Source organism: Aquarana catesbeiana, linkage group LG10 (assembly GCF_042186555.1).
Source record: "Aquarana catesbeiana isolate 2022-GZ linkage group LG10, ASM4218655v1, whole genome shotgun sequence".
In the NCBI taxonomy this organism is placed as follows: Eukaryota; Metazoa; Chordata; class Amphibia; order Anura; family Ranidae; genus Aquarana; species Aquarana catesbeiana.
In genome coordinates, this window is record NC_133333.1 from 36,352,276 (window position 1) to 36,424,364 (window position 72,089).

The 72,089-nt window shown below is 41.9% G+C and overlaps 2 protein-coding genes across 2 annotated transcripts; both read left to right on the forward strand.

The window, feature by feature from the left end:
- Positions 1 to 19,340: 19,340 nt before the first annotated feature.
- Positions 19,341 to 24,749, forward strand: LOC141110582 (fish-egg lectin-like). Its single transcript, XM_073601996.1, has 4 exons — positions 19,341 to 19,415; positions 21,255 to 21,482; positions 23,714 to 24,047; positions 24,425 to 24,749. Exons 1-4 carry the CDS (start codon positions 19,361 to 19,363, stop codon positions 24,570 to 24,572), a joined length of 765 nt encoding a protein of 254 aa, XP_073458097.1. The 5' UTR covers positions 19,341 to 19,360; the 3' UTR covers positions 24,573 to 24,749.
- A 20,761-nt stretch (positions 24,750 to 45,510) lies between these two features.
- On the forward strand, positions 45,511 to 50,567 carry LOC141110583 (fish-egg lectin-like). Its single transcript, XM_073601997.1, has 3 exons — positions 45,511 to 45,868; positions 49,684 to 50,017; positions 50,401 to 50,567. The coding sequence occupies exons 1-3, from the start codon at positions 45,658 to 45,660 to the stop codon at positions 50,546 to 50,548; spliced, it is 693 nt and encodes a 230-aa protein (XP_073458098.1). The 5' UTR covers positions 45,511 to 45,657; the 3' UTR covers positions 50,549 to 50,567.
- The last annotated feature ends 21,522 nt before the right edge of the window (positions 50,568 to 72,089 follow it).

Here is a 72,089-nt window from a genome sequence, read left to right on the forward strand (position 1 = left end):
GTCTAAAAACAGTCATAGTTAGGGGCTGACCGTTTGGCTACCTCTTTGTCCACTAGGGGCAGTTGGGCTTGGCATTTCTCTTTTGTTCTCCTTCCTTCTACTCTAATTCTAGCGTGCTCAAACCAGTATTCCGCCATTTCTAATCCATACTTTTTTTTCCTTGAGTTTAGAATACAAGACTGGTAATTCTACTCTCGAACTTTGCCAAAATCTATATAAAACAGCAAACAAAGTCCAAACTCTCCAAACAGGAAATAATATATATATATATATATATATATATATATATATATATATATATATACATATATATACACATATACATGCACACACACACATACATACATATGTATATACATATACATATAAAACAACTTATACCTTTACCTTATATTCTTAACGTTCTGATCAGAATTTTTTTTTTTTTTTTTTACACACACAAAAGAGGAAGTGCACTTAGGTGTCCGTGAGGGGGGGTGGAAGCAGTGAGTGAGTCCAGTTTTTTTTTTTAACCACAAGTTTGCAGCCAGACAGATCATAAAGCAGGCCTTTTATCAACCTGTAAACCACCAGACTAGCACCCCTTGGATCACAGTAAAGCAAAAATATCAAGACATAAAGTTAGCAGTAATGTTAAACATGAGGAGGAAAGAGCAAGGGTTAGTCTCATGATTTAACAAATGCAGCAAAAGGAACAGTGCAGGAAATATTGCTCTCGAGAGAAAAAGAGAAAAACAATTGATCTATGGGGGAAGTGTTTCTGATCAAGTTAGATTGATTCCTGCTCATACATTCACTTCCTGTTTTTCCCAACCACCACTCAGTTAGAAAAAAACCTGAAATGGCCACTGTGACTCTCTGTAATATATCCAGATTACTTGTAGTCACTATTCACAACAATTATCAATCATCTATCATCTATCATCTTTCGGTACCTTAAATGTTTTGTAATCTGTCTCGGACAGGGGGCTACATCAATTTACCATAGGCAACGTCCCCAAGTGCCTCTGTCTTCGGCCCCTGTGTCACCTAGATCTTTTATAATCAACGACAGTGCCGGCATACTCAATAAAAACCCAAATCACCTCGAGTAGAAGAGAAAAGAAGAGAAAAGAAGTCCGGAGGACTGGATCAGAAGTCCAGGAGTAGAAGTCAGGTGTGGATCCCGGAACCAACCAGCCTCTTTTTACCACTTAACTTGAGTGGGAGGACCTAGGTCTCAGCAAGAGGTAGTCTGATACTCACCGATATTTTGGACGGAACCGTTCGATCCACCACCTACTTTCAGCTCGAAAGGACCATGATGTCAGTAAAATTTCATTCTCTCACTGATCAATCAACTCTGGTCATGTTGATTAGAAGACAGATTTATTACAAATGTATCGATACATAGGGGTGAACTATGTACACAGCAAGGAGTTCCAACAGAGTCACACAGGAACCCTTTTACACATGTCATTTTATAGCAGTATTTGGCAAGCTGCCATTGGCTAAGGCACACTGGTGACTCATGGTGCATCGTCAGCTTTATTGTCAAACCAGTGTCCTTTCACAATATGCCCTAATATGGTAAACTTTTGCTAGTTCTTTTAAGTATGGATTAAGGCGTTAGTCAGAAATAAGCAGGTTGCATAAACAACAAGTCAGCGCCATTTTAGCTAGAAAAAAGCATATAAGGAACAAGGCAAATGTTGATATCACTTGTAATTCTTTACATATTTCTTATCAGAGAGTGAGAGCGATAACACCAAATTTAACACACCTGCTCCCCATTCACACCTGAGACCTTGTAACACTAACGAGTCACATGATATCGGAAAGGGAAATGTCTATTTGGGCCCAATTTGGACATTTTCACCTAGGTGTGTACTCACTTTTGTTGCCAGCCGTTTAGACATTAATGGCTGTGTGTTGAGTTATTTTGAGGGGACAGCAAATTTACACTGTTATACAAGCTGTACACTCACTACTTTACATTGTAGCAAAGTGTAATTTCTTCAGTGTTGTCACATGAAAAGATATAATAAAATATTTACAAAAAATGTGAGGGGGTGTTCTGTCTTTTGTGGGATAATGTATATATTAAGCAGTTAATTTCATGGTTTCATTGTTACATTTTAGGTGCAGGAAGTCTGTTTTAGTTTTGAGTTAGCGTTTGGTGATATGTTAAAGTTAGACTGAGATCAGGATTAGGGATTATGTTAGGGTTAGGGTGAAATTGGTGGTCAAAATGAAGGGTTTAGTTAAGATTTTCAGAGGAATGAGCTGAGTGTGAAATATCGCATGGCCGGCAAAATATATATGAAAGATGGAAATTTACAAGTTTTTGATCAAGATAATTAATATTTAAAAAATATAACACTGATAATCCTACACCAAAAACATCTCCCCAATTTGTTTTCGTAAAAAGGGGACACCGCCTACTGTCATCTGTACAATAATTATAAACCAGGCCCTGTTGTCAGTAAATTATATAATGCCAATCTCTCCTACTAGGAAAGACATTATGCCACGCTCTGGCACCAATCTATGATGCCTTCTTCTGCCAAAACAAATTTTACTGCTTATTCTAGTTAAAAATAAAATACTAATGCTAAATATGTAATAACGATTAAATTATCACAAAAATTATATTAAAGATATATATATTTTTTTTTATAGGGGTTAAAATGTAGGAACATTGCCTTTACTCAGGGCTAATAATCATCCTAAATCAGAGGATCTGCCACACATTTGCCACATACAGTTGTAGCGGTCACCTACTTTAATGTAGGTGAACTCTCTGAGTTTAAATTACAAAGTACGGTTTCAGGAAAATTTAGGCAGGCTTATATTGTGATTCCAGGCCTGGTTGTTTATTTTGGGAACTGGGAGTGTCAGTGTAGTGCAGGGTGTGGCCACCTGTGCTTGGACCCAGAGATGCCTCCTCTTGCTTTCATTGGAAATGGTTCTGGAAGAGAGCCCCCCCCCCACGGGGAAGGAGGGGGGGACCAAGACACACGGAGGAAAGGAGTTAGTGACACCGCACAGCATGTAGTCGCTGGACGCCCCTGTGGGGAAGGGAGCGTGCCAGACTGGAGAGAAGGGATGGAGAAACCATTATGGAAGAAGTAGCAACTAAGCAGAAGACAACTGGGCGACCAATTGTTTGTGAGTGGAACATGGACTGTCGATCAAGTGAGTGAAAGCCCAGGGGAAGGGTACAACCAGAGGCTGAGGGATGTTGGTACGCAAGTCAGTGAGACAGGTGGTGATGGCCTGTGACTTTGGGTTCAACAATGCCCCGGGATTCCAATCAGTCAGTCCTTAGCTCAACTTGGAAGTACTATACAGACGGGAAGTAGTGGTCAAAAGGCAGTGGTAAAGCTCCAAGCAAAAATAGAGATACAGATTGTTCTAAAAAGTTCTGCAGGTGAAGAAGTTATTCAGAGTGACTCTTTACCATATATTCTCTAGTAAGTCTACTCCTGTCTTCCCACTGAAGAAGTCATTCAGAGGGACATTCCATAGTCCGCATTGTTCTAAGTCTTTGCATGAGAAGGCAAAGGAAAGATTATAAAGCAGCAAAAGAACATCTCAGAAAACCTTTCTCCTATCCCAGTTCATGTTATACTAATAAAAGCAAGAGAAAATTACAATATGGACTGTTGTCTATTTCTATGGGCTGCGATGGGCTAGATGGCAAATGTGAATTACGGATAGAACACACAAATTGCAGCTCCATCGGGGGTAGTGCGCTACACAGTATATGCTTATAAGTATAAGACATTTTGCTTCTATTCATAGCCGTGTGCACAGGGTGTGCCGGATTTGCCTGGGCACGCCTGAAGCACCCCTCATTGCAGCCTCGCCCATGCTCCTTGGGGCCCGGGAATCTGATGTAGGCAGGAAAGAGGGCGATCTGTGCATCAAGGGGGGGGGGACACATATAAGAACTGATCCCATTGTGTGACTCTCCCTGCAGCAGCTGAAAGCCAGTTTCTTCTCCTATCCCTCCCTCCCTTCCTCCAGCTTTCAGCTGCAGCAGGGAGAGTCACACAATGGGATCAGTTTGTACAATTGCCCCCCACCGCACTGATCATCCTCCCTCTCTAGGATTCGATCCTCTGCTGCCCGGGACCCCTTGTGTGCTCTCTGCCCCCCTGCAGCGCTACCGGCTTCCGTCCACTCCTCTTCTGCTGGCTGCAGCTGTGGGCACAGGGGGCGGGGGATCTTAAGAACGGAGAAGAGTGCTTCATCCACAGTTCAGTTTGTGAATGAACAGGAACCTCATTCACTGTCCAGTGCAGCTAAGACTGCAGAGACAAGGACTGAGGAATTCCTATTCTCAGCACCTTTCTCTGCCTCAAAAGTGAGACATCAGGCATCTGTTTAGAACACCGTTATTTCACCACAGGTAATCAGATAAAAATGAAGCGCTCCATGCTGCAAACCTAAAAGTAATTATGAGACAGCAAAATAATACAGTAATGCAAATGAAAATAAGTCTTCAATAGTCCCAAATGACACACATGTCAAATATAAAGTGACTAAGTATAAGTCCCATACAAAGTCCAATTTAAATCTTTAAGCAATTTTGATTTAGCAAATAGCCTGTGAACAATGTTTAAAGATTTAGTCACAATATATTTCAGGTGTGTCATTTGGGAGTTTATTTAGGACTTATTTTTATTTGCATTTTAGGTATTATTTTGCTGCCTCATATTTACTATTAGGTTTGCAGCTTGAAGCGCTTCACTTTTATCTGATTAATTATAGTGTAACATAGGCTGCCTGCACATTGCTCCAACCACATAAAAAAACACTGATTCACACTGTACAGGACATCGCACCCATGTGAATGAGCCCCAAGACCTCATTCACACACAGAGCTTTTTTTATTACTCAATACAGTTTTATCTTTTAGATTTAGCAGGAATTTTTTATATATATATATATATATATATATATATATATATATATATGTATATATACTGCATATTGCAAGCATGCTAACAGATCACAAAAAGCCACACATCATGCCACAATCTTAAAAAATGTAAGAACAGATTAGAAATGTATCCGTCTAGGAAGAGTTTCAAAACAATTTCTAATGCTTTGGAACTCCAGTGAACCATGGGGAGTGCCATTATCCACAAATGGAGATAACTTGGAGCAGTGGTTAACCTTCCCAGGAGTGTCCGGCCTACAAAAATTACTCCAAGAGCATGACGATGACTGATCCAGGAGGTCATAAAGAACTGCAGGCCTCAGGTAAGATCAGTGTTCATGATTCAACAATAAGAAAGAGACTGGGCAAAAATGGCATCCATGGGAGAGTTCCAAGGCCAAAGCCACTGCTGACCAAAGCCATCTTACCAAAAAACATCCTGGTTATCCCCCAAAATTTTAGGCAAATATTCTGTGGACTGATGAGACAAAAATTAAACTTTGTGGAAGGTGTGCGTCCCGTTACATCTGGCATAAAACAAATACAGCATTTCATAACAAGAACATCATACCAACAGTCAGACATGGTGGTGGAAGTGTGATGGTCTGGGGCTGCTTTGCAGCTTCAGGACCTGGACGACTTACCATATTTGATGGAACCATGAATTCTGCGCTCTACCAGAAAATCCTTAGGAGAGTGTCCGGCCATCAGTTCGTGACCTCAAGCTCAAGTGCACTTGGGTTATGCAGCAGGACAATGATCCAAAACACAACAGCATGGTCCACCATGGTCCAAATGGTCCAAACAAAGTAAAATTTAGGTTTTGGTGTGGCCTAGTCAAAGCCCAGTCTTAAATCCAATTAAGATGCTGTATCATGACCTTACACAGGCTGTTTATGCTGGAAAACCCTCCAATGTGGCTGAATTAAAACAATTCTGCAAAGAGTGGGCCAAAATTTCTCCAAAGCAATGTGAGAGACTCATTGCCAGTTATCGCAAACGCGTGATTGCAGTTGTTGCTGCCAAGGGTGGCACAACCAGTTATTAGGTTTAGGGGGCAATTACTTTTTCACATAAAGCCAGGCAGGTTTTGACAGCTTTTTTGCCTTAAAGTGGAGTGCCACCCTGAAATAAAAATTACACCAAAAATCCTAAAAAAAATTAAAAAAACATTTGAAAGAAAAAAAAAATTTAAACTTACCTAAACCCTTGTTGCTAGGCAATCTTCCTCTTCCTTTTCCGCGGCGTCTTCTGCTCCTCGGTGAGCGGCCCCGTTGTCTTCTGGGAACTGTGTGTGTTCCCAGAACACCACGGGGCCATTAACAGAGCGCCGCGCCGCTCGCACGTGCGCAGTAGGAAACTGGCAGTGAAGCCGCAAGGCTCCACTGCCTGTTTCCCTTACCTAGGATGGCGGTGCCGGGACCCGTGAGCCGAGGGACGGGTTGGCCTCGGGCGGCCAACATCGTGGGCACCCAGGATAGGTAAGTATTTATTTAAAGTCAGCAGCTACAGTGTTTATAGCTGCTGACTTTTAATTTTTTTTTTTTTACGGCTGGAATCCCGCTTTAATAAATTAAACCATCATTTAAAAACTCAGTATATAACAAAAAATTCCGCGCTAGAAGCATATAAGGTAAGCAGCAGTAAACAGTGCGACAACACCAATCAGAACAAAAAAATTAATAAACTGCGCTAAACAAAAAATCTTATGTTTGAAATAAAGTGATAGTATTGTGGTAGCAGGTAGGATATTGGTAATGACTGCTGGACAATAATGAACTTCTGGTATGCGAGATTCTTTATTCCATTCTTCTAGCTAGCCAGAATGGACACTCCTGGCCCGACTAATGTCTACACGCCAAGAGCGCCCGATACAGACCATTCAGTTGTACATATAACTTCCATTACATTACGTCACAAGCGAACAGACAATACATTTCCGTTATAAGACATTTTTTAACCTCTTAACCCTTGTAAGCAGTTAACCTACTCTTATGGGTGCAAAGCAGTTAGCAAAGCAAATTCCTTTTGTACTCTTGCAGTTTGCAGATTCTTGCGTTTGCGGTTTCCTTATCTTACTTACTAATCAGCTTGACATTTGCTAACTTATAGGAAAGTGTACGTCAGTGTGCTAAACCCAGGTGTCTGTGTTAAGGGGGGGTGAAAGGGTGAATTCAGTGTCTTTAACCACAGCCTGTAACATATTTTACAGACCTCATAAACTGTTCTTAGCATAGTATATACAGGAATGGCTTCTTAGCTGAAATTCTAAATCAGCCTTACTGCACACATAACCATGGCCATATAAACTGGCCCCCGTTCCTACTTCATTCCCCCCTTTGATCATAATCATAGCGATTAATATGAGCGAGATTAAGCATCATTAAATAACATACCGTTCTGCTTTCTAATGGATCAGAGCCCAATGTTACTGAGATTTTTTTATTTAGTCTTGGGGAGTTAATGGCTGGTATTTCCACATAGCCATAATATGGGTCGCAGCCTTTCTTTCTACGGTGGCCTCAATGAAACTCTGGATCATTCTAGTCCCAAGGGGAATCAGACAGGGTAGCAGCAGACATGCTACGAGTATTACTACAACGATCCCCAATATAGCCTTCACCCCATATGCACTGGTGAAACCCCAATCCCCGAACCAGCTACCAGCGTTGAAACCATCCCATGTTTGGACTGGCACCTGAGCTAACTTTTTCATTCTACCCGTGATTTCCTCAACTACTTTTCCTGTGTTGTCCACTTCTAAACAACAATTACTCAGATTAAATTTTCCACAGACACCACCCTCAGTAGCTAACAGATAGTCTAAGGCAAGTCTATTCTGATACACATGGGCACGTAAATTAGTTCCTTGTTTAGCAAGCAAATTTAAGGCAGTAGCAGTTTCGTTAGTAATTATTTCTAGTACAGCCTGTAACCTTATAATTCGATTAAGCATATAAATTGGTGTTCTATAACCGTAACTACCATCCTAGGCCCAGGTAGCTGGACCATAATATTGGACAATACGTTCTGGGGGCTACTCATTATCTTTCCAGTTTCCTATCTTCAAACTAGATGATCTCCGCTTCCTCTTTGAACCTATGTACACCGGGACTCCCAATTCTTCCCTATTCCCCATTGTCAGCTCCAGCCGGGTCTCTCATTAACTTATAAAACACTGAGATACTGACCCTTGGCCCATGGTAACAATAAGAATACAAAAAGAGTAAAAATATTAGCACTCCATACACTATAGGGAGAATCAGAAAATAATTAAAACCTGTCTCTGCAATACTTGAGTTGGTGATCAGGGTACGGTTTACCAGCTTACCGGTGGAGCTAAAGCTCCGAACGGTTAGCCAGGTTTTGTAAGGTGCATAAGTGGGATCATAACAGATTATCTGATTTTCCACAGAGCACATTGAATAGGTAGTCCCATTATGTATGCAAGTACCAGTCTCTGTGCCCTTGCATTGATAATGGGAGTGCCACAAAAACATCTTGGTAGTCACGGATCCTACTCTGGTAGTCTTTATACACGGGTCACATGAGATACTCTCCCCCTCTCTTAACTCGGTCAGTATCACTATTATGGCTATCAACAGTCTCATTATAACGATTTTAGTAAACATTACACCGATGAATATCCTCAGGCTTCAGCTTGTGCGTAGACCAACCAGCGTCCGGGGTGTGGTTGGAGCAGAGCTTAGTAGATGCCAGCAGCTTCCAGGAGTGTGTTGGCCGCAGGGCTGCAGTCTGTCTATCTTCTGCCGTGCGTAAATTCAGCAGCTTCCAGGGGTGTGCTGAACACAGGGCTGGAGTTCTTCCTTCTGATTTCTCTGGTCAATCTCAGTCTCAAAGGATCTTGGGGGTCTACTGTACTGTGCCAGGAGTCTGTGAGGTCAGCAGCTCGCTTTACCCTAGAGTGGTGTATCCAGGGTGTCACCTCAGCTACCTTAATGGCTGTTGGAGTAGATAGCAGAACAGTGTAAGGACCTCTCCATTTTGGCCCTAGTGGGGTTATGTTCCACTCCTTTACCCACACAGTATCTCCTGGTTTAAAGGGGTGTACTGGGTTCGACAAGCTTATGGGAAGTTTCTCTTGAACCCATTTCCCTATGTCCTGCATACTTTCCCCAAGTTTCTGTATCAGTTCACAGTTAACTACCCCTCCTATCTGATGCAAGTCTCCTCTTATCCCTCTAATGATGGGTAGGGGCCTACCATACAGTACCTCAAAAGGGGACAGATTTGTCCTCTTTGTTGGGGTACTCTGAATTCTCAGTAAAGCAATGGGCAACATCAAGGTCCATTTCATTTGGGTTTCCTGACAGAGCTTGGTCAGTTGTGACTTGAGCGTGCGGTTCATCCGTTCAACTTTTCCAGAGCTTTGTGGTCTATATGCAGTGTGTAGTTTCCAAGTAATTTTAAGTGCTGTTGCTAATTCCTGGAGGCACTTGTGGACAAAGTCAGGGCCATTGTCTGGGCCTATATCTGGGGATAAACATCTTTTACAAAACTGCTTCCGTCAGTAAAGTACTCAACGTTTGGATTTTTCAAGGGGCTGTCTTTCAAGTCTGGTCGGCTTGCATATCCATTACCCGGAGACTGTCCTGAGGTAGGGGTTCTTGTGAGGTGGGGAGCAGAGTGGCTGGGTTTTAAAGTGTTTACAGTCTCTAAGTGGATACGAGGATTTTCACACAGCATAGCTTGATATTTAACCATTCGACTGTTAGTAAACCAGTGATTTCCCTTGTAATCCATTAGTGCCTGTACCTGGTGAGGGACTCGGACATAAGTCTCCTGACCTAATGACAACTTGTCAGCTTCGACCACAAGGAGGGCTGTTGCTGCGATGGCCCGCTGCAGGATGGCCATCCCTGAACTACAGTGTCCAGTTGTTTTGAAAGGTATACTACAGGGCGCTGCCAAGACCCAGAGTGTTGTGTCAGGACTCCTACTACTATTACTTGTTTTTCACTGACATACAAATAGGAGACTTTTTGGCTATCCGGCAAGCCCAGCGCAGGAGTCTGCATTAGGGAGACCTTAATGTCTTAATACTCTGTTTTGCTGTTCTCCCCATTGGAAGGGTTCCTTTTCTCCCCCCTTTGTGGATTCATAGAGGGGTCTGGCTTTTATGGCAAAGTCCGGTATCCAGATTCAGCAGAATCCTGCCACCCCCAGGAATTCACGTACTTGCCGTCTGGTAGTCAGGGTGGGAATCTGACAAACAGCTTCTTTCCTGCCTTCTCCCAATTGTCTCTGTCCTTGTGATACTCTGAATCCCAGGTACTTTACAGTCTCTTGTCAAAATTGCACCTTTCTCCGGGACACCTTATAACCTGCCTCCCACAGTAATTGCAACAGTTCATTAGTGACCGCTGGGTGCATGATCATTACAGCCTGATTGGCCGCTCTGAGGTCTTGAACAGGACGACAGTGAGCTGTTTCGGGTTTCTGCACTGGGAGTAGAGGTGTATTCCAGGGAGACTGACAGGGTTTTAGAATTCCATAGTGTAGGAATTTGTTTGTATTCCTACTAGGGCTTTTAGAGGGACTGGGTACTGTTTCAGGCTGACTGGGGTGGCTCCTGATTTTAATTCAATAAGGATTGGGGAAATGTGTCTGGCTAATCCTGGTGGGTTGTCTTCTGCCCATAGTCCCGGGATGTCTTGCAGTATGCGGGCTTCAAAGAGATGGGGCAATTTTAGGATAGCCTGTCCGTCAGATTGGAAGTATATGTACGCTCTGAATTTAGCAAGTAAGTCTCTGCCCAGCAAGGAGATAGGGGAATCCGGCATGTACATGAACTGATGTTGGACTTGATGCCCCCCCCCCCCCCCCCCCAAAACCACAAAGTCTTTCTAATAGGAAGGGTCTTTTGCCTTTTATACTTCTGCACTGCTTGGTTAATTCTGTGTCTCTCCTCAGTATTAAAAAGGGTCAATAAAAGTTGCTGGCAGTCCGACCAAGTGGGGTTATGGGTCTGAGTTATTGACCGGAGCAAATCTGTGATGGCTTGGGGCTTCTCAGAGTAGGCAGGGTTATGAATCTTCCAGTTCAGTAAATCTGTTGTGTTAAAAAGGGGTGTAAACTAGAGTCCGATATTCCTCCACCGCCTGTTCTCTTAAGGGCATTTGCAGAGGTATGTTGAAAGACGGGGCAAGGGTCCGGCTATTTGCATCAGGATTTCTCGGAGTGGAAGTGGACACTTGATTGGGGAGCCCATTGACTACTACTGAGTTCCCTATTTCTGTCCTGCCTATACCCAGAGTGTTAAGGTCAGGAGTATATTTACTGAGATTTGGCATTGACAAACTTGCTGAATCTGATGTAGGTGGACAACAACTTGAGTCCCCTTGTTTACTGGACGGGGCATTTGGACATGGCTCTGACCTGTCTCTATCTGAGGTCCGTTCATCTACATACGGGGGAGGCTGATCTGTCTCTTCGGGTTGAGAATATATGTGTTTTGTTTGTTTTGTCAGTGGCACTACTCTTGTCATAACTATAATTCTATACTGTTCCTCTTTTTGTGGCTTCTATCCACTGCAGGTCTTTATCTCCCATTTGTCCAAAGGATGCACAATCATCCAGACGGACGTTTTCTCCTAGCTGACTGACTGACTGACTGGCTGAGGATTTATCCGAAAGATGCACAATCATCTGGACGGATATTCCTCCTGACTGGCTGGCTGAGGATTTATCCGAGAGATGCACAATCATCTGGACGGATATTCCTCCTGACTGGCTGGCTGAGGATTTATCCGAGAGATGCACAATCATCTGGACGGATATTCCTCCTGACTGGCTGGCTGAGGATTTATCCGAGAGATGCACAATCATCTGGACGGATATTCCTCCTGACTGGCTGGCTGAGGATTTATTCGAGGGATGCACAATCACCCGAACGAACAGTCCTCCTGGAAGGTGCGTATTGGTCATGTTTCTGTGAGTCTGACATAATATTCTCAAATAATCTGTCAATGGTCTCCAGGTCAAAGGTTCCCTGTGGGGGCCACCGCGTTCCATAACGGGGCCAATCTTTCTCACACAATGCTATCAATTTCTCAGGACTAAGTTTTAAATTACAGTTCTTAGCAAATCCCTTCCTAAAGTTAGAGATCATGGTTTGTAGGGGAGATTCAACACTATGTTTCCCACCCATTCTTATAACCTAACAGACACCAAGACAGACACAGAGGGTAGGGTAGATGATGAGAATTCAGTAAGGGGTCTGAATCCTCGACACAGGTAGGGACAATAGACAACGCTTCCCTTGGTCAGTGGCCTGGACGTGGTCTCCCAGCCAGAAAACGCACTTAAAAGAGGACACGGTCACTTCACCACAAAGTGATGTCTCATACACACATCAATCATACCAGACACTCCCACCCAAAAATTACTGACTGACTGAGAATTTGTCTGAAAGATGCACAATCATCTAAACGGAGGTCTCTTCTCGGAAGGTGATCAGGCTTCCCTTCTCTCGATCCGTCGAGAGGCCGACTGGCTGTCTGACAGTTATCCCAAAACCAAAAGTAAAAAGCTCTCACCTGTTCCCGTTGGAGCTCCAGCTATCTACTGCTCGGATTCCCAGGTCCTTTTGACGCTACGAAGGTCGTCCACAGCAGGCCACCAAATGGGACACAGCACTCCTAGATAACAGTTCTAGAAGGCGCCTTTTGAGACTACGATATAACCCACAGGGCTGGCCTCTCGGACCATTCCTTGTAGGTCTGGTGGAAAACAGTGCCACCTGCCTCAACAGGTCACACCGATATTCCCCCCTCACGGCCAATGCACCAAATGTGGTAGCAGGTAGGATATTGGTAATGACTGCTGGACAGTAATGAACTTCTGGTATGCGAGATTCTTTATTCCATTCTTCTAGCTAGCCAGAATGGACACTCCTGGCCCGACTAATGTCTACACGCCAAGAGCGCCCGATACAGACCATTCAGTTGTACATATAACTTCCATTACATTACGTCACAAGCGAACAGACAATACATTTCCGTTATAAGACATTTTTTAACCTCTTAACCCTTGTAAGCAGTTAACCTACTCTTATGGGTGCAAAGCAGTTAGCAAAGCAAATTCCTTTTGTACTCTTGCAGTTTGCAGATTCTTGCGTTTGCGGTTTCCTTATCTTACTTACTAATCAGCTTGACATTTGCTAACTTATAGGAAAGTGTACGTCAGTGTGCTAAACCCAGGTGTCTGTGTTAAGGGGGGGTGAAAGGGTGAATTCAGTGTCTTTAACCACAGCCTGTAACATATTTTACAGACCTCATAAACTGTTCTTAGCATAGTATATACAGGAATGGCTTCTTAGCTGAAATTCTATATCAGCCTTACTGCACACATAACCATGGCCATATAAACTGGCCCCCGTTCCTACTTCAGTATAACCTAACACCAACAAATATTTAGAAAATAATATAAAGTCCAAATCTTCACAGTAGTAGGATGTTCAGTTTGAACGTAAATAGTAATCAAAATGAGCTATGATTGCTCTTACCAGAAATACCAGTGATATGAGCGGATGGCAAAAAACCCTGCCAGGGCCTTTGGAGTGATAGACCAGTCAGCACCGTCCGTTTTCAAATCAAAAACCCCTCAGTGGATGCAGGAGAAAAAACAAACAAAAGAAAAACTGGCCATAGTGTAGTATTTTAAATGTTAGGCATGGACAGACAGACATACCAAACACCCTGGTGTGCACATAACAACAACCAAAAAAAAGGGGGGGAGGGAAGTGAAAAAAACCCCACCACCGTGGCTGTAGATTGTGCTTACCGGCTCAAGGTGATAAGCAGGCTCTAAATGAGTTGGAAGCGGAACAAAAGTTGACAAGGAACACTTAGATTCATCCACATTGGCCCGAAGTTCACATCATCAGTACACCACCCAGAATACAAATGATAAGCTTTCCATGGTGAAGTACGTATAAAATCAAGTTTTAATAAGTAAAGTAATGCACTTACAAAATAAAAACACTCGTATCGCATAAAATATAAGTCGCCGGCCGGCATACAAACATGGAAGCGAAGCTCGTCCTACTTCCTGGTCTCGTGGTAGCGTCACTGCGTGCGTACCCAGACGCGTTTCGTCATCAAAAGGACGTTCTCAATGGGGACCAATGGGGCGTCCCCATTGATATCATTTAAAAACTGCATTTTGTATTGACTCGGGTTATCTTTGCGTAAAAATAAAATTTGTTTGATCAATTAAGTGTGACAAATATGCAAAAAAAAAAAAATCAGAAAGGGGGCAAATACTTTTTCACAGCATTGTATATATTGTGAGAGTGAGAGCCCCGCCCTCTGTGAAAATGAGGGTAAAATGGACACAGGACTCTCAAAGAGTCTTGAGAAGTTCCAGCAGAAGATTTGTGAGTAGAGAAAGCTATGCTTTAAGTTTTCTCTAAATTTTCTAAGTCTGGATTAGGGCTGGAAACTTGAAGACTTCAAAGAGCATTGGGAGGGATGGAGTCTTCAGTCTTGTGTCCGGGCTTTCCAGAAGTTCTGCAGGTTGTGCGTATGTCCAGGTGCACACATTCATTATTAGGCAGATCTGAGCATAGCTCAGGGGAGTTGGTGTGGGAGCAGTTGCTGCAGCCAGGAGGGAGGTGTGCTACCGTTTAAGAACCAAGGCAATATTCTTGAGATGGCACTCCATGTGGGAGGGGTTCCAGGTCAGTGGACTGAGAGAGTTGGGCCAGCTAACAGAGTCGGGGAGACCATAGCTGAGACAACTGGAAGAGAGAGTCCTGGGGACCAGAGAGGACCGTAAGTCTTGGAGGAGTGTGAAAGGCTGGAGTACCCCTTCCTAGAGGCCAGGAGTGGGCCCGCCCAGCTTTGTACTGCGACCAAGGCTGAGTGAGCCTTGAGAGCCAGGTGGCTTGGCATTTTTTTTTTGTGTTGTAATTTTTGGGAGAAGAACCTCTGTGTGGGCAACCCATGCATGTATGAACATTCATTTTTGTTACTTTCAATAAAAGTAGGCTACCACGCCCTTAAACTGAAGTTCCTGTTGGCTGTGAACTCACTGAAAACGCATCTACCACAGAGCTAGACATCCCCCATATTACAATATACACACACACGTGTTTGAACTCTGGGGTGCACCCTACTTATGCAATAGGCTGCACACCCCTATGCTTCTACTCCTTAAAGGATGATATTTTAGGTATATGTAGAACAGGATGGGTGCCTTATGTGAGTCGGCTTCTGGACTTTTCCATATCTTGGATACTCCAAAAGAAAGATCTTCTTGCCATTATTCCACCTATGATCCTGTCCTGGGAGCTTTGGGTCTTTCTGCCTATGTTTTTGTATTGCAGCTCCTTCTCTTACATTGTCCACAGTGTTAGCTGTTTTTGTATGATTTTTTACAGACAGTTAAAGAGTTATGCCACGTACACACAAAAGCGGATTTTCTGTCGGAAAAAACTTGGATGGTTTTTCCGACCGAATTCCGCACAAGCTTGCAAAGGTTCTCTGAACTTTCGACCGTCAAGAACGCGGTGATGTACAACACTACGGCGAGCTGAGAAAATGAAGTTCAATGCTTCCGAGCATGCGTCGAATTGTTTCGGAGCATGCGTAGGAATTTTGCGCGTCAAAATTTGTACAGACGATCGCATTTTCGGATAGGAACTTTTTCTGACCAAAAAATTGAGAACCTGCTCTCAATCTTTTGCTGGCAGGAATTCTACCAGCAAAAGTCCGATGGAGCATACACACGGTCGCATTTTCCGACCAAAAGCTCTCATCGCTCTTTTGCTAGCCAAATTTCCGATTGTGTGTACGCGGCATAACTCCACTTTTATTGAGAAAAAACATTCCCCTCTGGGTGTCTTTGTACATTGCAGGGATTTTTAACAAACATTGTTTCAGATTCCTACCTTTTGTTATTCTGAAGAAATAGCTGTTTGTTTATCTGTGTCCATGTGCAAAGTGAATCTGTATGGGAGTGATTTTATAATTATCAATCAGCTGCTGCACCTGCAGGGCTCTAATGAGGAAAGTAGCAGGGTCTGCACCCCTTTAGACATGATTTCCCTTTGGAAGTATTTCACCAAAAATGCAATTTTTGTTGCAGGGGATGCTCAAAATTGAATTTGTATCTTAGTGCAGACTTCTAGGAAAGTCCGTGAGCCAATCACACAAGCAGGAAACGACATTTCTGGGGGGCGTTCTGTATATCACCTGTGTACAGAACACCTCCAGGTTGCCATATTGCATTTTACAGAAAATTACAGTGATATAGTGCTATATTAACCAGTTCCCACCCAACCATCAATCTGCTATAGGCTGGGCGGGAACTGGTTAATATAGCTTACACAATTGCAACACAAGTCATATTGTAATTGAACGTTATTAAAAATGACCTTTCCTTGTTGTTCTTTTCCCTAAATTCTGGCTGGGAAACATTTTTCAGGGAGGAATTTAACATAAAGAAGTTAAGTAATAGTAGGTTTATTATAGAGATCTGTACGTCACACCTATGGAGAGACAGATGTGGAAGGAATAGGGACAGAGAGATTGGGGTCCAGAAAAGAGACTCTCCTCTAAGCAGAAATAATTGGAAATTATATTTAATCATCACACTACACCTTAAATAGAGAATGTTTTAATGATTTCCTTTAGGACTGATTCAGTTTTTGGGGTACAATGAATGTCAATGATTTATCTCACTGTAAGGTTCCATTCACACTTGTGCGACTTGTCATACGACTTTGGACATCCAAGTTGCAATGACAAGTCGCAGCCCATTCTTTTCAATGGCACCCCTTTAAATTGGTGCGAATTAAAGTTGCAGCAACTCTGCAAAGGTGCCTGCATTACTTTGATGTGACTTTTGATACGACTTTGATCCAGGGAGTGTAAAGTCAGATCAAAGTCGCACTCAAAGGTGCTCCGAAGTCGCAATGGAAATCGTATGACTTTGTAGTCAAGCAAGTGCGAATGAAGTCCTAGCCTTGTCAAGCATGAAGTTGGCACAAACACATAACACAAATATACTGACAAATATATCAGGTTTTGTTCCCAATGTGTAAATTTGTACTTGTGTAATGTTATATTTAACCACCTCAATACAGGGCACTTACACCCCCTTCCTGCCCAGACCAATTTTCAGCTTTCAGCGCTCTCACACTTTAAATGACAATTTCTCAGTCATGCAACACTGTACCCATATGAAATGTTCGTCCTTTTTTTTCACACAAATAGAGCTTTCTTTTGGTGGTATTTATTCACTAGTGGGTTTTTTATTTTTTGTGCTATAAATAAAAAAGACCGTAAATTTTGTGAAAATTGGACACAATTTATACGGCTACATAGCTTTGGTAAATATAACCCAAATTAGTGTATATTATTTGGTCTTTGTGAAAGTTATAGAGTCTACAAACTATGGTGCCAATAAAATGAAAATTGATCACATCTGATCAGGCCTTCAGTACATCAGGTGTATCTCATTTCTTGAGACACTAAGGCCCCTTTTACACTGGGGCGGGGGCAGAGTCGGCGGTAAAGCACCGCTATTGTCAAAAGTGTACCAGAAATGCATCAAAAACACGTCAAAAGCATGCATGCAGAAACAAATACAGAACACATCTGGACTGCGTTTCTATACTGTGAACCGGCCCTTAGACGACACGGAGGATGATAGATTCTCAGTTCTTACCGTGGTTGATTTTTAGTGATAAAGCAACATTTCATCCAAGCAGTAAAGTTTTGTGTCACAATAATCACATATGGGGAAACTTGGGGACACACTTAATAGTTTGTAATTTGTTATGTAACTGTAACACATCTTCATTATTAACCGCTTGCCACCCGCCCGCCGTCAAATGATGGAGGGACGGTGCGGCTCTCGCTCTGGGAGGACATCATATGACGGCGCCCCAAAACAGCCGCTATCACGCGCCCACAGGGGCATGTAGCGCGGCGATCGTGGCCACGCCGTGTTGTTAGGACACAGCGCGACCCCGTTCTCTGTAATGAGCCATGACTGCGGCTCTTTAACCATGTGATACTGCATATTCCCATCGCACACGTTCCTGGATAAGATCTCAAAGTTTGGGTGCTGCAGCAACAGCCAGCTAGAAATTGGTTTAAGACATAAAGTAGATATTTGCCGGCACACCATGGATCGACACAAAGTAGTGTCCAAACGGATTATATTGCATGATCACAACACAAGGAGAGTGCAATGTTTCGGGGTCACACAGGAGCCCTTGCACTACTTTGTGTCGATCCATGGTGTGCTAGCAAATATCTACTTTACTGATCATCAGTGCCCTGATTACAGAAAAGCCCCAGCAGTGCCAGCAATGCCACCAATCAGTGCCCATCAGTGCCACCAATCAGTGCCTATAAGTGATGCCAGTCAGTGCCTCTCATCAGTGCCCACCAGTGCCTGCTTATCAGTGTTGCTCATCAATGCCCATCAGTGCCTGCTCATCAGTGCTGCCCTTCAATGCTTATCAGTGCCTCCCATCGGTGGTGCCCACCAGTGCCGCCCATCAGTGTTGTCTATCCATGCCGCCTATCAGTGCACACCAGTGCTGCCCATCAGTGCCAACCACTGCCGCCTATCAGTGCCCACCAGTGCCACGTATCAGTGCTTACCAGTGCTGCATATCAGTGCCACCTATCAGTGCGGCATATTAGTGCCTCTTATCAGTGCCACCTAATCAGTGCCTATAAGTGCCGCCTCATCAGTGCCCATAAGTGCCACCTCATCAGTGCAGCTTATCAGTGCCTATCAGTGCAGCCTCATCAGCGCACATCAATGAAGAAGAAAAATTAATTACCTACAAAATTTACTGACAGGAAATAAGAACAACTTTTTTTTTTTTTTCAAAATTTTCGGTCTTTTTTTTTTTTTGAAAAAAAGAAAAATCCCAGCAGTGAATAAATCCCACCGAAAGAAAACTCTTTTTGTGTGAAGAAAAAGATAAAAAAATGTATTTGGGTACAGTGATGTATGACCGTGCAATTGTCATTATAAGTGCGTCCGCTCTGAAAACTAACAAATGGCCTGGGCAGGAAGGGGGTAAAAGTGCCCAGTATTGAGGTGGTTAAATATAACTATTTAAAATCGGGTCATTCTTTTTGAAGCACACTGTGTATATACAGTATATATATATATATATATATATATATATATATATATATATATATAGGTATTTATATATATATATATATATATATATATATATATATATATATATACAGTTATGCATTTAGTTTAACAAAAACATTTACACCATAAAAAACACTCACTGTATGTTAGTTTTAATAAATTCCTTCAGTCAGCCAATGATAGACCAGCTTCCCATGATAGGTGGAGTCCAGGCATTATATATATACAACAAACTCTCCCAGCTCTCCACCTGCATTCTCACCTGCCAAGATGTTGTTTGCTGTGAGCCTCCTCCTGCTGTGTACTGGAATCTTTGCTTCTGCAGGTAAGACTTCTCTCCCTTCCCATCTATTTCCACCTTATAGGGAGATTAAACACTATAAAGTTGTCTGCATTTATCCTTTTATACCCAATCAGAATCTGGTATTAAGCATTTTGGAATGGGAAAACTAATCTAAGTGATTTCTGATTGGTTGCCTTGAGTTACTGTACATCATTGCACTTTGCACTGATATTACATAAGCCTGCAAATCGAATGCATCTATTCTAGTTCACGATTCTCTTAAAGGGCAAGTCATTCCAAAAGAGAGGTTTCAGTTTTCCACAAATGCTGGATACTTAATAACCCCATGGGCATTTTTGGCTCTTGCACGTTCAGAATGTGAGATATCTACACTGCCTTTCATAAAGTCCCTGTGCTTGTATTCAGGTCTCACTATTCTTTGTGCAGCATCCAAAGTTTCAGCCAGTTATTAATTTTATTGCACATCCCGACATCTACATGCTTTACACTACAGACACACACAGATGTGGACAGATTTTAAGTGGTATCCGAGCCCCGAGCTTTACGCTCCATTCACACCTTAGCCGCGATTCTGCCCGCGATTCTAAACCGTGTTAAAACGCGGGACGCACTTGCAATGCCATTACTCCTTAATGGCACCCCAATTGTGCCGTGATTGACGCGCAATAAATCACGCTGCAATCGCAGCAAATTGCAGCACGTGGCACTTGTTGCTCAAAAAGGAGCAGGAGCATATTCACTGCGCAACTGGGGTGCCATTAAGAAGTAAGAGGCGTCCCATGATTTGCTGCAATTTGGAATTGCGGACAGGATCGCGATGATTCCGCCCCCCCCCGCAATTCGAATTGCCTAGATGTGAATGGAGCCTTATTTAACTCCTCAGTGACCACCATAAATGAGAAAAAAATTGGTGTTGGTTGGCTGATCTAGCTTTTTTTTTTACATTGCGCTGTAACACCATGGTACATCTTCTCAATGTGCTAACGTGCAATGATGAGCGCTGCCCTGGTGATAATGCTCAATGGAACATGCACAATAGTATGACTAAGTCCTTGGCATAAAACAAATTATGGTAAATGTAGGCATTTGAAAATTATATATTTTGAAATAGTGAAAAAAATTTTTTTTTTTCTGCAAACATTTTTGTACTATATTTTATATATATATATATATATATATATATATATATATATATATATATATATATATATATATACACTGTATTTATTGGCATATAACACTCACTTTTTCACCATGAAAATTGGGTGCAAATAGTGCATGCGTGTTATACGCCAATACTTCAGTTTTAGCTGCTTCGGAGGGGACAGGGAGGGGGGGCAGGACGAGCACCGTCAGATTACGTGCAGTGAGAATCTCCTGTTTACTTGGCGGCCTCTGTAATAGGAACTCCCGTCTCCTGGGCCACCATTGGACCACTGTTCTGTCTATCATAGGAGATTCTCACTGTATGTAATCTGTCGGCGCTCGTCCCACCCCCCTCCCTGTCCCCTCTGGGCTGCAGATGGGCATCGATCAGGCTGCACTGATGGCAATGGTGAGGCTGCATTGATGTCGACTGATGAGGCTGCATTGATGGCACTTGTGAGGCTGCAGATGGGCACTGACCCTTATTTTACTTCAAAGTTCCTTATTTAAAATTTAAGTTTTTTTCCTGAAACTTCCCTCTTAAAATGAATGTGCGTGTTATACGCCTGTGCGTGTTATACATCGATAAATACGGTATATATATATATATATATATATATATATATATATATATATATATATATATATATATATTTATAAATATTCTATTATGCATGTACATCATAGGCCTTATATGATTTTTCTTGAATTCAGATTTTGAGTGCAAATCAATCCCAGGAAAACTGAGACAGATTGATGCCGGCGCTGGTGGAGTGTTGGGTGTGAACAGTAATGATGACATTTACCAATGGGTAGACAATAACTGGAATCTCGTTCCTGGGAAGCTCATCCATGTTTCTGTTGGACCTGCTGGAGTTTGGGGTGTGAACAGAGCCAACAACATCTATAAGATCCAGGACAATGACTGGGTGTCTGTATCAGGTAAAAATAAAATACACTTTGATATATTACACACCAAATATGAACATATATAATACATATTTATATCATCCACACAATATTGAGATATTCTGCTTTATTTTAGAAAGTACATAGAGGCATTTCTTTCATTCTCTAAAAAAGACAATGCGCTGTATTTTGTTCTCTGTTTTTCACTTTTGGGCACTCCTGAGTCTGGATGGAATGTGGAGTTGTGCATGTAGATTTAAACTGGTTATAAACCATACCTATACTTACCTGCTTCTGAGCTCCAGGTCTGTCCTCTTCATCGGAAGGCCCCACAGAAAGACGCTTTCCATGGGAGCACCCATGTGAGCTCGCTCCCGAGTCCTGCTGCTGCGTCCATTGACACAGACTGCGGGACTTGCCCTGCCCCTTGCTCCCGTGTCACAGCTTTTGATTGACAGCAGCGGGAGCCAATGGCTCCTGCTGCTTACAAACTCTCCAATGAGGAGAGCGACGGCAGCTGGAGCTGCTGTGCTAGTGCACGGCGCTGGATCAGGCTCAGGTAAAAAAAAAAAGGGGAGTCTGGGGAGCAGCTGCAGCGCACAAGGTTTTTTCACCTCCATATATAATCTTTACAACCACTTTAAATTACACCTAAAGGCCCCTGTATTAGAGTCTATAAAATCCAGTTACGATGTAATGCACAAACCTCATAAAATGAGCAAAAAACTTCCTTTATCTTCCCTGACTGAACCAAATCCTTCTTCATTTGTGCCTCACACACTCCCCCCTCCCAGACACTGCAGCTCACAGTGGGAGGAGTTCAGCAGCAGAGGCAGAGCTGTCACTCCATAAAGCAGTGGGCGGGACTAGGTGTGGCCAGGATCTGATTGACAAGCTATAGGCTAGTGTATATCAACAGTGACAATGATAATAGCCAAACACCCAGAAACATTTTTCATCCCTTCTGTAGAGTAAGTGGCAACTCTGCTCTAAATTCAGGAGCAGTGCAGCATCATTACCAAGCATCATCACAGTAAGTTTCATTAGGAAGACGCCACTGCCAGGGTATTTCTGGGACTTTGCAAGGGGGCTAAAAGAAAACAGTAAATGCGGATACACTTATAATTAAGTGCTGCAGCGCATATTTTGCAAAAGGCCATAGTTCTACTTTAGGCTACAGCCCACTATTGGTGAAATCAGGTGACACCATCAATTACAATGATCCTCCTATATAACTGTTATATTTCAGAAACCAGTTCTTGATACACTAGATCCTCTAACAAAATGTGCTGCGCTGTCCAGTTCAGTGAACTCCTAACCAAAAAAACATCCACATAGCTATACCTGCCAGTATACTCACATTTGCAAGTGCAACCCTAGTAGTATTATAAACTAGTAAATATAAATGTTTCTCACCATACACAGTGAAATAAACAGTGATAAAATACACATCACAATACCAAAGAATACAAAAATCAAACAATCAAAAATTCAAAAAGACAAAAAATTAAAACTAAAGTCAATTTAAAAATAAAAGATAAGTGTCCCAAAGCTTTAAAGTGATTTATGACTTATAATCATGTGTTTAAAGCGGAGTTCAAGGCATATTTTATCAACTGATGATGTCATTGTTTGTTAGGATGCCGGCGGCTAGAAGGTCGTAATAGTGCACAATTAAATAGCTTTGTGTAACTAGAAGGCAGGCTTGATCCACACGCTGGCTTGTATACAATTTATGGGCATTTTTTAGGCATTTTGCCAAGGCACCACAGGGTGCCTGTGCACCCTGGGTGAAAAAGGCTGGTCTATAGTGTGTGAGTGCACATTGATAGCATTACCTTATAAGGTTTTTTGTTTTTTTGCTTGGTGTTATTGGTGCTTATGTTTTTGTTTTTTTCTTAATCATATGTGTGAACGGAGGTCTTAGATAGCAGCACATGAAGTACACACTTACATTTTTAGTCCTGGAAAGTTTGGATGGACATTTTCCTACTACAAGGAAAAATGACTGCCCTGCTGTGGTAATGTTGTGTTCCCCAGGCTGGTGGGACATGTCATTGGCCTTGAGGTGGCACAGGACATTTTGCATAATTGTTGCCTGTTCTGTAAAAAGAAGGACACTTGGCCACTATATTCTAATTAATAATGAGATCTATGTTACTACATAGGAGTGTTCCAATCCCATTTAACTATTGTTTTGATCTTCTCTCTGGTATTACACCTAATTTAATGGGTCAATGTTGTGTTTTGTGTTTTTTCAACAGGGCTTTTGAAGCAGGTAGATGCTGGTGGTAGAAAGTTCTTGGGTGGAGTGAATTCACAAGACAACATTTACTGCTTGGGACAGAGTGACACACTTTCAAAATTTCCTACTTTATCCTGGACACAACTGGAGGGGGCACTGAAATATTACAGCTGTGGGCCACTGGGCTGCTGGGGAGTCAACAGCGCCGACAATATTTACTTCCGCTACAATGTCAGCCCAACAGCCTGCCAGGGAACCAAATGGCAGCTTATTGAAGGTGCTCTGGAGATGATAGAGGTTGGCACAGATGGTTCAGTGTACGGTGTCAACTCAGCAGGCGACGTGTACAGAAGGTATTTTTTGTTTAACTATGCATGCAGTAGCATTAAGGCACTGTAAAAAAAAAACTGGCAATTTGGTAATGAACTATTAATTGTGAATGTTGAGGATGAGCCAGTTAGACAAATACATATAATTCAGCAACTGTACAATTATGTTAGCAACTTTTTGCTCCCTTTTCAACTGAGATGATGCTTTCTGAACCCTCAGCATAGGCATTAAATGATACATCCAGTGACCATAGTTTTTATATATCCTTCATTTGTCAGTCTGGAAAGCTTATCCCAGTAATGCCAATGATGGCCAGGATTCCTTCAAAATTTCCTTAGAGGAAGCGCTATTTTTAATATTACATTTTATGTTGTATAACTGAGAAAATTTTTTGTTTTAGGGATGGAATCGGTGCCAAGAACCCAACTGGAACATCCTGGACCCAGTTGGAATTCTGCGCCACATTCAAACACGTTACTTATGACAACGGCTATCTGTGGCTTATCACCCCAACTGATGACATCATGCAATGTTCAGTCAAAGCCTGATTTGGCCATAACACAAGACCAAGCAGAGTACTCTATAGTGTGATCTGAGCCGAGGTGATTACATGGACTGCTCTCTCTGTCTACTCATCTCTGTCAATTGGTATTTGGGTATTCTTGTATTTCTGCAATGTTTTGCATTGCAAATATTTCTGAGCAAATAAACTTTTTTTTCTAAAATTGTGTCCTTTGTGATTGTCAGAGAAATGTTGCTAAAAAAAACATTTATCTTGTTTTATCTCAGTCAATGATATTGAATTAGCTAGTCTGAAAGGGATCAAAAGAATGGTGTATCAGGTCCTCCACACAGCCGCAGACCATGAGGCTAATTTACTATAGGTGTTGAGAATCTTCACTCAATAACTTTTACCATTATTTACTTTAAATATCCAGTCATGTGTAGATAAAATAAATACAATAAAGAGGAATTTGCTTTTTACATGGTTGGATAATTGAAGATTCTCAACTCCTTTAGGAAATCGACATCAGTGTATTTTGATATGCTCACAGCAGAGTGAATGAATGAATGAATGAATGAAAGACTTGTATAGCGCTACAAATGCAAACTGAATCGCCTCAAGGTAAGTAATGTAGCTATGGCCAGATTTCTTAAATTGGTTTTAAACCCTCACATATACCCAGTGAAGTTACTGGCCTCAGGTTATACACAGAAATGAAACAAAAATTCAAAATACATTATTTGTACCTGTTTATCTGCAACCCTCACTTCTTTACAGCCATATACATGTGAACCGAGCCTGAGGAGCATTCTTCCCACTGACCACCAATGTAAGGGGGTCATTTGACATGTTTCATGGTTCTTCCATTTGACATATGAAAAACTACTAATTCATGTTCTTTTTGGTTTGCATGACCTGCTCTGAAAAATAAAACTTAAATAAACAGTCTGGTGGTTGAGTATTATATTCGACTTTCCTCATCCTAGAATAAACATTTATTTAATTTATCTATCTAGAGAGACTGTGTTGATGATGCTTTCCATGGTGTATTGATGTCTCATGCCTTACATAGTTTTGGTAAAGGAAACCTGTACTGAAAAAAGTACAGCCTTCTGAGCTCCTTCTGAAAATACTAGATGTCCAACTGTCTGTGGCTTTGTCATACTCTGTTATTGACCCTGAACAAGCATCTAGCAAATGATGATAGAATGAAGTCAGTGACTAAGAAAGTATAGACATTGGACCAACATGACAGCCTAACATTCTGGCACCTTCAGAGTTCAGCATCCCCTATATTTCACCTTTTATTAGATTTAACCCACCTAAAGAAAAGAAAAAGAATAGAAGAGAACATCAAAACATCACGGTACCTCACTACCAACTTTCTCGAAGCTGGGTACCAAATTACCTAAAAATGATTCCAGCATAGTGCAGTAGCACATAATTGTGGGATTTCAGGCAGCTTGCTTTCCCCGAGGCAGTGATGAGGCACAGTAACATCACTGGTAAGGACGAGCTTGGGTTTAGTCTGAACCTGGGTTTGGACTGAACCCAGAAAAAATATGTCACTCCCGTCAAAAGCCACCCACTCAACTGTGGCCAGGGTATTACCCGCCACAGAGCTACGCACACACATAGAGGCGAGGGTGCTCATGACCTCATCGACTTTATATGGTGACATGACCATCTTAGGTCAATTTCATTGACCTAAAATGGCCATGTGGCCATCTTAGGTCAACGATGTCATGAGCATTCCTTCCTTTTTTGTTTAGGTACAGCTGAAGGACGGGGAATGCCCTGGTCAAAGTTGATTGAGTGGCAGTGTGTAGGAATGACAGCTTCTTTCCTGGTTCAGTCTGAGCACAAGTTAAGACCAAACTAAAACTCACCGTTAATCACATTAAAGAAGAGCTGGGTTCCTAAGTGAGTACATTTTTTTCCTAATAGGGTTTACTTTTAGTTTTTATTATGCGTTTTTATATAGGGGTGGGGGTTTTAAAATATGCAGGCCTTACATTTTCATGCAATGTTTGCTTTAGGCCAAACTTTGTTTTTTAATATGATTTGGATAGGATTAGAAAGTGGTAACACCTATGACAGCTTGTTCTTGCTGTCAGTGTGTCCACTGAGATGATTCATCATCTCCACTAATCCTGATGACCATTGTGTTCAGGGTGTTACATTTTCTTATGAAGACCAGGCAGCAATAAAACTTTGAACGACCAATAAATCAGTGTAATGCCGCTGGATTAGAGTAATGTTTGCCTTCAAAGGTGTATTAGAACTTCCAAAGTCTGGTTGAAATTAATTAAATAAGTTGGCCACATGCACTGTATATGATGAAGATGAGGAGTGCCAGAGACAAACATTAAAAGTAGGTTCATTTTATTTTGAATTCAGCATAAAAAGAAAAAAAAAGAAAAAAGCCAAAGTGATTCAGGGATCATAAAACATTCCTTTCACCGGGGCCTTTTTTTTTAAGGGGAAAGCGCATTAGTCAGTCTTGTGTACTTCAATTGGCCAGTGGGCTGCCTGTCAGGTCTATGCATTCTTCCAGTATTTCAAAGTACATGTAGAAACAAGGTTTTTAAACAAATATATATTTTCATATGTATTTACATTAACCACTTCAGCTCCGGAAGGTTTACACCCCTTCATGTCCAGGCCATTTTTTGCGATTCGGCACTGTGCTACTTTGACAAGTTCGCAGTTGTGCGACGCTGTACCCGAATAGAATTTATGTCTCTTTTTTCCCACAAACATAGCTTTTGGTGGTATTTGATCACCTCTGTGGTTTTTGTTTTTTGGGCTATAAACAAAAAAGTCCAACCGTTTTGAAAAAAAACAAAACAATGTTTTGTACTTGGATAAAACATATCCAATTTAGGCCAATATATATCTGCTACATATTTTTGGTAAAAAAATTCTAATAAGCGTATATTGATTGGTTTGCGCAAAAGTTACAGCGTCTCCAAACTATGGGATTTATTTTTTATTTTTATTTTTTACTAGTAATGGCGGCAATCAGCAACTTATAGCAGGACTGCGATATTGCGGTGGACAAATGGGACACCTAACTGATACTTTTGACACTAATACAGTGATCAGTGCTAAAAAAAATACATTGTCACTGTACAGGAAGGCAGGGAAGGGGTTAACATCAGGGGCGATCAAAGGGTTAAATGTGTTACCTGGGAGTGCTTAATAACTAGCTTTGACTGGGGGAGGTAAAGATCCATGTTCCCAGAAACACAGGATCAGTACATTCCCCTCTCACAGAACGGTGGTCTGCCTTGTTTACATAGGCAGACCGCCACTCTGCCTGTCTCCTGAACGATCGGAGGGGGGGTCCCAGCGGACATCGTGTCCGCCAGACCTACTAATTGGCTCACGCTGTGTCCAATCACAATTTGAGCGGGTTGCCTCACGCACGCCCCAGACCCGGAAGTGTCAGATCACATACTAGGTACATGATCTGGCACAGAGCATCCGCCCTGCCGCAGTATATGTGAGTGGGGCCCTCGCAAAGAGGTGATCAAATACCACCAAAAGAAAGCTCTGTTTGTGGGAAAAAAGAGACATAAATTCTATTTGGGTACAGCTTTGCACGACCGCGAACTTGCATATATACGTAAAACACAGATAAAAATAACAATTAATCCCCATTCATTTTAACAATATTCAGACAGGAGGTACAAATTTAGCCCAGTTGTTATCCTTGGACATTTGTTTGCATTGTGTTTCTTCAAGTTCATCTGTAACTTGTTAACTTTTATACCAAATGTACCATTGTTCCTTACTGTTCTATCCAAACCCACTTCCAACCAATTAAAATGTAATAAACAAAAAAAGATGTTCTATAAAAACATGGAATAATAGACAGTTATAAAAAGACCATAATATAATACAGTTCTCTATTCATAAAAAAAATAAAAAAAGAGAAAAACAAAAAACAATTCCTGAATTTAGGTGGAAATGTCAATTCATATCTTATTCCCCATAATTTAGCATTCCAAGTAAGGTCAGTATTTTGTCCCTTAGGTCATTCAATAAACACCCACTGGGAACTGGATTTGTTCAGACTGCTAAATCTTCGCTGAAAACATATCCACTTTATTAATCCAATCATGTAAAAACTTGTTCAGATTATTTTGAATACCCAATCATGTGCAGATGTTTTTCACATGATTGGATAATTGAAAATAATATTTAACTTAATTTTTTGGGGCAAAAATTCTCAACTACTCTAAATCTGTTTAATCATCTTAGAATTCTGATTTACTAAAAAAACGGAACATTTTCACACAATAAATGATGTGCATATTCGCTTTAATTATCCAATTATTTGCAGAACAAATACATAGAAGGGATTTTGCTTTTTACAGAATTGGATAACTGAAGTGCAGTTTTGTGTGAACATTCTCGACTCCTTTAGTATATCAGCATCATGTTCAGTGAAGATTCTCATCTTCTTTATATCATCCTAATTATCTCAGAACTCAGATATAATGAGGCTGATCTACTAATAGAGACAATGTCCACACAATAATGTGTGTGAAAATTCACTTTGATTATCTAATTATATAAAAAATATAGCATGAAATGCTGGGGTAACAAACACTTTAAGGTTAGGTTGTGGTTTGGGGCATTGGTTTAGGGATTAGATCAAGTATTTATGTTGTGGTTAAAGTTTAGGATGATGGAGTTTGTGTAGGTTAAGAGTTATGCCGCGTACACACGATCGGACATTCCGACAACAAAATCCTGGATTTATTTCCGACGGATATTGGCTCAAACTTGTCTTGCATACACATGGTCGCACAAATATTGTCGGAAATTCCAAATGTTAAGAACGCGGTGAGGTACAATACATACGACAAGCCGAGAAAAATGAAGTTCAATAGCCAGTGCGGCTCTTCTGCTTGATTCCGAGCATGCGTGGAATTCTGTGCGTTGGAATAGTGTACACAGGATCAGAAATTTCCGACAATGGATTTTGTTGTCGGAAAATTTGAGAACCAGCTCTCAAATTTTTGTTGTCGGATAATCCGACCGTGTGTACTCGGCAATAGGATTAGGGATTATTTTAAGATTAGGTTGAGGAATGGTTGATTAGGTAAGAGTTGGTTAAGGTTAAGGGGCTATGTTGTGGTTTAGTGTTTAAAATAAGGGTTAGGTTTAGTGGCTTTATTGTAGTTAAAACTTAGTGTAGGGGGGTTGGTTAAGGTGAAAAGTTAACATTATGTTATTAAGTAGTTTGGGATTCGGTATTTGGGTTAGGTTGCAGTTAGAGGTTAATTTTAGTTGTAATGGGCCGTACATACGATAGGATTTTCCGAAACAAATGTTGGATGTGAGCTTGTCGACGGAAAATCCAACTGTGTGTATGCTCCATAGAACATTTGTTGGCGGAATTTCCGCCAACAAATGTTTGAGAGCAAGTTCTCAAATTTTCCGACAACAAGAATTGTTGTCGGAAATTCTGAGAGTGTGTACACAATTCCGATGCACAAAAGTCCACGTATGCTCGGAATCAAGCAGAAGAACCATGCTAGCTATTGAACTTCATTTTTCTCGGCTCACCATACGTGTTGTACGTCACCGCGTTCTTGACGTTCGGAATTTCCGACATTTGTGTGACCGTGTGTATGCAAGGCAAGTTTGAGCCAACATCCTTCGGAAAAAAACTACGGTTTTGTTGTCGGCAAATCCTATCGTGTGTACATAGCTTTACATTTTAATTACAGTTTAGGTGTAGGGAGTATGGTTAGGTTAAAGGGTAAGATTAGGATTTATCCTGGGGTTAGTTTGGGGTGCAATGCTTAGGTTGAGGCTTAGGGGTTCTGTTGGTGTTTGTTGTTTGGCATAGGGGTTAAAGTAAAGTTTAATGGTAATTTGATGGTTACACTGAGCTTTGGTATAGAGGTCAAGTTAAATTTAAGAATTTGGTTCAGCATTATGTTGAGATTGCTGGTCAAGATGAGGGGTTGAGTTAAGATTTTAGGAGCAATGAGCTGAGTGTGAGAGTATGTGAAGGAGGGAGGGTAGAAGTGGTGATGTTCTGGGGTGTAGTGTCACATACCCCTATAAAGCTTGCAAGAAATCCCAAATGAGATAACAAATAAAATATATCTCAGGTGTAAACAAAGTCAAAAATATATAAAGTGTGAACCAAATATGCAAATGCTCTGTGTCCTGGTGCAACAATTTGATATGCTCTTATATATGACCTCAATGTGGCTCATATGATCAAAATACAAAAGATAATACCATGAATATGTAAACCACAGTGCATGTGTTTAAACACATATTTAAACATAAAGTGACTGGTGCCCTTTACATATGTATCTAAGGTGATACTCTCATATATTAATTGAAAAATTAAGACGATATGTGCTATATGCAAAAATAGTCCATATGCCGTATTGATGCAATAACAGAAGAATTTTTTGGAAAAATAGAAGTAAAAATAGAAATAAAAATAAAGTGACAAGTGCTCTTCATAAACTGTGCTTTGTGCTTCTTATGGATGCCCTATAGGCACTCACCGGAACCATTCACCCCACACAGGGGTATTGTGCTTTCACAGTATCTGCCACTGTGTAGCAAATGGCTTTTTCCTTTGTCAGCTGATTGTTTTTGTGTTTGCGGTATGAGATATAAGATATGAGGGTCTCCTTTAGCTTTCCCTTCGTAGCTCCCACATGCAGAAAAGAGACATCTGCATAGTTTATTACCATTTAAAAAGTGGAATTTATTTATAGAGATGAAAATGTACTCACATATAGTGCAGTAATACAGGGCTTTGAAAAACATGAAGCCGGGATGGTTTGTGTTCCACGGCTCGAAAACGGAAGTGATGCAAAGACACTGGTAGCCCCGCCCTACACGTTTCATCACTGGGACGTCATCTGAAGCTGCGCCATCTTGCTACACCATCCAGTTTAAATAGCATGAGGTGTACCCTGATTGGTGGTCATGTGACCGTGGCCATTTTTGGTTAGTCCAAAAAACAAATGGAAGCACTGATGGTAGTGTTGCTGTATTGCCAATCCATACACTGCACCCAAAAAGGGCAGATGTATACTATCCCGCAATGGTACATGGTTGGAAATTTTTGGCCTTGAACAGACTGATCTCGCAATCGTCAGTGCAGGCCACTAACGGGGACACCGCATGCCAAAACAAAACAAATATTATGATGCAAACATTACTGACTGTTTAAAACGAGTAATTCATTTTATTTATTCATTTTTAAATTTTATTTTTAAAACTGAGAATCACACAGCCAACTATGTATGGAAGATATAAGTTCACTCAGCTGCAATTTTTTTGATTGAGGAAACACTGATTGTCCTGTACCAGAAACAGTCCTTCCAAATTTTAGGAGCATTCAGAAGCATCAGAGATGGCTATGACAGACATGAATTGTAAGCCCAGGTCATTATTATAACCTGTGTGGCTGGCCTGTGCCAGTAAAAAGGAGACACCAGCTACTGCCAGCTGTACAATATTTATAAACCAGATCCTGTAGTCAACCAACCTAAATCAGGGGATACACCACACATTTACCACAAGGATCATCCCAACCAAAGATGATATTTTATTTATAGGAGGAACATGATGGCACATGTTGTGAGTCAGCTCCTGGAATCTTACATGTCTTCTACTCCAAAAATAAGATCTCTTTGACATAATTTCAGCTGATTGAGGAGAGCAGAGTGACTGAGAGATGAGCTCATCAGTCAGCTCATCAGCTGTTAGATGGAATTGTGGAGAGCAGATTGAGTAGGCTTACCCCAGCGGTGGTCAATTTACTATGTAGTAATGGAAGGCTTAAACTGGGGCCACACATAATATTCAGTAAATGTAGTGCTTCAGAAGATTGTGAGTAACTGCTCAATACACTGCTGGAGATGGTAGAAACTAGTGATATGCTACAGGTGTAATTGAAGGCTGGAAATATTCTGCAGGAGGGTGTTAGAAACTGAAGACATATTACATGACACTGCTAGAGATCACTGCCATTGCATTCCTACAATTCATTGCTCCAATTTCTGGCTACCCTTGGGCTACAGGTTGGTTCTCAGGGGCTTAGTCAGTCTGGAGCCGAAAATACTGACAGCAAAGTGAAGTAGTGCCAAAATATCCAGCTCTTCCTGTGCTAGGTGGGTGGTTTCCTCAATGACCCCTGATGAAGTAGAGGAGTGCCAAATGCAAAGAGCAGAGATGTGCTTTTCTTTCACCACTCTCACATTGATCTGCTTTTGCAACAATAAAAATTTGAATGGATAAGCCTTAGGGATGAGCCTGGGTTCACCTCCAGGTTAGATCTGAAACCATGTTTGACCAAATACGAAAATCAACTGTCAGTTCCGGCCAAATGAGGATGGGGGGTATTCCCCACCCTGCAACTGACGTACACAAAGAAGCAAGGAAGCTTGTGAAATCATTGGCCTAATTAGCGTAAATTTGAACCCAAATGTTCATTCGATTTTCTAATGGGACCAAATAGTTTGTCATTTTGACCACTGTAATAAGTAAATTTGAAAGAGCAGGATCGAAAGATTTTCTTGAAAAACAAAACTCTAACTGAGAATGTGGTTTTCATTCTGGAAAAATCAAACATATTGTAAAGAAACCTAATTAATACATCTGGGGTTCAAATAGCAGGTCTGGACACAATTTAAGGGCTTTCAAACAAAGTTGGTTGACTCAATGATGGCATGAAAGAATGTTCGGATAAACAATTTTTGTGAAATTCCCTATATACTTTTTCACAAAAGACTACTGGTATGACCAGCATTATTCCATGTTTTTTCCCTGGCCTCAGTGCCCTTTTCTGTTGTGCTCACCTCCAACATAACAGATCTTTGTGATTTACTAGCTGTCTTTTTTTGTAATGTTTTTATATGATTAGTCCTGTCCAGTATTCATTGATGATATTTTGTGATATGTATAGTGTATATATGTGCTCATTATTTTAAACCTATGTTTCTTAATAAAAATGTATATACTTTTTACACCACTCTCATACCTCATTGCACTATTTATCCCTTTCCAAATATCCCACCTAGAGAAAATTTTATTTTTTTCAATGTCTTGTTACTTGGGATGTGGGATAATCTAGTGCGTATTCTGTGACATTGAGCACTTTTTCAATTATTCTCAGTGCTCTTTTATAGAACACATAGAGCTGGTACAGAGGAATATTAATCTATTAACTACTTGCCGACCAGCACACCCACTAACCAGCGGGGGAGCCAATCAGCAGATGGGGCAGACTCGATGTCCGTCAGCCACCCATGATTGTTCCCCGCAGTGACAGAACTGGGATCTGCCTGTATAAACAAGGCAAATCTCCATTCTGACAGGGGAGATCACACAGATCCTGTCTTTCTGCTATGCAGGAAGACAGATCTGTATGTTTCCTCAATCAGCCCATACCCCATACAGCTAGAACACACCTGCAGGGAACACATTTAATCCCTTGATCGCTCCTGATGTTAACCCCTTCCCTGCCAGTGTCATTAGTACAATAGAAATGTAAGAGAGAAAATGATGCAAGGATTGGAGCATGCACAACATTAGTGAGAAAGAAGCATACTGTAAACAGCACACTCAAATAATATCAATGCTATGGGTATAAGCAAGATTTGTAGGTAAAGTATTGTAAAGGGTTAAAAAGAATCCATCAATATAAAAATACATCAATATAAAAAAATATATATAAGCAGAGTCCCGGTCTTGAGGACTTAAATAGATTTATAAGACACTGGGTTTGGTTCATTAAAATAAACTTTATCTCCAATCCTAATTTTATATCATGACAACTATAATTCTCAAACAAAATCTATCTATGACATTTGTCATCCGTATTTTTTCTAGCAATTACCTATTAAAAGCCCCTTTTTTCCACAAAGGTCTCAATTCACAAAGCTGTTTTTCTCCTTAATGGCACACCTTATGTATCTTAAAGTAAAACTAAAGGCAAAATGCTTTCTTTTAAGTTTTGGATAGAGGAGAAATGGATAAGAAAACCTGTCAGGTTTCCTTTGCTGCCTGTGCCCCCATTAGAGAGATTCATCCTCTCTATTTGTCTTGTTTACCATTATCACTGAAAGTAAAAGAAAATCCCGTATTTTGGACTGTCCTCAGAAAAGTAATAGAGGAGAAATCTTCCAATGGGGACACTAGTTCTGGAGATCTGAGGGCCGCCAAGGGATTCCCTTAATTTGTTTATGGGACAGGAAGTGAAGGGAAATCCCAATGGGACACAGATGGTAAAAAAATGAATGGACGGGGCTTATAACCCTCCCTTACTATATCCAAAATTAAAAAAAAAATGTTGCCTATAGTTCTACATTAAATCTCTTAGATCTCAATTCACTAAGGTTCATAACATGCTAAATTGAGTTTGCTATAAATACAAAGTTAGTGTTATTTTAACTGATTTTATGATACAATCAATGTAAAAGTCATCTGACCAATGGTATCACACAGGTTATCATACATTCAAAATGACTTTGTAAATACATAAGACTGTTAACAGTTAGTCTGCATTTAGATGTGCTGCAGACCTTGCTGTCCCTCTATAAAGCGATCCTTGGTGGATTGATTTTCAGAAGTGTTTGACAAGTTGATCCAGGGAATAACCGATTGCTTCCTGGGGAAATTTGTACCCAACTGGAGCAAAGTGCCTTCCTCTGGATCAACAGTGGGTATAGTATTGTGTTCCATATGGAGGTTTTGTATGTGTATGTGTGTTTTTACTCTTCAAAAATGTCTTTTAACAACACGCACATTATACAGATCAGAGTAGCCAATGGAGGCCATAGTAAATGAACAAGGTAAACATGTGGACATTAATTCAAGAGGCATTACAAATACAGCCTAACAAAGTGCCTTAGAAAAAGACATAGGGGATTCCAATCAGTACAAAGTCATAAACAGAAGGCTGCCTCGTGGAAATTGAAGTAAGGAACACAGCTAATCGAGCAAAATACTAATAAACCAATATCAATGAGGCTTCTCCAGACAGGGGAAAAGGGGAAGCTAGGTTACGTAAAGGCAGCCCATACATGAAGATGCCTTACAAGTGAAGCAAAAAGAGAGGATCAGATAGAGAAGAAAGAGGGGGCAGAAAAAAGCAAGGGGCAGGGAAGGAGGGAGTGGGAGTGGGAAAAGAAAAGGGAGTTTCCAGGGGTCTCAGTAGCCAAAATATTAAATGGTCAAAAGAAGATGGTCAAGTCTAGGAAGATGAGAATTGCCAATCCATGAACGTCAGACCCGAAGACATTTATCGTGAGAATCTGCCAAAATAGCTGTCAGCTTTCATTATTCATGATACCATTCATGAAATGCTTTACTGCATCAAAGCTAAGGACAGGGGATTTTTCCAAGCCCTCGCTATTGTAAGTTTAGTAGTTGTGAAAAGATGTGCAGCTAGTTGGCATTCCGAGCGGTAGGGGGTGCCAATCAGCTTGTGAAGAAGAGCTTCATATAGGTTCTTCTTAAAATTAGAGTGAAGCAATGTACGAAGCAAGGCATAAACTCTGATCCACAGTCTGTTCACCCTTGGACAAGTCCACCAAATATGCGTCATCGTTCCAACTAGGGCACAGCCATGTAAGCGTACTGGCAAACAATTGGGAACAATAGTGTGTGTGTTTTTCTTTTGGTTGAACTAGACGGAATTTTTCTCAACCATAAACTATGTAAAAAAATCGGTAGTGCTCCTATGCACACGTATTATATAAACGTAATACAAACTGTGGCTTTTTTTTTTCAGAATTACAAACCTCAAATGTCTTAGCACTTATTAGACATGTGCACACTGAAATATTTTTTTCGGAATTTTGTTTTCGTCCGAAAAAAAAATTTATTTAGTTACTCCCGAAATTCGTTTTTATTTATTTTGTTTCGTTAAAATATGCATTCGTCTGAAAATCTGAAATAATTAAGGTCGAATCTGTCATTGAAGGCTTATGGTGTCTATCGAATGTTCTAAGAAGATTCGACGGACCAGCTAAACTGTACGACGCCGCAATCATACATTTCCGGTCGAATGTTCCACCTACAAGCTATAGTAGAATTCTAATGTTGTATGACACTAGTAATAATTATATTTATTAATTATTATTACTAGTCAACCAACATTAGAATTCTTCTATAGCCTATGGGCAGAGCATTTGACCATAAATGTCCGCTCGCGGTGACTGCTTCGTCTAATCTTCATGTCAAATCGTTTCTCTCTATGTTGAATAATCTTGGACTAATAGAGTTAGGTTAGGTTAGGTTAGGCACATTCCACCTTTTTTGCTATTGTCTCTATAATGTTGAATCTTTTCTCTCTATGTCGAATCTATTCTCTCTATGTAGAATATTCTTGGACTAATAGGGCTAAGGTTAGGCACATTTGACCACAGGTTCGATGGACACAGATCGCTATTGTCAGCATCATATCGAATCTCCTATCTATATCGAACTGTTGTCGCAACAAAACCGAAAATAAAGCATTTGTTTATGTTGGATCTTTCGGTTTTTGGATTCTGCATGTTCATTATCGTTTGTTAAAACTATAACGAAAATACCCGACATTCGAACGAAAATGAATTCAGACGAAAACTAATGCACATGTCTAGCACTTATAAGCCGAGAAGATATGCTGTGATTTTTCAGCTTCTGGAAGAATAGGCACAAAGGTTACTATTAAAATTCTGACCAGGATGACCAAAAGCTATTGAGGCCATAAATCTATTCACAGGTGTAAAAGAGATGTGTGACTAGTAACAGTATGATTATAAAGCAATATTCTGTGCATCTGTCTCTTCTGGAATAGAGACATCAAACAACCTCCCTAACCACCTTTCCACCCTGCATTCTTCATACCCATCCTTCTTCTGTTGATCTTACAGAACAGGTTTTATGGGAAGCAGGTTGAGCAGGCCTACCCTGTCTTAAACTGGAGTTATTTGTAAATGTCCAAGTTAAACATGTGACCATAGTTAACTTAAGTGGATAAACAGGTTATGTAATATGGTAGTTCATTTCTATGATTATAGGGTGATAATAAGCTGTGATATTGTAAAAACACAATACAGACAAGAAAAATGAATGTTTGAATAATCAAATTCCTTCCATGAGAAGGACTAAGACTTGGAGATTAAATAACAGATTTTGATTTAAACACAAGAACACAAAAGTTTCAATCATTGAGATATCAACAGTACATATAATATTCAAGCAAGCAGCTATGTTATGAGTTTAAAGGAAGACTATTTATATAAGTGCAGTGGGTCTTAGTCTGGTCCCCATTGAACTGCATAGTTGTATTTAGACTCCTGGCACAACTGTTGTATCAGGAAGGTGGGAGTAAAATTATGAAAATTAAGATTATTAGTCTATTTGGCTTCATATTCATTCATGTGATTTTAATTTTAAGGTTTTAAATGAGGTGTTAGGTTGAGGTTCAAAGTTAGGTGTAGGGGTAGGGGGAAGTGTAAGGGTTAGTGGCTTTGTTATGGTTAAGGGTTAAACGCAGAGGTTTGGTTTTGGTTAAGAGAAAGGAATGGGGATTATGTTAAGGTTAGATTGAAGCATAGAGGTTATGTTTGTGGTTTGGGAATTCAGTTAGGGTAAAGCTTAGTTGTTTGGAGTTTGTGTAGGCAAAGAGTTAGGATTAGGGATTATGTTAATATTAGGTTGAGATAAGGTGTACCTGTCGGGGGCCAGCTTGGGTCGCATCTGGCTGCCTCTTGGAATTGCATCTGGGGTGGCGGGGGAAGGCTGCATTGTGAGAAGCTTCTGTCATCCTGCAATAACATCATTAAGCTAACGGGACTCTGCTCAGGTGACCTTTGGTGCCCGGATTGGACACCTGTCATTGCACCTCCATCCATGCCAGCAAAAGGGAAAGCCACGGCCCCAAACTCCAGTAAAAAGCAACCGCCACCGCCGGTCGGACTCCCAGACACCATCTTAGCTGACAGGCTCCACGCGCTTCTGGCTGAGCTAAACATGGCCACGAGCCAGGGGAACCCAATGGATCCGGCAGTCCCGGAGACCTCCACCTCTGGAGACACGGCGGTGATCCTCCTGGCCATAGAAAACAGCAGATCCTTACTGCTGACCCGTATTGATAAGCTCACGGAGGAATGCAATTGCATAAGGGCAGATCTAGATAAGTTCAGAGGCCGCCTCACAGAATCTGAATCACATATATCAGCCGCAGAGGACCTGACCGCCAGTCATGACCATCGCATCGAAGTGCTAGAGCATACAGTCAAATCACTGGTAGCTAAATCTGATGATGCCGAGAATCACCTCAGGAAAATCAACGTGTGGGTGCTTGGCCTGCAGGAGGGAACAGAGGGCGAGAGACCTGCAGAGTTCTCTGAAGCTTTTTTCAAGGACATTCTTGAGCTGGCGTCTGTTCCGCCAACCTATGTAGTCGAGCGCGCACATCGAGTTCCCACTGGCCGTCGACCTCCTGGGGCACCACCTCGTCCATTCCTGGTAAGGTTCCTCAATTATCAGGATTGCGACCGCATACTCAGTGAAGCCAGGAGACGTGCTAACCTAAAGTATGAAAATGCGGACATACATTTCTATCCTGACTTCTCGGTGGACCTACAGAGGAAGAGGAAAACCTTCCAAGATATCCGCAGACGCCTCAGAGAGAAAGGCCTGCCATACAGTATGCTGTACCCGAGCCGCCTGAGAGTTGTTCATGCGGGCACTGCAAAATTCATTGCCTCCCCGGAAGAGGCTGATTCCTGGTTCTCTACTCTTAGATAAATTGTTACCTGAAATGTAAAATGGTGTCTGGCTGATACATTATCCTACTCTAACGGGTCTTAACATCCTGGCACTTACTAGAGGTTATTTCCTCTACACTACTTTTGTCATCCTTTAATAACTGGAGCAACACAGAATGGAAGATCTTTACATCTGAGACGTTGCTCCCTTCCGAGTTTGAGTCTGTTTCCACTATAAATTACTGTTGTTGCACCACAAACGTGTAGGAGAATGTGTATGACTAGTTTCTCTTAGTTTAGCAACTAGCTTGGGTTACAGAATGTTCCAGTTTTTCTGTTTAGGGATGAAGCTGACCTGTCCTAATGGTTCTGGCGGGTTGGCAGGGGTTGTTTGCTTGCTGCTATATTGCTATTCATTGACACGATTTATCTGCACTTGTGATTGTGACACTGCGTTCATACAGGTAATTTTTCTCTTATCCTTTTATGGGGTGGCTGTCCTGGGGGGAGGGGGGAGGTGGAGCGGTTGGCTCCTCCCCCCCCCCTCTTCTGGTGGGTGGTCCCAGTCCACACTTCTATGCTAGATGGAGCTTAAATTGGTATCGTGGAACATGCGAGGTTTGAACAGTCGCTTCAAGAGAGCACTCATGTTTAATTATCTACGGGTACATAAGCCACATGTTCTCTTTCTCCAGGAGACCCACCTGACGGGCAGTAGACATTTGGCCCTCTGCAGGAGATGGGTGAGACAGTCTTTCCATGCCTCATATTCTAATTATGCCAGAGGGGTGTCCATCCTCCTGAACAGATCTCTAAATTGCCAGGTGGAACATGTTATTACAGACCCTGGGGGACAGTTTGTCATATTGCTGTTGTCCATAGAGGCCCAGATGTTTGTCTTTGTGAATATTTATGTTCCGCCCCCCTTTTCTACATCTATACTCTACGCGGTGTATGACAGGCTGGCTCCCTATATGGTCACTAGACTCATCATAGCAGGGGATTTTAATGGCATTCTGGACAAGACTTTGGACACCTCTAACCCAACCAGGTTGCCGGACCCCGAATTGGGGCAATGGGCCTCGGTCCTGCAACTCACAGAGGTCTGGAGATGGAAAAACCACAAACGCAGAGCTACTCCCACCTATCTGCGGTTCACCGCTCGGGCTCTAGAATTGACCTGGCTTTTTGCTCTTCGGCTACACTTCCGTATGTGGCCTCGGCAACCTACCTACCAGCGGGGATTTCAGATCATTCTCCCCTAGAGGTCATTCTGCAGCTTGGAGAGGGGGAGCGCAGAGGTTGCTGGCGACTGGCAAAGCGTTGGCTAAGGGATGAAAAAGTAGAGGAGAATATGCAGGGGAAAATTGCCCAATATTGGGACTGTAATGACAATGTGACCAATGCACAGGTAACCTGGGATGCCTTTAAGGCAACTATAAGAGGGGACTACATTTCTGCAATTAAAGCTGCCAGGGTGGACTATGCCTCTGAGATTAAAGAACTTGAGTCTCGGGTGAGTGCGGCAGAGGAGGTGTTCGCATCGGACTCTTCTACTGGGGCATACTCCTCCCTGGCACAGGCTAGAAGGGCACTTTCTTTGCACCTTTCTGGTTCTACTGCCTCATCAGAGCGGTTGCTCAGGGCCAGAATCTTTGAGTCTGGGGACAAGAACGGGAGGCTTTTAGCCAGTCTGGTGGCTGACCCCAAATTTCAAACAGTTGTGCCCATAATACATACTGCTGCGGGGGGGTCACTTCAAACCCATCTGCCATCCTTAATGAATTTAAAGATTTTTACGCCTCGTTGTATAGCCATACCACCTCACAGATGTCCCCTGACCACCTCTTGCATCTCCGTAAACTGACTCTGGCGGCTTTGACAGAGGAAGACGTTGCCTCCCTAGAGGCGGAGATCTCGGTGACCGAAATTGAAACGGCAATTCGCTCACTTCCCCCTAACAAAACACCGGGCCCTGATGGGCTCCCAGGAGACTGGTACAAAATGTACATAGCTGACTTAGCCTCCGCGTCTTCAAAAATTGTATGCCCTTAGTTTAGAGGCAGGAAGCCTACCTGACTAAGTGTCGCAAGCTCACGTTGTCCTGATACAAAAGCCAGGGAAGGATGTCTCATACTGTTCAGCATATAGACCCATATCTCTTCTAAATTATGATTTAAAGATACTAACAAAAGTGCTGGCCACCAGGCTGATGGGGATCCTCCCGTTCTTAGTAAATATGGATCAAACTGGCTTTATTCCGGGGAAGTTGACGGACTCCGGCCCCCCTCGTTTCCGATTATCCATTCTTCAAAGACCCTGGACCCAGGGGGGCCTGGCCTGCCCTGATTTCTTCCTTTATTTTATTGCGGCGATGCTTACTCATGCTCACAACTGGCTCATGTCGGATGCCACCAATACAGCAGTTGCCTTGGAGGCTGCCGTCGTGGGGTCATATGAAGCACTGCGGAATGTTTTATTTCACATCCCCTAACTATCTCAATGAAAACGGTGCTTAGAGCATGGTCTGGGGCGGCCGGCCTTCGAGCGACTGATTCCCAGGTGCGGTCCCCAAATACTCCGCTATGAATTAATCCCTCCCTGCCTGAATTCTATTCCATTCCGGACCCGGTATTATTGGCGTCACGGGCTATTCAATATTTACACCATATTTGTGAGAATGGTGCACTACTGTCATTTGACCAACTTAAAGCTAGATTTGACTTACCCAATGTGTACTTCTTCCATTACCTGCAGCTCCGCCACGCCTACAGGGTACAGTTCGGGGGCTCTCCCCTGACACCTCTACCAGTCAAGCATGGAGTCTCTTCTACGTCAAGAGACATTAATTAAACCTTTATCCACAATTTACAAGGCTTTGCAGCCTACCGTACATCAAGGCCTGGAGAGACTTCATGACTTTTGGGTGTCGGAGCTGCCGGAATTGGATGGGGAGTACTGGGAGGATGTCTGGGACTCCCCATTTGGACACCTGGTCTCTTCTAGAGATCGATTGATCCAATTTAAAATATTACACAAGTTTTTTTACACCCCATACAGGCTTCACAAAATATACCCTGACTGCACGTCGTGGTGTTGGCGTTGTCAAGCTGACTCTGCAGGTTTCTTACACATGATCTGGTCATGCCCCGATGTACAGCATTACTGGTCATTAATCACTACCTTTATCACTGAACTGATCACAATTCCCATACCCCAAAAGATAGAGACTTGCCTGCTTGGTCTGGTGGATGCTCTTACCCCCTCAAGGGCAGTTCGTACACTGATAGGACTACTTCTCTTCTATGCCAGGAAACTTATTGTACTCAAGTGGAGGGCTCCCATGTCTACCCTTACTCTAAATGAATGTGAACACAGCCACAGGTCCTAATTTGACAGGTGTACAGGTGTGGGTGAGGGGCCCCAAATGCACACTGTCTGTAGTCGGGGCCGTACACCTGCATCCACACACCTGCAAATTAGGAGCTGTGGCTGTGTTCGTAAAGCTGCTGCTTCCCCATAGTGTCATATAAAACAAATGATAATAAATCCCCACCCAATTAAATATCGCAGAAGCCAGATAAAATATCACATCATAATTTAATAAGTAGAGCTGCTACCACCTATACGTGCAATCACTATACACATTGAAAACAATTAATCAGATAAAAGTGAAGTGCTTCACGCTACCAACCTAAAGGTAAATATGAGACAGCAAAGTAATACAATAATGCAAAAAAAAAAAAAATCCAAGATAATATCCCAAATGCCACACATGTAAAAAAATAAAAAGTGACTAAGTAAAAGTCCCATACACAGTCCAATTCAAATTTTTTAACAATCTGTAGAGGAATAGTAGGTTTATTATACAGATCTGTATGTCACACCTAAGGAGGGATGGATGTGGAAGAAATAGGGACAGAGAGATTGGGGTCCAGAAGAAGGAATTACTACACCCTAAGTACAAAATGTTTTAATGATTTCCTTTAGGACTGATTCAGTTTTTGTGGTACATTAATTACCCATTCATCTCACTGTAAGCCTTCTCAAGCAGGGAGTTGGAAAAAAACACATAAGATAAATATAATGACAAATATATCACGTTATGTAATGTCATATTGATAGCTATGTATATAATATTAGGTCATACTACAAATATACTGTATAATATATATATATATATATATATATATATATATATATATATATATATATATATATATATATACACACACATATATATTTTTTTTTAGTTTAACAAAAACATACACCATAAAAACTTTTTTTGTTAAACTCCCTCTGTCAGCCAATGATAGACCAGCTTACCATGATAGGTGGAGTCCAGGCATTATATATATAGAACAAACTCTCCCAGCTCTCCACCTGCATTCTCACCTGCCAAGATGTTGTTTGCTGTGAGCCTCCTCCTGCTGTGTACTGGAATCTCTGCTTCTGCAGGTAAGACTTCTCTCCTTACCATCTATTTCCACCTTATAGGGATCTTAGACACTATAAAGGTGTCTGCATTTATCCTTTTATACCCAATCAGAATTCAGTATTAAGCATCTTGGAATGGGCAAACTAATTTAAGTGATTTCTGATTGGTTGCCTTGGGTTACTGTACATAACTGCTCTTTGCACTGATATTACAAAAGCCTTCAAATTGAATGCAGCTATTCTAGTTCATGATTCTCTTAAAGTCATTCCAAAAGAGAGGTTTCAGTTTTCCACAAATGCTGGATACTTAATAACCCCATGGACATTTTTGGCTCTTGCACGTTCGGAATGTGAGATATCTACACTGCCTTTCATAAAGTCGCTGTGCTTGTATTCAGGATCAGGATTGTATTCAGCATCCAAAGCTTTAGCCGGTTATTCATTTTATTGCCCATCCCGGCATCTACATGCTTTACACTACAGACACACACAGATGTTGACGGATTTCAAGTGGTATCCGAGCCCCGAGCCTTACGCTCCATTCACACCTTAGCCACGATTCTGCCCGCGATTCCAAATGGCGGCAAAACGTGGAAACGCGTTTGCAATGCCATTACTTCTCAATGGCACCCCAATCGTGGCACAATTTTGCAGCGATTGTCACACAATAAATCGCGCTGCAATCGCTCTGCAAACGCTTTGCAATCGCGCTGCAATCGTGGCAAAGTGCGCCGCTTGTTGTTTAAAAAGGAGCAGGAGAAAAATTGTGGCGCACTTGGGGTGCCATTAAGAAGTAATGGCATCTCAAATGCGCCCCACGTTTTGCCGCGATTTGTAATTGCAGACAGAATAGCGATCCCCCCCCCATGATTCAAATCGGCCTGTGTGTCTCCACACCCAATCTGAACACCCCCATATGATGTTTTAACTTACCTTACACTTAAGCTAACTTCAATTCTGTCCTTCCATGTTAATGATGCAACTTCTCAATTAATGAAATCTTTACCATATACAGTAGTTCAATGTTAACTTTGTATACTGTACCGATACGAAATGTTCACCTTCTGCATCAATAGGGGGGTTATTTACGAAAGGCAAATCCACTTTGCACTACAAGTGCACTTGTAAGTGCATGCTGTAAATCTGAGGGGTAGATCTGAAATGATGGGGAAGCTCTGCTGATTAGATCATCCAATCATGTGCAAGCTAAAATGCTGTTTTTTATTTTCCTTGCATGTCCCTCTTGGATCTACAGCGACTGCACTTCCAAGTGTACTTGTAGTGCAAAGTGGATTTGCCTTTAGTAAATAACCCCCTATGTTTTATATATGATATGCATTTATATCTGCACTCTTTTTGAAAATTCAATAAATATCACGTAATAAAAAAAAAAATAATAGCCAATCTTTTTTGCATTGTGCTGCGGCACCACGGTACACCTTCTTAATGTGCTAATATGTATTGATGAGCGATGCACTGCCGATAATGCTGCATGCAACATGCAAAATAGTATGATCATACATGTTCATACATGTTCAATTTTTGGCCATACATGTTCAATTCTCTCGTACAATTTTCCTTTAGATTTACCAAAAACCATATAAAATTAGGTCAAAACTAAACAACTTTCAGTTGTATTCTGTCAGGCAGACCCTTGTACTACATCATTTCAGGTAAATCTAAAGGAAAACTGTACAAGAAAATGTAACATGTATGGCCAGCCAAAACCCTCGGCATTAAAACAAAGTATGTTAAATGTAAGCATTTGCAAACTGTATATTTTTTAAATATTGAAAAAAAAAGAAAAAAAAAAAAAAGATTTTTGTCACACCTGTTTGCACTGTATATTACATATTTATATATATTCTATTACGCATGTACAGTATATGTATTATATGATTTTTCTTGAATCCAGATTTTCAGTGCACACTAATGCCGGGAATACTGAAACAGATTGATGCCGGCGCTGGTGAAGTGTTGGGTGTGAACAGTAATGACGACATTTACCGCTGGGTAGACAATAACTGGAAGAACATTCCTGGAAAGCTCATCCATGTTTCTGTTGGACCTGCTGGAATTTGGGGTGTGAACAGTGCCAACAACATCTATAAGATCCAGGACAATAAATGGATGTCTGTATCTGGTAAGAATAAAAAAATCTTTGATATAATACACACAAGACATGAGCATATCCATACCTCCCAAATTTTTGAGATGGGAATGAGGGACACCTATTAGCAAAAGTATGTAGGAATAGGACCGCCCCCTGCCCCACCCCTTAAAAGAGAGTTGGAGAAAAAGAAGAAAAAAATGATTACTTAAAACCAGGGGTGGCCCGTCCATTAAGGGCACACGGGGCCACTCCCCCTATTCCCCTCTCTGACTTTCAGCTCCGTATCCGAGCCACCCCTTCCCATCCTGCTGCTCAAATTACTGTTTCTTTTTTATATAATCTTCCATTTTTTATTGTAATGTCCCCCTGTGACTGTGCTTTATAAAAAAATAATGCTGTATATACCTTGTTTACAGAGCGCTGACCTGCGCTCATTGACCCGTCTCTTTCTCCTCTTTTGGCCCGACAGATGCAGCGGGCGGGGCCGCCTCTCTCCTCCTCCCCTCCTGACTGATGTCAGCGGGGGATCCCCGGCCCCACCCACTGCATCTGTCAGGCCGAGAGAGGAGATAGGCGGCGGGTCAATGATGTAGATTATTGCACTGTAAACAAGGTATATACAGAATTATTTTTATAAAGCACAGTCATGGGGGGCCATTACATTAAAAAACAGCGAGGACTATGTAAAGATACATTGGTGGGTTAACAACCACTTTAAACAACAAAATAGTAGAACACATCCATTATATTTGTATGACAATCAGTAATAACAGCAAAAAAAAAACTGATAAAATTGGATAAAGTAGTCATCCAGACAAGGATGTACAAGTACAACAAATATCTAGTGATAAGTAGCTAGACCCCTGTTTACCCCATTGGGAACAAACTGTAAACAGGTGCAGAGATGCGTAGTAAACAGTATTAAAGGTAATTGGACATAATAAAAGATGAGGATTTTAGAAGAATAGTGTTACTGACTGGGGTAATGCTGAGTTAAGAATCATGAATTGCGATTCAATCCCTTAAGAGATTTATACGCTCTAGGGTGATCAATCCAGATTTCATGATACTTTTTTTATTTGCATTAACATACAATTTTTCAGGACAAGTTTCAGGGTTTGTCCCCTTCATCAAGGTCCCAGCAGTACCGATTCACAAAAGTTTTAGCAGAATGTTAAAAACTTTTTTTTTTTTTTACAATCCTAAAACGTTTGTGAATCTGTACTGCTGGGACCTTGAAGAAGGGGACATTCCCTGAAAGCTTGTCCTGAAAAATTGTATGTTAGTAGAAACAAAAAAAGTATCACAGAAAGTACGCAATTGTCTCTATTATTTCCTACAAAAGACAATGCATTGTATTTTAGTTTCTGTTTTTCACACTTGTGCACTCCTGGGTCTGACTGGAATGTGGAATTGTGCATGTAGATTTAAAGCACAACTGAAGGTTCCTGAATTAGGCCCCCTTCACATGATCGGACTGATTGGGTCCGCCTGTTCGTTTTTCAGGGAGGCCCGATCGGGCCACCCATTGTCCTCTATGGGGAGGCGCATGTCAGCGGATACGTGTCCACTGACACCCGCCTGTTAACCGATCCGACAAAATCCACTGAAAAACAGACGTATGGCGATAAGTTCGCCATCCGTCCAGCGGGTCGGACCGGATGGGATCGGATGAAAATGGACAGGCTGTCTGTTTTCATCCAATCTCCCCATAGAGAAGAGCAGGACTCTAACAGATGCGTCTTCACCTGCTCAGCGGCGATCAACGGAGTGATCACTCCTGAGCAAGCAGAGTCCATCAAAACAGATGGACTCCGTGTGAAAGGGGCCTTAGAGTCTATACAAGTAACAAAGCCAGTTACGATGTGATGCACAAACCTCATAAGATAAGCAAAAATTGTCCTTTACCTTCCCTGACTGAACCAAATCCTTCTTCATTTGTGTCTCACACGTTCCCCCTCCCAGACACTGCAGTTAACAGTGGGAGGGGTTCAGCAGCAGAGGCAGAGCTGTCACTCCAGAAAGCAGTGGGCGGGACTAGGTGTGGCCAGGTGCTGAATGACAAGCTATAGTCTTGTGTATATCAGCAGTGACAATGATGATAGTTAATTACCCAGAAACACTTTTCATCCCACTGTAGAGAAAGAAGGCACAGCCAACATGTAAGTGGCAACTCTGCTCTAAATCCAGGAGCAGTGCAGCATCATTACCACGCATCATCACACTAAGTTTCATTAGGAACATTTCCATGATTATTGGGTATTTGTGGAACTTTGCAAAGAAGCTAAGAGAAAATTGTAAATGCTGATAAACTTCTAATTAAAGGGTAACTCCACTTTCATGGGGAAAAAAATAGCAAAAAAAAAAAAATAATAATAATATAATATATACAATTGTGACACAAGTCATATTGTAATTGAATGTTATTAAAAGTTACGTTTCCTTTTCAATCTGCAGCTGCTGTCATTTTCTGTAAAATGAAATGTAATATGGCTACCTGGAAGTGTTTGGTACACAGAATGTGTACAGAACGCCCCCCAGAAACATAATTTCCTGCTTGTGCGATTGGCTCACTAAATTTTCCAGAAGTCTACACTAAGATAAAAGTCAGATTTTTGGCATCCCCTGCAACAAAAATGTCAATTTTGGTGAGATACTCCCAATAGGAAATCTCATCTAAATTGATGCAGACCCTGCCACTTTCCTCATTAGAGCCCTACAGCTGCAGCAGCTGGTTGATAATTATGAAACCCCTCCCATTAGACTCTCTCAGCACAGAGAAACACACAGGGATTTCTTCAGAATAACAAAAGAATGAATCTGAAACAAAGTTTGTGAAAGTGATACTAAAGTCCGTTTTTTTCTTTAAAAATAATAAACATGTTATACGTACCTGCTCTGTGCAGTGGTTTTGCACAGAGCAGCCCAGATCCTCCTCTTTTTGGGTCCCTCGCCGGCTTTCTTGGCCCCTTCCTCCTGTCGAGTGCCCCCACAACAAGCATCTTGCTATGGGAGCACCTGAGCCGAGCCACAGCTCTGTGTGTCTATTCAGACACGGAGCTGCGGTTCGCCTCCCCCCTCTCTCCTGATTGGCTAACTGACTTTGATTGACAGCAGCGGGAGCCAATGGCGCCGCTGCTGTGTCTCAGCCAATCAGGAGGGAGAGACGGCCGAGGCACTTGTGCACATCGCTGGAAAGAGATGGGCTCAGGTAAGTATTAAGGGGGGCTGCACACAGAAGGTTTTTTTTTATCTTAATGCATAGAATGCATTAAGATAAAAAACCTTCTGCCTTTAGGATCACTTTAATATACCTGCAATGTACATAGATCACCCAGAGGGGAATGTGTTTTTCTCAACAAAAGTGGAGTTACGCTTTAAGTACTGAAGCATATATTTTGTAAAAAGCCATAGTTCTACATTAGGCTGCAGCCCACTATTGGTGAAATCAGGTTCTCCAGTGACACCATCAATCACAAAGATCCTCCTATATGAAATCGTTATATTTGATAAATTACTTTTTGATACATTAGATGGTGTAACAAAAATGAAAGCAGTCCTGTAAAGTTTGGATGGACATCTTCTTGCTACAAGGAAAAATGACTGCCCGTTGTGGCAACTTTGTTTTTGCCCCTGTCTGATGGGACATGTCATTGGCCTTGAGATGGCACAGGACATTTTGCATAATTGTTGCCCTTTCTACAAAGAGAAGGACACTTGGCCACCATGCTTTAAGTAGTAATAAGATCTATGTTACTACATAGAGTTTCAATCCCATTTAACTATTGTTTTAATGTTCTTTCTGTCATTACACTCAATGTTGTGTTTTGTATTTTTTTCAACAGGGCTTTTGAAGCAGGTAGATGCTGGTGGTGATAAGTTCTTGGGTGGAGTGAATGCACAAGACAACATTTACTGCTTGAGACAGAGTTGCACAGTTTCAGGATTATCTGCTGTATACTGGACACCGCTGGAGGGGTCACTGAAATATTACAGCTGTGGTCCACTGGGCTGCTGGGGAGTCAACAGCAACGACAATATTTACTTCCGCCAGAGTGTCAGCCCAACCGCCTGCCAGGGATCCCAATGGCAGCTTATTGAAGGTGCTCTGAAGATGATAGAGGTTGGCACAGATGGTTCCGTGTACGGTGTTAACTCTGCAGGCGATGTGTACAGAAGGTATTTTTTTTAACTATGTACAGTATGCAGTAGATTAAGGCAATGTGAAAAAAAACTGCCAATTTGGTAAAGAAGTATTAATTGTGAATGTTGAGGATGAACCAGTTAGACAAGTACATATAATTCAGCAACTACTGTATATGTTCACAATAATGTTAGCAAATCTGGTACGTTTTGATCCCTTGTCAAATGTGCTTTTTGATCCCTCAACATAGGCATTAAATGACACATCCAATGAGCATGGTTTTTTTTTTATACATCCTTCATTTGTCAGTCTGGAAAGCTTATCCTAGTAATGCCAATGATGGCCAGGATTCCTTATCATTTTCCTATTTTTAATATAACTTTTTATGTTGTATAACTGAGAAATATTTTTGTTTTAGGGATGGAATCAGTGCCAGAAACCCAATTGGAACATCCTGGACCCAGCTGGACCTCTCCTTTACTTTCAAACACGTCACTTACGACAACGGCTATCTGTGGCTTATCACCCCAACTGATAACATCGTTCGATGTTCACTCAAAGCCTGATTTGGCCATAACACAAGACCAAGCAGAGTACTCTATAGTGCGATCTGAGCCTAGCTAATTACATGGACTGCTCTCTTCGTCTACTCATCTCTGTCAATTGGTATTTGGGTATTCTTGTATTTCTGCAATGTTTTGCATTGCCAATAAAATAATTGAATGCTAGTTAGGGCATCCATTCCATCAAACATTTGTATTTTGTTTCACAAATATTTCAGAGCAAATAAACTTTTTTCTCAAAAAATTGTGTCCTTTGTCATTGTCGGAGAAATATTGCTAAAAAAAATTGTTTATCTTGTTTTATCTCGGTCAACAATATTGAATTAGCTAGTCTGGGAGGAATCCAGAGAAGGGTGTATCAGGTCCTCCACACAGCAACAGACCATGAGGCTAATTTACTATAGGTGTTGAGAATCTTCACTAAATACACCTTTATTTACTTTAAATATAGAGTCATATGCAGATTAAATAAATAAAGAGGAATTAGCTTTTTGCATGGTTGGATAATTGAAGATTCTCAACTCCTTTGGGAAATCAGCATTAGTGTTATTTGAATTGCTCACATTAGTTAACAGCAAAGTAATTAATGTAGAAATGGCCAAAGGAAACCAGATTTCTTAAAGTAGTAAACCCTTACCTATACCCAGTGTGGTTACTGGCCTCAGGTGACACACAAAGATCAAACAAATACAAAATACATTATTTGTACCTGTTTACCTGCAAACCCTCTTTTCTCCACAGCCACTCACATTACAGAATTTGACAGCATTTCTCAGCTCCAGAAGGCAGGGGGCGGGATCTGATGTCACACACTGCTCAGTAAAGGGGAAAAAGTTGGGTGTAATCTGAGACTTGAGCAGGGAAAGGACACACCCCCTCTACATAGTCATATAGAGAAATATGCACAATTGAGACTGTCAATCACCTGCTGGTATTGGCATAGGCTATCAGTAGGGAAATGCAAATAGCAGAGGAAGGAGAGAGGAAACAGAAATCACATTAGGTGCTTTATTGCAAAAGATATCTACTACAGAGCCTTTTGCAATAAAATATTCTTACCTGCCTGCTTGCAACCTTTTTTTAGGAGATATGCAGCAGTGGCATACCTAGACTTTCTGACCCAGGAGCTGGATCATTTTTAAACATCCCCCTTCCCCTATATATAAAATATATACAGATATGCAATAAGTATTGCACTAAAGTACTGCACTAAGAGTGCCAGAAACATGTCCACCAAGACAACATCAGTATTGAATTGACACAGTTAGGGAATATAGTAAGACATAACTGCACAAAGTCAACACTGTATATTGTTCTCTGAAGGAATGTTAGGAATTCAAGAAACATTTTAATCAAGAGATATTTATGCTTAAGATCTGCTAAGATTTATCTTCAATTATTCCAGAAGAAGAGAGTCTTCATGAAGGACATTGATCTTCTGAACCTGCTGTAATATGTGCATGGCAGTCCCTAAGGCAGCCTTTCTTAACCAGGGTTCTGTGGCACCCTGGGGTCTCTTCAAAGATTGCTAGGTGTTTCCTTGGGCAGTTAGCAATTTCTGACTCTCAGATATGTAACCACTGACATCAACAATCTTTTAAGCAATTTGTGAGGAGGTATTCCAATGTAAGGGACATTCTTCTCCCTGGCCACCAGTGTAAGGTACATTCTTCCCAATGTCAGGAGCATTCTTCCCACTGATTACCAAAAAAAGAGGGTCCCATGGCATTTTTTCATGGCTTTTCCCTTTGACATGTGAAAATCTAATAATTAATGTTCTTTAAAGTTTTTTGTTTAACCTCTTCTGGACCATCCCACATACATATACTGCAACCGGGGTGGCCTCTGTGCACGAAATCATGTACCTGTACGTAATTTACACCCACGGGTAGGGGGCGCAAGCGCCTGTCGTCCCTGCGGTGGTCGGATTAGTTTCAGAACCAATCAATCCCCCTACTTAACCCTTTCACTCCCTGTCAGAGTGTCATTAGGTACAGTGTACAGATATTTTACTGATCACTGTATTGGTGTCACTGGTGATGTTAGATAGCGTTAGCGGCAGTCCCAGGTAGGGTCAGAGTACCCGCCATATATTCCCTCATAAAGTTTTAATCCCCTGATCACCCCCAGTTAACCCTTTCACTGTCCTGTCACAGTGTCATTAGTACAGTGTACAGATCTTTTTTCTGATCACTGTATTAGTATCATAGGGGACGCCAGAGCAAAAGTTCCTTACAGGCTGAAGAAGTGCCAGGTTCCAAGCGAGATGCCTTACTGCCAAGATCCAACAATAAGCAAAGTTTCCCACCGCCCAGGTCAGGTGACTGACTGGGTAACCCACTGCTGGGGTCAAGCGGCTGGCTGGGTGTCCTGCTGGCCAGATTATCTAAGATGCACAGCATTCAAACCTCCAAGTCCCTCAAAACAACAGATATCCCAATGCTGGGGTCTCACAGGTTATCTGCAAACTTAGCCCTGGGGTCATGTGACAATACTGGAACCCAGACATGAAAGTGTCTCATCATAACCATGTAGCTTGCCTGGTTTCCAGGACTTGCTCCACACATCAAAAGCCACCTAGGTCTCTCTGAGGCACTGGTTACCCGACCCCGATCCCTAGTGCACCCAGAGCTGTGGCAATCGCATCCAAATCATGACAAGGCACAGATCGTATTCTGCCATTCTCTGGGAGCTTACCATGACTAGGGCCATGAAGGGCCCAGGGACAATCCAACTGAGCAGCTGGCCTATGCCAGCTGCTCAGTTGGATTGTTATGCAAAGGCTAAGTGTCCACCTGCTAATGGGTCCTGAGTCTGTCCTAAGTTTGAGTCAGTAGAACCTGGCTGTGTGGTAGGTAGAAGATAATTAAGTTCATCAAAGGCTGGGTAGCAGGCAGAGGCACATCAGGCTGGGTAGTAGGCAAATGCATATCAGGCTGGACAGCAGGCAGAGGCACATCAGGTAGAGGCACATCAGGCTGGGCAGCGGGCCAAGGCACATCAGGCTGGGCAGCGGGCAGAGGCAAATCAGGCTGGGCAGTGGGCAGAGGCACATAAGACTGGGCAGTGGGCAGAGGCACATCAGGGTGGGCAGCAGGCAGAGGCACATCAGGCTGGGCAGTGGGCAGAGGCACATCAGGGTGGGCAGCAGGCAGAGGCACATCAGGCTGGGCGGTGGGCAGAGGCACATCAGGCTGGGCAGTGGGCAGAGGCACATCAGGGTGGGCAGCAGGCAGAGGCACATCAGGCTGGGCAGTGGGCAGAGGCACATCAGGGTGGGCAGCAGGCAGAGGCACATCAGGCTGGGCGGTGGGCAGAGGCACATCAGGCTGGGCGGTGGGCAGAGGCACATCAGGCTGGGCAGCAGGCAGAAGCACATCAGGTAGAGGCACATCAGTCTGGACAGCGGGCAGAGGTACATCAGGTAGAGGAACATCAGTCTGGACAGTGGGCAGAGGCACATCAGGCTGGGTCTTCAGGTTTGCGACCATCTGAAGCCGGCCTAACCCCACTGGCAATCATAGAGGCAGGCTTGAGTAGATCGGCTGACGTGGAGGCAGATTGAAGCAGATCGGCTGGCGAGGAGGCAGACTGCAGCAGATAAACTGTCATGGAGGCAGACTGGAGCAGATTGGCTGGCGTAAAGGGAGACTGGAGCAGATCGGCTGGCGTGGAGGCAGACTGGAGCAGATCGGCTGGCGTGGAGGCAGACTGGAGCAGATTGGCTGGCGTGGAGGCAGACTGGAGCATATTGATTGGCGTGGAGGCAGACTTGGATAGTGACAGGATTGTGCGAGTTGGGAAAAACTTCAGTTTCTTTTTGGGTTTAGCCACTGAGGTTCTGTATATAAATGCAGGGCTGTGAGTAGGTGGAGGAGAAGATCTGAGGGATGGTGAAAAGAGGGAGCAGTTGCTAAGAAGGATTTCTGAGGGATTGTCGCAGGCAGCGAAGAAGAGGTAATCTTTAAGTGGTTAAAGGCAGGGTAGGTGCAGCAAGTGGAAACAGGGTACTGACATATGGTTGGTAGTAGGCTATAGTGGACTGCAACTGTGGTTGCTGTGGGTGATGGAGAGAGAGATACTTAAGGAGGCAGGTGTCTAACAGCAGGAATGGGTTGTTGCAAGCTAACTGAGGCTGAATGCAATATATCTGACTATGCTTGTAGTAGTGGTTGAACAAAATTCAGTTTACACACTGACTAGTGAATACTGCTCAAAGAAATAAGCCGATTCATCCTCCAATAACCAAACCAATGATTCTACCTGAGCCATACTGAAGGGGGAGAAAAGTGTTCCGCAAAGACTTGAATCAATGGCTGAACATTACCAAACAACATCCTGCCCTGATCAACTAGGGAATGTGCAAGACAAATATATTCTAACAGCTGATCTCTGACCCACTCCTTCAGTATCTGGCAGCAATATTTTTTTCCTCTGTCACTAGCAAAAAAAGAGATAACCTCCTCAGGATTCATCTTGCCACAAACAACAGCAGCAGAGCCAAGATGGCTTCCCTGTGCAGCCACTTCTGGTCAGGACTGGCCTTGGTGTTATGACAGGAAGCGATGTGACCAGAAATGTGTGGACTGCCACAGTGAATATCAGGCACAAATATTGTGTGTGTATATAAGATAAAGCACGCATCCAACATTAAATATAACCCTAATATAAAAGGTGAAATGGGAGAATTTAAGACTTAATAATTGATCATGAACAAAATTCTAAAAATTTACAAAAAAAGGGAAAAAAGTCCATAAGTACTCCAGAGAAGTGCAGATTGATATATGGACACAATATGTTTAGCCGGTGCTCCTGTTCACACAGAAATCATTCAGCGCCACTTACCAGAACTGTTGGATCTCAAGTGATAGAAATCATACACGCTCACATAAAAATTGGCCAACAGGGAGACTCTCCTCCTCGTACTCCTCCAGTTGTAAAATTCTCTCTCGTACGGCTGGCTTTCCGGTTATATGAAAGTAAGTACACCCCTCACATTTTTGTAAATATTTTTGTAAATATTTCTGAGTCCTCTGGGTCACTAAGGATGACATTGTCAGGAACTACATCCTCCCAGCCATGTTCAACACCTTGGGTTTCTGGGGACTGAAAACCATCCCTTGAAGACTGATGTGTGTTATCCACATCCATGCTGACTCAATCCTCTTCCTCCTCCTCTTCATCCTATGTGTTTGGTGGCCCCGCAGGAATGTTATCTGCATAAAGGGACCCTTAAGAGGAAAGGAAGTCCTCCTCTTCCTCCCGCTGTTCTGCCTCAAGTGCCCTGTCCATGATTCCATGAAGCGTGTGCTCCGACTGAAAGACTAGAGCGGCAGTGTCACTGATGCATGCATTGTCGCTGCTCACCATCCTTGTGTCCTCCTCAAATGGTGACAGGACAGTGCATGCATCCTTAATCAGTAGCCACTGGCATGGCTCCCCTGAGCCTGTCCTGGTGCCATACTCACACAGGTACTCATTTATGGACCTCTGCTGTGTGTGCAGCATTGCCAATGTTGAGTTCCACCTGATGGGCATGTCACAAATGAGGCGGTTGGTGGGCAGGTTGAATTCCCGTTGAATGCCAGCCAGCCGAGCACTGGCATTGTATGACCACCGGAAATGGCCACAGACTTTTTTGGCCTGCCTCAGAAGTTCCTGTAAGCCTGGGTACCTGGTCAAGAAACGCTGCACCAACAAATTCAGGACGTGTGCCAAGCATGGAACATGGGTCAAGTGTCCCTATCGGAGGGTGGAGAGAAGGTTGGTGCCAATATCGCATAAAACCATTTCTGGCTCAAGCTGCCGTGGCGTCGACCACCTCTGCAGAGCTGACAGAATCTCTGCCCCAGTGTGGCTCCTGTCCCCTGGGCAGACCAACTGAAGCACCGCATGGCATCTTTTAGCCTGACTGCTTGCGTAGCCCTTTAAACACTTAGGGAGCACTGCTGGTTCAGAGGACATTTCTTCAGAAGAGGCAATAGAGGAAGAAGAAGAGGAGGGGTGGAGCAGAGAGATGTGGCAGAATCACCACCAGCTTTTTGGAGGCGTGGTGGTGGAACTAGCTCCAACATTGAACCCTATCCTGCATCCTTCCCAGCTTCCAGCAGATTTACCCAGTGCTCCGTAAAGGAAAGTTAATGTCCCTGACCATGCCTGCTGGACCATGAGTCAGCAGGTAATATGAACTTTGCTGCTGACCGCCATGTCCAACAAGGCCAAAACATTGCCTTCCACATGACAGGAGAGAGCTGGAATGGTCTTATGTGCAAGAAAAAAAAATTGTTTTGGAACCTGCCACTGTGGTGCAGCACATTCCACAAATTCACAAAAGAAGGCAGAGTCTACCAGCTAAAAAGGCAGCAGTTGCAGTGCTAGCAATTTGGCCAAGCTAACATTTAGACGCTGAGCATGTGGATGGTTGGGACAGTATTTTTTTTTACGGTTCAGCAACTGGGGTAGCGAAATTTGCCAGCTGATATCAACTGGTGGTGCACTGCTAGCAGATTGGCTACAAGTACTTATTGCTATACCTTCATTCCTCTCAGAGCAGGTTTTTGAGAGGACTGGAGGTATAATAGGGGTTGAGATGAGGAGCAGGGAGAAGTCTGTCTTTTTTTATTATGTGGGTCTTTCAGGTGCTGTTGCTAACGAACTGCATGGCAGGTTGTCATATGTCTTGTCAAGCATGTGGTGCCCAAGCGGGTGCTGTTCTGGCCACGCTTGATCTGCTTCAGACATAGATTGCAACAGCAATGGTGCGATCTACTGCACATGTGTGCAAAAAAGCCCACACCAATGAAATTTTGGAAGTCAGCGGGGAGTCAGCAGTGCCCTACATCTGTGGAGCTCCGTGGTGTGGCTCTAGGGCATACTAAGAAATGCTACAGAATTGTATTGACAAAAGGCTAAACCAGAACGGGTCATATCATATATATATAAACGAAAAACTATAATTAATCATAAAAATGAGTGCTATCCCATTCAGAATTTAAGCCATGAGTGATATGAGTTTTGAAATGGAATATCTAATATACCTCCCTCTTACAGAGAAGGCGGAAAACATCTCCCCCCCTCCTGGGTGTATTAACTTTCTCCAAGATTTGTACCCCTACCACTGAAATATCTCCATTGTGTTGCCTATTGAAGTGACATGCCACATTGGTAGATTTATTCTTTTCTATGCATAAAATCGATCCCGCAATCGTCTGGTGGTGCGTCCTATTTACTGCACATGGTATATTTTGCAGGTAATGATATGTATGACATACTTAGTATTGCAGTTAAAAAACAATTGTATTTTCTGTTCTCTATCAGTCGAATGGGAACGAATAACATTACCCCCAATGAAATGCCTACAACAAGGGTAACCAGTGCCGCCACAGTGATAGTTGCCCTTGCAGTGTAACCAGGTAGGAGACCATATCTTACCTGTTTGAAACAAACTAGGTGACAGGGAATTCCCCAAGGTAGGTGCCCTCCTTGAAATGATGTTAACACCATCTTTAAGGAGATCAGCACATATCTGATGCTCAAAAAGGATGGGCAGATACCTATAAACAATGTCCTTGGTGTCCTTAAACCCAGAACAAAAGCGGGTACTCAAAGTAAGTCTATTTTTATTAAAATTACCTTTATTCTGCCAATAATGTTTTCTCCCCTTTAGAAGCTCACTTCTCTCTTTAGAGCCTGCAATAGCTACAGCTCTATCAAGCATCCATCCAATGCCTGTTGACTGCTGCACACACGACAAACTCTCAAAAACTGTCTGACAGGAATACCCTTAACAGTATGTTGGGGATGTCCCGAGTTGGCCATCAAAAGTGTGTTACCAGATACAGTGTTATACAGTTGTTATATAGACGACCTGATATTTATTGTAGATGAACGGATGGGTTCTTTGGATTCCTTTTTGGAGTATTTGAACAGAAACTATATGAATCTTCATTTCACAGGACATGTTGACAAACATAGGATGAGTTTCCCTGATGTCAGTTTGAATGCTGAGGATAATGGTGTTAGCACGGATCTTTAAAGAAAACACTGACAGTGGGGCAAAAAAGTATTTAGTCAGCCACCAATTGTGCAAGTTCTCCCACTTAAAAAGATGAGAGAGGCCTGTAATTGTCATCATAGGTATACCTCAACTATGAGAGACAAAATGTGGAAACAAATCCAGACAATCACATTGTCTGATTTTTGAAAAAATGTATTTGCAAATTATGGTGGAAAATAAGTATTTGGTCACCTACAAACAAGCAAGATTTTTGGCTCTCACAGACCTGTATCTTCTTCTTTAAGAGGCTCCTCTGTCCTCCACTCATTACCTGTATTAATGGCACCTGTTTGAACTTGTTATCAGTATAAAAGACACCTGTCCAGAACCTCAAACAGTCACACTCCAAACTCCACTATGGTGAAGACCAAAGAGCTGTTGAAGGACACCAGAAACAAAATTGTAGACCTGCACCAGGCTGAGAAGACTGAATCTGCAATAGGCAAGCAGCTTGGTGTGAAGAAATCAACTGTGGGAGCAATAATTAGAAATTGGAAGACATACAAGACTACTGATAATCTCCCTCGATCTGGGGCTCCACGCAAGATCTCACCCCGTGGGGTCAAAATGATCACAAGAGTGGTGAGCAAAAATCCCAGGACCACACGGGGGGACCTAGTGAATGACCTGCAGAGAGCTGGGACCAACGTAACAAAGGCTACCATCAGTAACACACTACGCCGCCAGGGACTCAGATCCTGCAGTGCCAGACGTGTCCCCCTGCTTAAGCCAGTACATGTCTGAGGTTTGCTAGAGAGCATTTGGATGATCCAGAAGAGGATTGGGAGAATGTCATATGGTCAGATGAAAGTAGAACTGTTTGGTAGAAACACAACTTGTTGTGTTTGGAGGAGAGAGAATGCTGAGTTGCAACCAAAGAACACCATACTGTGAAGCATGGGGATGGCAACATCATGCTTTGGGGCTGTTTCTCTGCAAAGGGAACAGGACGACTGATCCGTGTACATGAAAGAATGAATGGGGCCATGTATCGTGAGATTTTGAGTGCAAACCTCCTCCCATCAGGAAGGGCACTGAAGATGAAACGTGGCTGGGTCTTTCAGCATGACAATGATCCCAAACACACTGCCCGGGCAACGAAGGAGTGGCTTCGTAAGAAGCATTTCAAGGTCCTGGAATGGTCTAGCCAGTCTCCAGATCTCAACCCCATAGAAAACCTTTGGAGGGAGTTGAAAGTCCGTGTTGCCCAGCGACAGCCCCAAAACATCACTGCTCTAGAGGAGATCTGCATGGAGGAATGGGCCAACATACCAGCAACAGTGTGTGGCAACCTTGTGAAGACTTACAGAAAACGTTTGACCTCTGTCATTGCCAACGAAGGATATATAACAAAGTATTGAGATGAACTTTTGATATTGACAAAATACTTATTTTCCACCATAATTTGCAAATAAATTCTTTCAAAAATCAGAGAATGTGATTGTCTGGATTTGTTTCCACATTTTGTCTCTCATAGTTGAGGTATACCTATGATGACAATTACAGGCCTCTCTCATCTTTTTAAGTGGGAGAACTTGCACAATTGGTGGCTGAATAAATACTTTTTTGCCCCACTGTCAGTGTTTTCTTTAAAGATCCGTGCTAGCACCATTATCCTCAGCATTCAAACTGACATCAGGGAAACTCATCCTATGTTTGTCAACATGTCCTGTGAAATGTAGATTCATATAGTTTCTGTTCAAATACTCCAAAAAGGAATCCAAAGAACCCATCCGTTCATCTACAATAAATATCAGATCGTCTATATAACAATAGAACAACCTGATGTACTAGGAGTTATTTACAAAAGGCAAATCCACTTTGCACTACAAGTGCGCTGCAAGTGCACTTGGAAGTGCAGTCGCTGTAAATCTGAGGGGTAGATCTGAAATAAGGGGAAGCTCTGCTGATTTTATCATCCAATCATGTGCAAGCTAAAATGCTGTTTTTTTTTTTTTTTCCTTGCATGTTCCCCTCGGATTTACAGTGACTGCACTTCCAAGTGCACTTGCAGTGCACTTGTAGTGGAAAGTGGATTTGCCTTTCGTAAATAACTCCCACTGTCTGAACGGATTACCAGATCCATATATGTAGCATTGTTCCTGCCCTCCCATAAGGAGATTGGCTAAAGAGGGCGAGGATTTAGCCCCCCCCCCCCCCCAATGCGGCCCCGCATATACAATAAATACAAAACATACAGACCTCCACTAAAAAGTTGGTGTAGCGTTCCAAATAAAAGCTGATCGCCATAATAGCCAGTCTATGTGATATGGAAGAGTCAAGGCTAATGACATCACAGTTGATCCACATAAAGCAAGGCTCCCACCTGGTATTAACCAATATTGAGGAGATGGTTAGTGTCCTTGAGATAACTAGGAAGTCGACGGACCAGTGGCTGCAATATATTATCCAGCCACTGGCCCAGTCTCTCGTTGAGGGAACTAATACCAGCAATGATAGGTCTCCCCTGTAATGGATCCAAACCTTTGTGGGTTTTGGGGAGATGGTGAAAAATCAACACCACTGGATACTGTGGAATCAATCCTTCCCACATTATTTTTTTAAGTTGGATCACATGTAAGTGTAGTGCTGACAACTTGTGTTTCTAGTCATATGTGTGTTATACAGTACATAAGTTGTGTTAGTGCCATCTTGTGGATAATTGAGAAAGTACAATATGTTTACGTTTCATGATTAAGTGAAGTGACATGGAAGTGATTTATTGTTTACTTCGGAACTTTAGCTCTGACCCACCCACAATGCTCCTGGACAAGGTGAGAACTGAACTGCATTGTGGGAGGATATAAAAAGGTAAGGAGCGGCCATTTTAGGTCTCTTGTTCCTGGGATGCATGGCCTGCCAGTAGAACTCTGTGGGTGGGTGTGTCCCACAGGGTTGCGGCCTACTTTGCGAAGGAGCAGAGCAGCTGCAAGGATCCTGCCATCGCATCACAGTGTGCTAGAACAGCAGAAGTGATCGTTCCGGAGACCCGTGGGGAGATAACCGAGGACTCCTGGTCGTTAGTGAACGGAACAGTGTGACGGCGAGGTGGTGGCTCCATACTGACTGAGAACTGCTAAAACGGAGGCATCCACCTGCCCGGATCCTGTGTGGTGAGAGGGTTAACACCCAGAAGTTTATTTAAATACTATACACACACATTTAGAACTGTACAGAGTGTTGCTGGGACTGATAGCCCCACGGACCAAGTTAAGTTGGAGAACTTCACATCTGAATAGACTTCAGTATTTAAGAACGGATGCTAGGTGTTTGTTTTTTTCATATGAGAACACTTAGTCAATCTGCTGGATTACAATTGTTTTAGTGTGTTTTATTACACTGCGCAACACCCAGGAGGAACCCCTTTGCGGATTACAATTATAAAAGCTAGCGAAGACTGAAGACGTCAGGACTACCTTTTCATTGCAGGGCCCTGCATTTAGTTACAAAGGATAGTGACTTTAATGTCTAGAGCAGGGGGAGCTCCCGGGTATAGATTTATACAAATATATATATATATATATATATATATATATAAATCTATCTATCTATCTATCTATCTATCTATCTATCTATCTATCTATCTATCTATCTATCTATCTGTGTCTGTTATTGATTGTCATAACCATTTCTTATACTATTACACTATGTTGGTGTGATAGTATAGTTGCTGTAATAACTCTTTACATAAATATGTTATTTACCCAAAGAAAGAAGTTATTTTTGGTTGTTATCGAAATTTGTGTGCAGTGTTGTCATTTCTCCTGCAGGTGGAGCTGCCAGCACCCAGGTAGAGGTAACTATAACCATAAGTGTATATTGTGGGTTAAAGTTGTTATTCATATTGTTACAACACTGCACTACAGTTGTGTCAAGGGGATTGAACAATTTAAGAAGGGTGAAGAGCATAGAGGGCAGGCCTGCTTAAATCAGCAGCTCCACCGAGAGTTATTGCTACATAAGTTTTAGGTAGGTGCATTTGTCTGACAGTTGTCTCTCTGCTTCCTGTCTGTAGGTCTCTATTCCCATTACCACTACTAAACCTCCCTTGTCCGAATTGCGAATGATAATGGAGGAATCCCCCTCAAGGTTTTTAATTGCTTTCCTTTCATCAGACGTGAGGTTATCCTGTCTAGTGTACATATTGGCAGAGGTTCTCATAGCTAAAGCAGTGAGGTCTCTCTTCACAAGTTTTTGAAATCTGTCCATCTCTGCACACCAGGCACCGACGGGAGAAAACTCAGATCTTATTTTATAGGGTTGGGTACAATCAATGTTGATACCTGTAGCTCTATCTAAACCACTCTCCCAAGACAAATCTTCCAACTCCCCCACTGCACACTGATCCCTAAATGTATAAACCAACTTTTCATCTTCTAGATCACAAATAGTGGGAACCTCAGCCTCATGTTCATTCACAGTTGCAAAATAATCTTTTTTAATCGATACATTCCTAACAAATTTGTTAATATCCAAAACGGTATCAACATTTTTTTTTACAGTCTTTTGTATATATATATATATATATATATATATATATATATGAAATGACCCGTTCTGGTTTAGCCTTTTGTCAATACAATTCTATAGCATTCCTTAGTATGCCCTAGTGGTGGGTCCTATATAGTAACTATATGGTCCTTAGCAACAACATAGGGTGTCCCTGTTATTTGGGCGATTTTGATGCGTATAATTTTTTGGTTTGCCCTAATACATACCCACTATTGTGGGTTTTCTTTTGTTATTTGTTTTTTGTTTTTATTGATAGACTCTATTAGATTGTTATGTTTTGGTTTGAGTTGTTCCGCTATGACATTATGGGGGTTATTTACTAAAGGCAAATCCACTTTGCACTACAAGTGCAAAGTGCACTTGAAATTGCACTGAAAGTGCACTTGGAAGTGCAGTCGCTGTAGATCTGAGGGGGACATGGAAGGAAAATAAAAAACTGCATTTTAGCTTGCACATGATTGGATAATAAAATCAGCAGAGCTTCCCCTCATTTCAGATCTACCCCTCAGGTTTACAGCGACTGCACTTCCATTCAAAGTGTACTTTCAGTGCAATTTCAAGTGCACTTTGCACTTGTAATTTGCACTTGTAGTGCAAAGTGGATTTGCCTTTCGTAAATAACCCCCTATGACACATCTTTTAGGTATGTTCTTTGTTGAACTGTAGTAATTTCCCTTTGACCTTGTCATTAGCGGAACCACCCAAAAACCAATGTTTTGGTGTTGTCCATGGTTTAGTCATATGTAAGGCAGGTTTTGCGTTGATATTAACTAGAATGCATGCAATTATGACTATCTATTTATTTTTTGACACATATATTACATTATATACGGTATATATATTTGATGTTTCGCTTTATTTTTCTTTTTTCTTTATCTAAAGTCTCTTGTTTTTTTTAACAATTTTTTTATATTAGTCTTTATAATGCATTAGGATCAATGTGTTTTTGTTCAAGTGTGATGTTCCGGTCCAGGCTAATTATACTTAGCTGATTGTGGAGGCATTTCCGTTTAAATGCACCCATAAATAGCAGATGCTTGGACAACATCATTGTTATGAGTAAGCTCGATTGACTCGAGTGAAATGTGTCAACATATTTTGTGTGTTGTCTGGCTGGATTATCAATAAACAGTGTCAAAGGACTTCTGACTGTGTCTGCTGCGGTGTGCCACCATTTCCTGTTTTTCCTATATTAAATACTGTCTGCACTGTATCATATACTGTGTACACCGCCTGAAGTGTATTAGAAACTGTACACACTGTATTATATACTGTGTACACAACCTGCACTGTATATATAGTCTACACTGAATGCAGAGTATACATATATATATATATATATATATATATATATATATATATATACTACACTGTATGTATATATTAAATACTCTACCCACCCTGTATATATAGTCTACACTGACTGCACTGTATATATATATATATATATATATATATATATATATACATATATATATATATATGTATATATATATATATATATATATATATATATATATATATATATATATATATATATATATATATATAAATATAGATAGATAGATAGATAGATAGATAGATAGATAGATAGATAGATAGATAGATAGATAGATAGATAGATAGCTGCACGCCACTAACTAACCTGCGTAATCTAGCTCTAATTCTTTCAATCTCCATGTCACACTACATACGGCCTCTGTGTAAGCAGCCTTATATAGTGTGGGGCATGGACTTAGCCCCCTGAGCCACGATTGGCTAAAGGCACCCTGCCTTTGGCCAATCATGGCTCTCACAGCAGAGTGCGCTGTGATTGGCCAAAGCAGGCAGGTCAGGAGCATGCTTTGGCCATTCAGCAGCCATCAATGCACTGTAATCTTGCAGTGCATTATGGGGTGCTCCGCGGCTCTCGAATTTGCCGCAAATGCCCCATATGTTAGGTTCTTTGCGAGCAAAAGAACACCCAATGTTCGACTCAAACTTACGTTTGACTTATACATCGAGACCATCCCTACTAATGATATGAGCTTCTGGCTGCTGGAAGACACTTGCTGGTGGATGCTGAAACTGCAGCCTATGGATCTGGGAGCCACGAAGCCACCAGCAGGTGAACCCTTTCCTTGTGATAACAAATGAATAGCAAAAATATATACTGTATATTAGGCTGTGCTAATCAAATTTAGCACCCTCTAGTGTGCTACTAGAATAGTGCAGGCAAATTTATTGACTCATGGTAAATTGAGCCGAATGCTGTGTACACACAGCCGAACTTTTTGACCAAACTTGTCCGACGGAACATTTCTATCGGACAGTTTGACCATGTGTGGGCTTCATCGGACCTGCAGCGGACCTTTTCTGTTAAAAATGTGACAGACTTTAGATTTAGAACATGTTTCAAATCTTTCCGACAGACTCGAGTCTGGTCAAAAAATCGGTTCGTATGTATGCTAGTCCGACGGACGAAAACCGACGCTAGGGCAGCTATTGGCTACTGGCTATGAACTTCCTTATTCTAGTTCGGTCGTACGTGATCACAGTCGAATCCATCGGACTTTGGTGTGATTGTGTGTAGACAAGTCCGATTCGATGGAAGTCCGTCAAAAAGTCTGTCGAAAGTCCGTTGAAAAGTCCGACGTGATTCAGTCCATCGAAAGTCCGGTCGTGTGTACACAGCATAAATCTGGGTCAGGGTTTACTGCAGGTCAGGCTGGATGACTCACAGATTAATGTCTCTGGTGCCTTCCCCTGGTTTTGGAAGTTTGTAGAAACTTCTAGAAGTTATTGGGTGGAGGCCACCATTTGTTTTTGGAGCACTTTTGGAGTACTTATGAAGAAGAGTTGCACTTTATTTATTGAATACTTATTTGATGATTTATTGGACCCATTGTCATTTTTATATATTATATTATATATCCCTGTTTCATATTATTATATATATTTATGCCTGTTTCATTTGTTTACTTTATTAATTTCTGCATACACTTATATAATGTCACGTTTCTTTGATTAGCTTGGCACAATATATATACATTTTTAAAATATATATAAAAGATGAAAATTTACTCAGCTGCAAATTTTTGATCGAGAAAATTATTATTTAATCACTTCAGCCCCGGAAGGATTTACCCCCTTCCTGACCAGAGCACTTTTTACAATTTGGCACTGCATCGCTTTAACTGCTAATTGCGCTGTCATGCAATGCTGTACCCAAACAAAATTTGCACCCTTTTCTTCCCACAAATAGCGCTTTCTTTTGATGGTATTTGATCACCTCTGCAATTTTTATTTTTTGTGCTATAAATGGAAAAAGACCAAAAATTCTGAAAAAAAATGATATTTTCTACTTTTTGTTATAAAAAAATCCAATAAACTCAATTTTAGTCATACATTTAGGCCAAAATGTATTTGGCCACATGTCTTTGGTAAAAAAAATGTCAATAAGCGTATATTTATTGTTTTGCGCAGAAGTTATAGTGTCTACAAACTAGGGTACATTTTCTGGAATTTACACAGCTTTTAGTTTATGACTGACAAGTCATTTTTTGAGGTGCTAAAATGGCAGGGCAGTACAACCCCCCCAAATGACCCCATTTTGGAAAGTAGACACTCCAAGGAAATTGCTGAGAGGCATGTTGACCCCATTGAATATTAATTTTTTTGTCCCAAGTGATTGAATAATGACAAAAAAAAAAATTTACAAAAAGTTGTCACTAAATGATATATTGCTCACACAGGCCATGGGCATATTTGGAATTGCACCCCAAAATACATTTAGCTGCTTCTCCTGAGTATGGGGATACCACATGTGTGGGACTTTCTGGGAGCCTAGCCGCGTACGGGGCCCCGAAAACCAAGCACCGCCTTTAGGATTTCTAAGAGCGTACATTTTTGATTTCACTCCTCACTACCTATCACAGTTTTGAAGGCAATAAAATGCCAAGATGGCACAAACCCCCCCAAATGACCCCATTTTGGAAAGTAGACACCCCAAGCTATTTGCTGAGAGGCATGTTGAGTCTATTCAATATTTTATATTTTGCCACAAGTTGCAAGAAAATTACAAACTTTTTTTTTTTTGCACAAAGTTGTCACTAAATGATATATTGCTAAGACATGCCATGGGCATATGTGGAATTACACCCCAAAATACATTCTGCTGCTTCTCCTGAGTACGGGGATACCACATGTGTGGGACTTTTTGGGAGCCTAGCTGCATACGGGGCCCCGAAAACCAATCACTGCCTTCAGGATTTCTAAGGGCGTAAATTTTTGATTCACTCCTCACTACCTATCACAGTTTCGAAGGCCATAAAATGCCAAGATAGCACAAACCCCCCCTCCAAATGACCCCATTTTGGAAAGTAAACACCCCAAGCTATGCTGAGTATTTTGCAGCTCTCGTTTGTTTTTGAAAATGAAGAAAGACAAGAAAAAACTTTTTTTTTCTTTTTTCAATTTTCAAAACTTTGTGACAAAAAGTGAGGTCTGCAAAATACTCACTATACCTCTCAGCAAATAGCTTGGGGTGTCTACTTTCCAAAATAGGGTCATTTGGGGGGGTTTTTGTGCCACCTTGGCATTCCATAGCCTCCGAAACTGTGATAGGCAGTGAAGAGTGAAATCAAAAATTTACGCCCTTAGAAAGCCTGAAGGCGGTGCTTGGTTTTCGGGGTCCTGTACGCGGCTAGGCTCCCAAAAAGTCTCACACATGTGGTATCCCCATACTCAGGAGAAGCAACAGAATTTATTTTGGGGTGTAATTTCACATATTCCCATGGCATGTTTGAGCAATATATCATTTAGTGACAACTTTGTGCAAAAAAAAAAAAAATTTGTCTTTTTCCCGCAACTTATTTCACAAAATAAAATATTCCATGGACTTGACATGCCTCTCAGCAAATAGCTTGGGGTGTCTACTTTCCAAAATGGGTTCATTTGGGGGGGTTTTGAACTGTCCTGGCATTTTATGCACAACATTTAGAAGCTTATGTCACACATCACCCACTCTTCTAACTACTTGAAGACAGCCCTTTCTGACACTTTTTGTTTACATGAAAAAAAATTTTTTTTTTGCAAGAAAATTACTTTGAACCCCCAAACATTATATATTTTTTTAAAGCAAATGCCCTACAGATTAAAATGGTGGGTGTTTCTTTTTTTTTTTCCACACAGTATTTGCGCAGCGATTTTTCAAATGCATTTTTTTGGGAAAAAATAACACTTTTTTAAATTTTAATGCACTAAAACACACTATATTGCGCAAATGTTTGATGAAATAAAAAAGATGATCTTAGGCCGAATACATGGATACCAAACATGACATGCTTTAAAATTGCGCACAAACGTGCAGTGGCAACAAACTAAATACATTTTTAAAAGCCTTTAAAAGCCTTTACAGGTTAACACTTTAGATTTACAGAGGAGGTCTACTGCTAAAATTACTGCCCTCGATCTGACCTTCACGGTGATACCTCACATGCATGGTGCAATTGCTGTTTACATTTGACGCCAGACTGCGTTCGCCTTTTTAAACTGTTCGTTTCATTTTTTTTTAATCATTTTTATTGTTATCTCAGGGAATGTAAATATCCCCTATGATAGCAATAGGTAGTGACAGGTACACTTTTTTGAAAAAATTGGGGTCTATTAGACCCTAGATCTCTCCTCTGCCCTCAAAGCATCTGACCACACCAAGATTGTGAGTGTGATAAAATGCTTTCCCAATTTCCCAATGGCGCTGTTTACATCCGGCAAAATCTAAGTCATGAAATGCTCGTAGCTTCCGGTTTCTTAGGCCATAGAGATGTTTGGAGCCACTCTGGTCTCTGATCATCTCTATGGTCAGCTGGCTGAATCACCGGCTGCATTCTCAGGTTCCCTGTTGGGACAGGAGAGCCAGAGAAAAACATGGAAGATGGTGGGGGGGGGGGCATTCCCTCCCACTGCTTGTAAAAGCAGTCTAGAGGCTAATTAGCTGCTAGGATTGTTTTTACATGAAAGCCAACCGCTGGTTGAAAAGAATGATACCAAGATGATACCTAAACCTGCAGGCATAATTCTGGTATAACCACTCAAAGTCCAGCAACATACCAGTACGTTGCTGGTCCTTGTTGGGCATATATTGTAAACTTTTTTTTCATGCAGCCTGTGGTCTGAGCGAAAAAAGAGATTGATCGGTGGGTATGCCCACCATTAGAATACCTCCCTTCATCCACCCACTTCTAATGATGGGCATACATGCACCGTATATATATGCCGAAGCATGGGGGCATCCTCCCGCAAAAGTTAGGAGCAAATCGCTCCTCCGCCCTCTGCTGCCCCCACGTTTCAGCATATATGCTGAAGTATGTAACTGTGGTGGTGAAATCACCTCCGACAGCGCTGGAGTCACGGCTTTATGTATCGTGGGAGCAAACGCTGTTGCTGTCAAGATAAATAAATCCGCACTGCAACTGAATGGCGTACCTGCTAAGCAAATGATGGTTAACAATAAAACAAAGTAACATTACAGTATAACAGTAAGACTTACCATACCTGCAAAGCAAATACAAAAAAAATAGTAAAAAATAAAACATTTAACGGAACCTGTGCCTAAAATATATATATGCCGAAGCATGGGGGCATCCTCCCGCAAAAGGTAGGAGCAAATCACTCCTCCACCCACTGCTGCCCCCACGCTTCGGCATATATGCTGAAGTATGTAACTGTGGTGGTGAAATCACCTCCGACAGCGCTGGAGTCACGGCTTTATGTATCGTGGGAGCAAACGCTGTTGTTGTCAAGATAAATCCGCGCTGCAACTGAATGGCGTACCTGCTAAGCAAATGATGGTTAACAATAAAACAAAGTAACATTACAGTATAACAGTAATGCCCCGTACACACGGTTGGATTTTCCGATGGTGAATGTCTGATCGGAGCGTGTTGTCGGACATTCCGACCGTGTGTGGGCTCCATCAGACATTTTCCATCGGATTTTCCGACACACAAAGTTTGAGAGCAGGCTATAAAATTTTCCGACAACAAAATCCGATCGCTTCAATTCCGACCGTGTGTGGCCAATTCCGACGCACAAAGTGCCACGCATGCTCAGAAGAAATTCCGAGACGGAACAGCTCGGTCTGGTAAAATTAGCGTTCGCAATGGATACAGCACTTTCGTCACGCTGCAATGTAAAAAATGGTTTAATACAGCGCACTCTCTTCTTCTTTATAATGTGAGAAGAATGAAGTAGTTTTGCTGCTCATATTCACACAGACTTCTCACAAACTTCTTTCTTTATTATTTATCGGGATTCCCTCAATATATTTTGATTTGTCACATCTGACAAAATTTTTTTTGGTCGTTTTCTTTTTAATTTTTTTTTTAAAGGCTGTTTTTTGGGTTTGTATTTTTTTGTTAATTTTACTCCCTAATATTTTTGTGTGTGTTTTGTGTGTCAAGTTACCACAACGCCATTGATATCTTATATTATTTAATCTCAAGAAGGTTGCTTGGTGTTGGTGTCCCTTGTTAATTTCACATTGTATTTTTGAAATGTACCTGAATCCTCACAAACAAACTGTCCTTTTTTAAGGAAAACACACATAGGCAAGTATAATTGAAACAAAAAATCCTTTATTAAGGGCTCAGAACCAAACAAAGAGGGAGGCAACGCTGGAGAAACAGCAGAAATTGGCAAAGCCTTGGACCCCCAGGGCAGATATCAATTATTTAACATCAAAATTGGTGGCCTGAGGAGTCCTTATCTAAGGGAGTGCAGTCTGGTCCAGAAGTCCCAGAGATCCGGAAAGCAGCAGATGACATCTGTGTCCCCAAGCTGTGGTACTACAAGAGGCTGCATCTTTTGCCAGACCAAACTGGACCCAGGGTCATCACTTTCTGGTCTTCTTTCCACACTTCCTTCCTGGCTGTGGCTCTGGTGTTGGAGATGTGGCAGGAGGAGGAGTAGGAACTGGAGGAGGAGGAGGAGGAGGAGTAGTAGGACCTGGAGGAGGAGGAGGACTATGTGTGAGGTCACAAATGTAACCCCTTATTGAGAGCTTCCAAAATTAAGGACTCACACAGGAGTCGTTGGCCCTCATCCATCTGCAGCATTTTGCAGGCAATTATGCAAGCAAAGTCCTCCTCCACAGTGTGGGGGGTTCTCAGGGCCTTTGTAGCCTTCCAAAAGAGGCCTATGGCAGCCTCCTCCAGGTTACTCCTCTTCCTGCCACTTTGTCTTTGCAGGTGTAGGGGAGGGACCTGGATATCAGGCAGCCTGCTTGGCCCGGTCAACTCCTGGCTGAGACTTCCCTGTGTATGAAAAAGGGACATGGTTTTAGTTTTTGCATCATCAATCACAATCATAAATTAGTACTCCAAACTAACATCTAGTTAACATCATTGATTGGACAAGCAGAAATATTTAGAAGAATGCTATACCTGGCTCAAGCTGGGCTCCTACACATGTTGCTGCCTGGAAGGCCCAGGTTGGGCATCAGAAGTGTCAGCTGGGGGGGAAGGAAGCGTGGAAGGAAGACTGGAGAGTGATGACCTGGGTTCAGTCTGACCTGCCAGAAAATACAGCCTGTCATAGTACCACAGCCTGGGGAGATAAACGTCATCTGCAGCTCCGGATCTCTGGGAATCCTGGATTTTCTTGTGCTCCCTTAGATAAGTGCTCCTCAGGCCACCAATTAGGATCTTCAAATAGGTTGTTTCTGCCGTGGGGATCACCGTCTTCACAAATTCCAGCAATTGACCCAGCGCTGCCTTCCTCTTTGTTTGGTTGTTATATTCAGGGTGGTTTATCTCCCACAGACAAGGCAGCTCCCTGAACATATCAATGAAGATTGGCATAAAGTCCTGATCTTTCAAGATATCCATTTTCACTGCAAGACACAACACAAGACAAACCCTAATGTCAGCCTAAAGTCTTCTAAACTTGTGCAAATACAGGCCTCAATCTAGAAGCAGTATAGGCCCAATGTTAAAT

Coding starts and splice junctions, on each gene's coding strand:
- LOC141110582 (XM_073601996.1), top strand. CDS start 19,361: ATGTTGTTTGCTGTGAGCCTCCTCCTGCTGTGTACTGGAATCTTTGCT. Junction 19,416..21,254: donor TGGAATCTTTGCTTCTGCAG/GTAAGACTTCTC, acceptor TCTTGAATTCAG/ATTTTGAGTGCAAATCAATC. Junction 21,483..23,713: donor TGACTGGGTGTCTGTATCAG/GTAAAAATAAAA, acceptor TTTTTTCAACAG/GGCTTTTGAAGCAGGTAGAT.
- LOC141110583 (XM_073601997.1), top strand. CDS start 45,658: ATGCCGGGAATACTGAAACAGATTGATGCCGGCGCTGGTGAAGTGTTG. Junction 45,869..49,683: donor TAAATGGATGTCTGTATCTG/GTAAGAATAAAA, acceptor TTTTTTCAACAG/GGCTTTTGAAGCAGGTAGAT. Junction 50,018..50,400: donor GCAGGCGATGTGTACAGAAG/GTATTTTTTTTA, acceptor TTTTTGTTTTAG/GGATGGAATCAGTGCCAGAA.